This window comes from Perca fluviatilis, chromosome 3, assembly GCF_010015445.1.
Source record: "Perca fluviatilis chromosome 3, GENO_Pfluv_1.0, whole genome shotgun sequence".
Lineage (NCBI taxonomy): Eukaryota > Metazoa > Chordata > Actinopteri > Perciformes > Percidae > Perca > Perca fluviatilis.
This window is the reverse complement of record NC_053114.1, coordinates 45506624-45578712: the sequence shown is the minus strand read 5'-3', so window position 1 is coordinate 45578712 and position 72089 is coordinate 45506624. Positions and strand designations below refer to the sequence as shown.

General features: G+C 43.4%; 2 protein-coding genes across 2 annotated transcripts; both read left to right on the top strand.

Moving 5' to 3' along the window:
* The first annotated feature begins 3347 nt into the window (after positions 1–3347).
* LOC120555448 (zinc-binding protein A33-like) lies at positions 3348–7697 on the top strand. The gene has a single exon (XM_039794135.1). The coding sequence runs from the start codon at positions 3488–3490 to the stop codon at positions 4949–4951; it is 1464 nt and encodes a 487-aa protein (XP_039650069.1). The 5' UTR covers positions 3348–3487; the 3' UTR covers positions 4952–7697.
* Positions 7698–48655: 40958 nt separating this feature from the next.
* Positions 48656–50873, top strand: LOC120555447 (nuclear factor 7, brain-like). The gene has a single exon (XM_039794134.1). The coding sequence runs from the start codon at positions 48746–48748 to the stop codon at positions 50270–50272; it is 1527 nt and encodes a 508-aa protein (XP_039650068.1). The 5' UTR covers positions 48656–48745; the 3' UTR covers positions 50273–50873.
* Positions 50874–72089: the final 21216 nt, after the last annotated feature.

Below are 72089 nucleotides of genomic sequence, written 5' to 3'. Positions count from 1 at the left end.
AAAATATTCAGGTATTCAGGAACTATTATGTGTTTTGATGTCTTTTACAGTTTTTGTGAAAAAGCTGTTTAAGTTTAGTGATCATTTCAGGATTTTGGGCTGCTTAGAGTGATGATGTCATCAATTACAGTGTGAAGCTTTGAAAAATTATCTTAGTTCCTTCTCTATAAATTGCTCTCACACCCACAATTTTTACTTGTCATGCACATGTGATACATCAAAAAGTAGGTCTTTTTGTCTAGTTTCAGCCAATGTGCTCAGTTATGTGATATGTCTTATACTTTTGGCTCCGTGAGCTTCCAAATGACGAGAGTTCCAAATCTTCCTCCATTCGCTGCCCTGTTTAACATCCTCCACATTTCTGAGTGAAATGCAGAGCGAACCACTTTTTATAAATCGCTGATATGCCCACATTTTTAAGTTTATCCACATACATTTTATACCGATATGTTCACAAAGACCTTGTGGTGCTCATGATTACATCATTTGACTGATACTCCTTATCATTTTTGCAGTCTGAGCCTTTATTTGAGAGCTCGCTGTCAGTGTCTCTGAATAGCTGCAGTGTGGCACAGGTGGCAGTTTCAGCAGGTGACACGCTCGTCAACTGATTTTAGATCAAAGAGATCTCATCACAGACATCAAAGGGTGTTTACAAACATATTCACTGGTCAATGGTTACCATGACAGCACTTTCACAGATACTACAGGCATTAATATGAACATTAGTCTATATCTTTTGCGTTCCACTTCTGTCTGTCTGTCTGTCTGTCTTCTCTTTTTTGTCATTTCTCTTCTCTCTTTTCTCATTTCTCTCGCTATTTACTCCTTTCCCTCTTTTCTCTCTTTTCTTTCTTTTCTCTCTTCTCTCTTTCCTCTATTTTCTCTTTTCTCATTTGACTCTTTTCTCTCTTTTCTCTTTCTCTTTTCTTTCTTTTCTCTCTTTTCTCTCTTTTCTCTCTTTTCTCTTTTCTTTCTTTTCTCTTTTCACTTCTTTTCTCTTCTGTTTTTTCTCTTTTCTTTCTTTTCTTTCTTTTCTCTTTTCTCTTTCTTTCTTTTCTCTTTGTTCTCTTTTCTCTCTTCTTTCTTTTCTCTTTCTCTTCTCTCTCTCTTTTGTCTTTTTTCTCTTTTCTCTATCTCTTCTCTCTTTTCTATTTTCTCTTTCTTTTCTCTCTTTTCCCTTTTCTGTCTTTTCTCTTTCTACTTTTCTTTTTTATTTTTCGCTTTTATTTCTTTTCTCTTTTCCGTTTCTCTTTTTTCTCTTTTTCTCTTTTCTTTCTTTTCTCTTTTCTGTTTCTCTTTTCTGTTTCTCTTTTCTCTCTTTTTCTGTTTTTGTCTCTTCCTCTCTTTTCTCTTTTTCTTTCTCTCTCTCTTTCTCTCTTCTCTCTCCTTTCTCTTTTTTCTCTTTCCCTGTCTCTCTCCCTCTCTCTCTGTCTGCTTCTCTTATGCATCGCTCTCTTTCTGTCTATCTGTCTGTGCCTCTGTCTGTGTCTGTCTGTCTGCTTCTTTTACCCATCTCTCTGTCTGTCTATCAACTTCACCTTTTTCTTACACATTTTAACCAGCAACCCAGTTTAGCTTTAGCATAAGCTTTTAAAAAAAACGAATTATTCCACATCTTTTTTAGTGGTACTATGATATGAAATCCAAGTTAATTAAAACCATTCCTACTTTTTCAACAATTTTCACTACTTAATCTTCTTTTTACATATTTAAGCTATTCATCCAGTTAGCTTTAGCAATACAGCTATCCAGCATTCCCACGCATTTTCTGCAGGAAATGCATTTTCTAGTACTGTAACTGAAGAAAAATGATCACTTCCGTTTTATCTTTCTTTAATTTTAGGAAATTCTGGCACATCCAATCGTTGGTTTGTTCAATGCACCTGGCCAGGTTTTGTATTGGACTGTAGTCTCCGGGTGACAAGGTTATATAAATCTGTGTGTCGTCCGAATATCTACGATAGCTTATGTTGTTCTTTTCCATGATTTTAGCTAGGGGCAGCATGTACATATCAAACAGTAGAGGCCCCAGGATGGAGCCTTGGGGAAATCCACATGTCAAACTTGTACGCTCAGATGCATAGTTACCTATTGACACAGTAATTTATATTCTTTAAATAGGATTCAAACCACTTTAGTACTGTTCCAGAAAGGCCTAGGGCAATACACCTAGGAAAGAATCTTCTGGCATGCCTGATCCATCTCTGGCAATCTTCTGCTGATATGTCCAGGCATCCAGCATTCATTGCTTCCAGGAGGGACATTTGATTATGTGGATGGTGGTCATAAACCTTCCACCTCCATGAGGAAAATAATTCCTCTATGGCACACGTGTCAAACTCAAGGCCCGCGGGCCAAATCCAGCCCCTTGCTAATTTTGATCCGGCCCCTTATATACATTTTAGCCCACCTACTTTTTGTCACTTTTCACATTGTTTTTCTCCAACATTTTTGTCGCTTTTTCAAAACGTTTTTGGCATTTTCTTCAACATTTTTGTCGACCAAACTGTAAGTGAGAAGACTATATGAGACATGCAATAATACAGTCAAACATATTTGACTTTTCCCATGACATAAAACCAATACACTCTATGTATGGCCCTTGATGTGATTCTCATTTCTAGTGTGGCCCTTAGGGAAGTTGAGTTTGACACCCCTGCTTTATGGGGTTGAATAATGGAAAGTAAGGTGGGAGGAAAAGTGACACCATTCTGGGATGGGCTGCAAACCACTCGGTGACTGCACGGGAGTGGTGAAATGCCACATTGTCCTATACAATTATAAATGTTGGCTGATTTATTCTCTCGGCATCTCTTTCCTCAACTAGCACAACCCTTTCATAGAGATCATGCAGGAATATATTTCGAATTTTTCGATTCAAAATATATTTCATTATAATTTTACTGTAGAAATGTAGCAAATTGCTGTCTTATGTTATTGTTTTGAATTTAAGTTTAACAGTTTTGAAAACAGTATGTTAGCATGTGCAAATTGGCCTGTAGGTACGTAGAGTTTTGGTGGTTGTTGTGTTGAAGTGAGAAAAGAATGAATGTCATTTGAAAGATGTAGTCTTTGAATGCATTTTGTGCAAAGCAATGATACATGATCCACAGTTAAGCCCAAATATACTTCTGTTGTGCTCACTGTGTGAAGAGTTTTGAAAAAGTGACCCAAGTATTGAGAAATGCATCCTAGCAACTGAAAAAAAAAAACCTGTAATCAAGAAACATTGAACTCTGAATGACTGCCTCCATCTGCCTGTGACTAAATGACATCACAGCATTTCCTGCTGTTTATAACTAAACTGGTGAGAGTTGAGTGAAAAGGAAAGTAGATTTTGACATTGCTGAACGGAGCCGAGATACCTTTACAGGGTGTGAGATCTCTGCTGGAAAACACACGACGGGAAGATTTGAAGCAGTCAAGAGAAGGGACAGGAACTCGGTGAGTCTTGTTTTTGAGAGACATTTAGATACAAAGACAGATGGCTGAGAACACTGATCTTGTTGAAAGTTACCTGAACTGCCATGTGTGTTCAGAGACTTTCAGAGATCCTGTGTCTCTGAGCTGCAACCACAGCTTCTGTTCAAGCTGCCTGCACACATTCTGGGAACAAGCTAACAACAAAAACTGTCCCATTTGTAAAAGAAAATCCTCAAAAGAGATTATTGGGGTGAACTTTACACTGAATGAACTGGCTGACAACCTTGGGTACCCTGGGGAACAGAAATCTGAATCATCTGAGACAGGAAAAGAAAAGAAGAAGGTGGAGGTGGTGTGTGATGAACATCCAGAAGTCCCTTATTTGTTCTGTAAGGATGAAGATAGAGTTGTGTGTCCTGTCTGTGAGTTTTCTCTCCACCACGGTCACACTGTGATTCCTGTAGAACAAGTAGTCAGAGATCTGAAGGAGCAGCTGAAATCTGACTTACAGTCTCTGCAGGACAAGAGGGACAAACACAGACGAGTGGAGGAAACATACGATGAAATAACTCCACACTCCAAGAAGCAGCTGCTGTCTACAGAGAGACAGATCAGAGCTGAGTTCAACAAGCTGCACCAGTTCCTGAAAGAGGAAGAGGAGTCCAGACTGGCAGCTCTGAGGGAGGAAGAGCAGCAGATGGGGAAGAGGATTCAGGAGCAGATCTCCTCTCTGTCAGACAGCATCTCTGCTGTGGAAGCAGACCTGCAGAAAGACAGCGTGCCGTTCCTCAGCAGTTATAAAGCCTCTCAGAGCAGAGCCAGAGTCCAGTGCTCGCTGTCAGATCCACAGCTGCTCTCAGGAGCACTGACAGATGTGGCCAAACATCTGGGCAACCTGTCCTTCAGAGTTTGGGAGAAGATGAAGGACAAAGTCCACTTCTGTCCCGTCATTCTGGACCCAAACACTGCACACTCCCTTCTCTGTCTGTCTGATGATCTGACCAGTGTGAGATGGGGAGACACAAACCAGAAGCTTCCAGATAATCCAGAGAGATACAGCAGGTATGCCTCTGTTCTGGGCTCTGAGGGTTTCAGCTCAGGGAAACACAGCTGGGAGGTGGAGGTGGGAGATTATCCTAACTGGAATGTGGGTTTAGCCAAAGAGTCAGCTGACAGGAAGGGAGAAATACATGCTTCACCAGAATATGGACTCTGGTGTTTAGTACATCACAGTGGAAAATACAATGATGGATCTAAGAGTGTCAAAGTGAAGAAGAGTCTCCAGAGGATCAGAGTCCAGCTGGATTATGAGGGAGGGGAGGTGTCCTTCTACAACGCTGAAGACATGACTCACATCTCCACTCTCAGAGACACTTTCACTGAGAAACTCTTCCCTTGGTTTAGTATCGGACCAGCTGGCGATGCTAAAACTGCAGAAATCAAAATCTGTCCAGCTGAGATTTCTCTGCGAGGTTCAGAGAACTCAGAGACGGTGGAGAGAGGAGAGACGATGGGTAAGGTATAGGGTGAGTGTTAATGTTGTTAAACCATGCATGTATGAAATCAATCACTGAAAACTGGAGTTTTTCCAGATAACATGAAAATGGCAAAGGCTATACCAATATGCAAGGCTGGTGAAAAACCATACACTTTGAAAATACAGACCTGTTTCACTGCTCTCCCAGTTCTCCAAAATACTAGAAAAAATATTCTCTACAAGGCTCGACAACTTCATTACTAAACACAATATACTGTGTGATCAGCAATATGGTTTCAGGGCTAATAGGACAACTTAATGTGCACTTACAATGTGTAGAAGAAATAACAACTGCAATAGAACAAAAAAAATATGCAGTGGGGATATTATTGGATTTTAAGAAGGTATTTGATACAGTAGACCACAATTTATTGATCATTAAATTACACAAATATGGAATTAGGGGGACTGCACTTTCTTGGTTAAATAGCTACTTACATAATCAAAATATGTTGATTGTAAAACCTTAAATCAAAGTTAAAGAAAATCACCTGTGGGGTCCCCAGGGGTCAGTGTTGGGACCATTGTTGTTTAACTTGTATATAAATAATGTATGGGAGGTGTCAAAAACACTGAAAACCATTTTATTTGCTGATGACACTAATTTAATCTGTTCTGGGGGAAATCTGGAACAACTCTTGGATACAGTGGAAAATGAATTTAAAAAGATGAAGAGCTGGTTTGATGCAAATAAACTAACACTGAACTTAAAGGTGCACTATGAGTTCATGCACGGTCAATTCTGTTGACGTTCTAAGTAAATTCCAAACAAAACAGAGCAAGCTCGCCCCTCCCCCCATGTTTTCTGTAACTGTCATGACTAACTGACTAACTGTCACTAACCCCCACCCCCTCCCACAACAATCTTGTCAGTGATTGGCTATAACGTGGTTTGTTGTATTTTGGTGCACAGCCTGTGCCCCTAGTGTTTGTTTGACGTTTACGACCCCTGTGTTGTCTCCCGAGACCGGGCTTTTTCACGGTGTGTTCAGGGGGCAGGCAGCTAGCAGATCAAGGAGAGGTGACTACGATTTGAGACAAAAATTTAATCGCGCTTAAACCATGCAGGAAGTCATAGTGCACCTTTAACAAAATTTATAATTTTTGGCAATTGTAGAAATATAAGACGGGTTCAAATGTAGTGGAGCAAAAGTGCTCCTCATTTGTTTAATAAACAATTGGAACAGAATGCACCTAATAAAACCTCTTAAAGGAACAGACAATCTTTTGGCCAATCTTTTTTGAACTTTTTGGCCGGACATTACATACCCGGACTTCTCTCCTGATCCAAATGTTGGCCAAAATTAAAGGTAAGAGAATGCCTGTTTTGTCTTTAATAAGACAAAAATTCTCACATTCGGACCTCAAAACTAAATTTCTTTTGGATCTGTGAGGGTAAGACATCTTGGGTTTTAATTAATAATTGGGCTAACCAGTACTGTAAGTGATATTGCACGCAGAGCCAGACGCAACGAGGTAGGAGTGTCGCCTGGTAAAAACTGGACATCTCGAGTGAGGAGTGTTGTCTAAGAATAACAGACACTTGAGAAGTGTTGTCTGTGATTGAATAAGAATAACAGACACTTGAGAAGTGTTGCCTATGATTGAATAAAAGTAACACAGACACCAGTCTGTGATTACAAAGTAAAGACACCTCGCGTAGGGAGAGCTGTCAAAATTTGAACCGGTCAAAATTGTTGGTATTACTGCATGTGAATACATGCAGTGCTGTGTTCTACTGGAAAACTGGGTTTCGAGATATGGTCTAAGAGCGACAACTGTTGGAGAATTGGTGTAAGATAAAAAATCAGAAGTGCGTAAAGTAAATTGGGGACATGCAGTAAAAGATAAAAAATAAAAATACAAAAGTGACCTTGCATGGGGCCTTGCCCATAGCGATCCAGTCTCGAAAACCCAGGTGAAAACCAGCGCATTAATGTAGTTGGTGTGATAACTTTTATGTGTGCAAAGATTAATGTAGTTGGTGTGTTGAACGAGAGTATGTGAAAATCCAAAATACAATTAAAAACTGTACTCCTGCTTGTTGAAATATTCTTGCTTTTTGAAATGTATCTGTATTAATCCAAAAAAACAGCCAAACCTACACTTCTGCTTTTGACATGTTCTAGCTCAAGAACAGTTGAGACTGTATTTCTGCTTGTGACATGAGTCATCCAAAACAGCTAAATATATATTTCTGCTTTTGAAACTATCATACTGCTTTTGATTTTAGCTTGTGGGTGTTAATGTGCCTTTAGAAATATAACCATGCTAAGTTTCTGTGTTACTGATATTACTATAAACATGCTTGGATACATTTTAGTGTGAGTTACTGTGTGAAGCTGCCTATTTGATCCCGCAGTCGTGAAGAGGAAGTGTTTGCAAGAGGCTTCAGATGCATGAGTTGTTTTGTGCAACTGTCTGTCTAAACCTGCACAGCTGGAAAGAGGAAGTGCTGTTGGGGCCCTGTATACATGCACTTGGGAGTTAGGCTCTTGATGCACAGAGGGGTGAAAGAGGTTACTGCATTGACCTAGTGATGAACCGTTCCATTAGATTGTATGTTAGATAGCAAAATGCATATGCATGTAGGAAATATCGTCATATGAGATTTTTTACGTTTATCCAACCTGATGCTTGCTTTAAGACTGTATTACCATGTAAGGTCATATAAAGTGGTTGAACACCCCCAAGCTGCATCTATGAAGGGAGGGGGATGAATTGTGTATAAAAAGAGAAGCTTTGCAAGTCAAAGGCCTCTTTTTAGGGCAGCACTAGACTCCTAGTGCTCTCAGCACAGGGGTTCAGTACCTCCCTGGATGGCCAGGAAAAGGGCCGAGAGGCACCTCCCTGGGGGACCAAGAAAAAAAAGGAGCTCTCGCTCTGCTTCCTCTCTCTCTTGGGCTCGTTTTCTGCTCTCTTGACCGATACCCTTACTGTAGGGACCTCCTGTGTCTTAGAGCATTTTTTGAGTGATTGAACTCTGTTCATTTTTTCATTTTATTTTGTTTGCTTGTTAACTTTTTGCTTTTTTTAAAAATAATAAAACCGCCTGTGTTCGTCTTGAGCAAGGTGACCCAAAAAGCCTTGAGTCTTTTTTCGCTCTTTTTTCCCCTTTTTTCCCCTTTTTTCCCCTTTTTTCCTTTTTCTTCTTTTTTGCCACTTACTCGTGTGAGCGGGGACACCCCGAAAGGGGAAGTGGTGGCCTCCTCTTTAACCGTGCGGTTTGCAGCAACCCCGGGGACTGACAAGCAGACCTTTGATCCTCCAGCTGATCGGAAGCTTCTGTGACCGAGGAAGAAGTGGCTGTCTGAGTGTGAGTAATCAATTGTAATTGTTTGGTTGTAAAGATCTTCTGTGTGCTGTGTATTTCACATACGGGGGACATCTAGGTTGTCAATCAAAAGCCTCTTGTCTTGTCATCGGGTTTCCACCGTAGCGAGAACCCGCGAATGCGGGGGTGTGTGTGTCTCTCTAAAAAAATAATCTAAACCATAGGGAAGTATTTAAAACTGATTCCTTTGAACCTATTAATATTTAGAATGCAATATTTATAATAGTTGAACCTATGATGTTTCAATACCTACAGTATTAACCATAGGGAAGTATCTGAAACAACTCCTCTAATATAGGCTTAACCATCCGCCCCGCTGACAGTATCTGTAACGGCTGTACGGCTGAAGAGGGCTTAGAGGGCGAGGGTTATCGGGGGGAAGAAGGGGGGTTGGCTTTAAAAGAAAAAAGCAATACTACGCCTCGATAACTGTCACATCGTTCCACGGGTGTGATAACTTTTATGTGTGCAACGATTAATGTATTTGGTGTGATAACTTTTATGTGTGCAACGATTAATGTATTTGGTGTGATAACTTTTATGTGTGCAACGATTAATGTATTTGGTGTGATAACTTTATGTGGCAAATGTTGGTCCAGTTTAGGGTTGTAGATTGTTAGCGTGTTGGTTTAATGGTGGCAATGCTTGGCTTTGTTTTATAGTAAGACTGTAGGCCTAGTTGAGACTGTGGCAACCGTGTGGATTAGATAGTTGGGTTGTTATATAAACAATGCCAACTAGATTGTTGCAGTTTTGCAGAGAAAGGAGTCAGAAAGTGGGGATCAGGTGCAAATCAGATAAGAGTCTCCGTGGGTGACTGAGGACTCGCGATCCGAGATCAACGATCTTCGCCTCTACCTCGCCAAAAAAGCATTCAGAGAGAGAAGATCAGAAACCACGGAGGGCTCTACTGAATCCGCACTGATCTTAAGACGGAAGCAATTTCAAGCAGCAAGGGCGATCAAAATTAAATGAATTAATTTTAAAAAGGTGATTTGAATTAGGTATTGAAAATTCCAGAAGCAAAAACTGACGTTGGAAACTGAAATAGATTAATAACAATTTTGTTTTGTTTTGTATTAATAACCATTTTGGGATTATTTTTTTGTGTATAATATTTGGGTAATTACATTTGTGATAAGTATGGACAAATTGAAAATGTTGGAACAAGATTGAATAGAAGTAGGGAAAACTTTATTGACAGAACCCTACAACACACACACCCCTGTTAAGATAGAGCACTAGAGGTGTAGACAGGACGACAGCCAGCGAGCAACTAGCTCAAATTTCACGCGTACACACACACCCTCTCACCGAGAGAGGAGGAGTCCAAGAAGTTTTGAGCATACACATAGCGGTTTTACATACCACACACACACTCGCTTCATGCAATGAAGAAATGCTTTGCACTGATACACTGTTTTTTTTTTGCTATTAGGGACAATGATTAGAAAGTTCTGAAAAATAATCTTAAAAGTTAAACCAATTCATAGTAAAGTTAAAGGGGATTCCACTCAATTTTTTTTTTAACTAACTGGTGCTACAAACTTGATTATTAGAGCTAAAGATTTGACACTGAAGCTCAGTGGTTATTCTATTTGGTCAGTTGGGAATACAGGTCAAACAGTAAAAGAACAATTCTCTGTTCCTTTCTCATGTACATGGGAAACTTTTTTGGTGTCTGATTTATGTCCACTTATTTTGCTTAGGTAGTGATTTAATGTGCACTTTTAACATTGGTTTAACCTCAACACCTGATGGTTTGAGAATTTATCATAATGATGCATTTGACATAAGCACATTTGTTAATTACAGTGTGGCTAAAATGACCTCACTGAGGCGGCGTCTGTAAATCGCCCTGCCTCTGACTGTATGAAACCTGACAACTTGCATTACACAGCTCATGTTACTACAGGGCCTGATGAAGAATGCTCAAAACGGTTCTTCAGAGACATAATGACGGTTTGACAAACTCACCTCTGATTTGGACTGATACTGACTGTGTTGTAGCTGCATACTTGACTGACGACGAATATAGTTTTTTTAAGTGCCCAGCTTGTGTTTTTTCTACATCTCTCAAGGCTGAATTATTATTATTCCTTTTTTTTTTTTTGGTACAGTGCTGTTTACATGTAAAATGAACAGAATAGCAGCTTTTTTAGTTTAGTGTTAACGATTAGTACTTTTACTTGAGCCGGTCACATAAAATGTCTGTACACGTTCCTGAGGTCACTGTAAGACTTTTTGCTGCCGAAGCTAATGAAGCGTTCGTGAATATGAAACTGGCTCTGCAGTCTTCCCGATGCTGGGACTGCCAGATCCCTAAAGACACACTGCAAGGCCACAGCAACACACACACACTCAGATATAAGAGAAAAACAGGAGTTGTGCATGTACAGGTTAGTTTCAGCAATCATTTTGATACAGTTTTTGTTATAAAAATGATAATGTGATATGTTTCCCATATCAGGTAACAAATTGGATAAATAGATGTCAAATTAGAAATACTTAGGTTTGCTCTATAGGCCTAAAAAACTTTTATTCATAATGATTTTTAGAACTACCAGACAGTGATTAGTATAGCTTTGGATTACAAACTACAGATAAAAAGAAAATAAACAACATATATTCGTCTTAGTTTATTGGTTATATTGAAACCAATACAGGTTGATATGAGATTTCAGCCTGACAGCAGTTTTAATATCATACTCTAGTGAGTTCTTGGGTTGCTATATCACAAATTGCTTAAAAACTAAATTATTAATTAAGTTGATGTTGAAAACATTTTATTTTGGTAATTTCCTTTTCTTTTAAAGAAATGATTCATTGAACTTTTTGTTGCTTCCATACAGGTTATAAAACCAATAAACAGATAATTTATATGTGCTGCGTTTTTGAGTCATGAGCTTGTCATGCCTCAAATAGAAGGGATATAGTAGCAGTAATAAATAAGGTGTTTAATAAATAAAGTGTTCACATCATTTTTTTTTATTTTAAAAACTACTTTAAAGACAATTTAGTTTTGTTTTGATTGACTTCCACTATTTGAAAGGAACATAACAGTTTTTAAACGATATTTTTTTTTCAAAATGCCAAAAGCTGATGAAAATTGTGAAAATACAAAAGTAAAGTGCTAAAAATCAATCAAAAATACAGTTGATTGGAAATTTTAAAAATAAAGCTGACAGAGACTAAATATATTTTTAATATAATTTGTTTTCTGTCTCAGAACTCTAATCAATAGACTGATAATAACGGCGTTATCAAAAGAGGGTGCTCCCCCGGCTAATCAGATGTTAGCCATGACTGAATTTACTCACCTTGCCAACTATGGGGACTGTTTCGACGAGGCTGACACTTCCTCCGACGAGGAAGTCACCACCCAGTGCCCCATCTCCCTGAGTCCCCGTTTCCTATCTCCAACTGTTTTTCTATCCTCTTATCTGCTGTCAGAGACTCCCTTCTTTGTTTCACAGATATTGCGCGTGGCTGAAAATCAGCCCATAGTCAATATAGCCTTAAGCAAGACATAGGTTTGAAGTATGATTTTACAATTTTTAATTAATTACAATAATTACAAAAGATGTTTGTTTGAAGTTTGCATGATACACGATGTTTAGGGATTTCCACAAAAATAATTGTAACCATTGGTATAGTCATAGAAAGAGCAATGGATTATGCAGTTTACATTAGGAGCTAAAATCTACATATAAGACCCACTCACCACACCGCTCTGACATGACATCTACTATCACAGTTAACTTTTGATTGCTTATTACTGATGGCTAAATTGCCAGTAAGTTGTATGTAGGTCTCGAAAGAGGGATCCCATTATTTTGTTTTACCAATATTAGGATTATGTTCCACAGCGTGTTGCTATGGAAAAAGAGGGTGTAGAAATATATTGGGTTTAGAATAAGAATGTCCTGTAGCCTGGGATGGCCTCGCTGTCTCCTCCTGTCTGGCATGTGTAAGATAAGACGGGTTCAGATTTAGTGGAGCAAAAGTGCTCCTCATTTGTTTAGGGAAAAGGAAGGTCCGGTGTCAGACCCGGAAAGACTTTGTTGGTGGTTAGGGAGAGAAAGTCTCGAAGGAGCGGCTGATCCATATGCATATGAAATATCTGTTTGCAATATCATTTTACTAAAGATTGTTATAGTTTAACTGAACGAATCCTGAGTATTAATTTCTTGGTCTGCCTTTCAACGAACACAATAAGTAAAGGGGAAACTTTGAGAAGTGACCGGTGGTTCTTAAAAGACTCTGGCCTTTTGAGCCAGAGTAGAATCGGTCGCATTTTTTCCTACACAATCGTGCAACAAATTTACACAAAATAACTTATGATAAATGACATTGAAATAGGAAAAGTAAAATAACTTAAATTTCTGGGAGAAAAATTATGTTGGAAGCCACATATACATTATATTAAGGCCAAAATATCAAAATCAATTGCAATACTGTATAAAATCGAATACCTATTAAATCAACGCTCATTGTACACGTTGTACTGTTCCTTCATACAGCCGTACTTTACTTACTGTTTGGAAGTATGGGGAAACACTTACAAAACAAACACTAAACCTATATTCATCCTTCAAAAAAGAGTCTTAAAGCTACATTGTGTAAGAATTTCTCCCATCTAGCGGTTGTGTAGCGAAATTGTATATGACAACCAACTGAATATTACTTTCTAGCCCCTCCTCCTACGGTGGCCGAACCAGAAATTATCTCTTAGTATCTCCATCATTTCCACGCAGCTGTTCTAGCCACTCCAATATAACTTTAGTCTCAAGATGGAGGTATTATAAAGATGGAGGTATGTCCCTCTTTGGCTAATTTATTATAAAGGTGGAGGTATGTCCCTCTTTGGCTAATGTATTATAAAGATGGAGGTATGTCTCTCTTTGGCTAATGTATTATAAAGATGGAGGTATGTCCCTCTTTGGTTAATGTATTATAAAGATGGAGGCATGTCTCTCTTTGGCTAATGTATTATAAAGGTGGAGGTATGTCCCTCTTTGGCTAATGTATTATAAAGATGGAGGTATGTCTCTCTTTGGCTAATGTATTATAAAGATGGAGGTATGTCCCTCTTTGGCTAATGTATTATAAAGATGGAGGTATGTCCCTCTTTGGCTAATTTATTTTAAGATGCAGGCGCTACATGGCAGCCGTCATTCGAGCGAGTCGCCTGTATGTATTCTGAATGATTCTGAATGTCAGATTCTACACTTACGAGAATACTTTGATTAGTTGGTGGAAGTAATTACACATGAATGAGTACATATTTGTGAAAGAACAACTCAAAAAATTACACAATGTAGGTTTAAGAATTGTAAATAAAACCACTTATAGAGCACCAACTAATCCACTTTTCATCAAACTAAAAGCACTAAAATTCAGAGATATTGTTGACTTTGAAACTGCACAAATGATGTACAAAGTAAATAATCAACAGCTAATGAACAGTATCCAAGGGTTGTTTCAAATGAGAGAGAGCAAACATCATTTAAAGGTGCTTTAGGTAGGATTATGACAATCCAGGACTTTTAACATCAACAACTTTTCAGCCCCTCCCCCCACAAGGGAGAATGAATGGGTGTGCATGAGCAGTGATTGACATGCAGTTAGACTCCCTCCCCCCCCTGGCCCTGATTGGTGCATCTGAACAGGGAGTGTTTTTTTGCAAATCACACTACAGGCTGTAGGTGGAGCCAGAGGAGCCAGATTTTTAAATGACCTGCTTCATGCAGTTCTACTGGAACATAGGCCAGCATGAGGAGGAGGTGCCAGGCTGTTGTGGCTGTGCATGGTTCTCCCACACGCTACTGAGGCTCCTGTTTGTGAAATGAATAAATTGTTAAATTGCCATTATGTCTTGTTTCTTCAAAATTCAATCACCCAATCCACCAAACGAGTCAATGGCAGAATGAGCTGTTTGGCATTGGCATAGAAGAGTTGGCAAATTTTTCATGGGCGCAACCCACATACTCAGCGCTGCTGCTCGGCCCACATATGCATGTTCCTTACAAATGGGGCACCATTTTTAAGGGAACTAAACAGGCTTTCCAATGGTATAAGATTTATTGCCAAAAAGCATTGTTACCACAGAGAAATAATCTACCAAACACAAATGTCCTTACTTTTTGTGCTAAGTTAGATGGAATAGAAAAACATGTGTAAATGTGTGTGTGTGTGTGTGTGTGTGTGTGTGTGTATGCATGTATGTATGCATCTGTGTCTATGTATATGCATATCTGTTCACACTCTTTTGCATTATTCATCTGCCCTGGTATGCTCAACTGTTATTCTTCCCACTTTTGTTGTCACACAATTTGTGTACATCTACTGATCTACATCACTATCTAGACCACAATCGGCAGTAACTATATAATGACTATTCACTAAATCTCAGCATTTATATAGACTGTCTATTCATGTTTACTGTGTTATTACTGATCTACATCACTACCTAGAACACTATTTGTACTAACTGTATAATGACTATTCACTACATTTCAACATTTATATAGACTGTCTATTATATTGACTCATTACTAAATCCCAGCATTTATATAGACTGTCTATTCATGTTTATGTTGTTATTACTGATCTACATCACTTACCTAGACCAATATTTACACTAACTGTCTAATAACTATTCACTACATTTCAGCATTTATATAGACTGCCTATTCATGTTTACTGTGTTATTACTGATCTACATCACTACCTAGATGCCCATGGGCCCACCACCTGTGGGAGGAACCACTGGGATCGGGTGCGCTGTCACATGGGTGGCAGTGAAGGTCAGGGGCCTCGACGGACCAGACCCGGGCAGCAGACGCTGGCTCTGGGGACGTGGAACGTCACCTCTCTGTGGGGGAAGGAGCCGGAACTGGTGCGGGAGGTGGAGCGCTACTGGTTAGATCTGGTGGGGCTTACCTCTACGCACAGTCTCGGTTCTGGAACCGTACTCCTGGATAGGGGTTGGACTCTTTTCTTCCCGGAGTTGCCCAGGGTGTGAGGCGCCGGGCGGGTGTGGGGATACTCACAAGCCCCCGGCTGAGCGCCGCTACGTTGGAGTTTACCCCGGTGGACGAGAGGGTCGCCTCCCTACGCCTGCGGGTTGTGGGGGGGAAAACTCTGACTGTTGTTTGTGCATATGCACCAAACAGGAGTTCGGAGTATTCGGCCTTCTTGGAGACCTTGACTGGAGTCCTGCATGGGGCTCCAGTGGGGGACTCCATTGTTCTGCTGGGGGACTTCAACGCGCACGTGGGCGATGATGGAGACACATGGAGAGGCGTGATTGGGAGGAACGGCCTGATCTAAACCAGAGTGGTTGTTTGTTGTTGGACTTCTGTGCTAGTCATGGATTGTCTATAACAAACACCATGTTCGAACATAGGGATGCTCATAAGTGTACTTGGTACCAGAGCACCCTAGGCCAAAGGTCAATGATCGATTTTATAATCGTTTCATCTGATCTGAGGCCGTATGTTTTGAACACTCGGGTGAAGAGAGGGGCGGAGCTGTCAACTGATCACCATCTGGTGGTGAGTTGTGTCAGGGGGGGGGGGGAAGACTCTGGACAGACCTGGTAAGCCCAAACGGGTAGTGCGGGTAAATTGGGAACGTCTGGAGGAGGCCCCTGTCCGACAAACTTTCAACTCACACCTCCGGCAGAGCTTTTCGTGCATCCCTGTGTAGGCTGGGGGCATTGAACCCGAGTGGACAATGTTCAAAGTTTCCATTGCTGAAGCTGCGGTGAGGAGCTGAGGTCTTAGGGTCTTAGGTGCCTCAAGGGGCGGTAACCCACGGACACCGGTGGTCAGGGAAGCCGTCCGACTGAAGAAGGAGTCTTTCCAGGATATGTTATCCCAGAGGACTCCGGAGGCAGTTGCAGGGTACCGAAGGGCTGCAGCCTCTGCCGTGAAAGAGGCAAAGCAGCGGGTGTGGGAGAAGTTTGGAGAAGACATTGAGAAGGAATTTCGGTCGGCACCAAGGTGCTTCTGGAAAACTGTTCGCCACCTCAGGAGGGGGAAGCGGGGAACCATCCAAGCTGTGTACAGTAAGGAGGGGACACTGTTGACCTCAACTGAGGAGGTAATAGGGCGGTGGAAGGAGCACTTTGAGGAACTCCTGAATCCGACTAATACGCCCTCTATGTTAGAGGCAGAGCTGGAGGATGATGGGGGATCATTGTCAATTTCCCAGGCGGAAGTCACTGATGTAGTCAAACAACTCCACAGTGGCAAAGCCCCGGGGATTGATGAAATCCGTCCAGAAATGCTCAAGGCTCTGGGTGTGGAGGGGCTGTCCTGGTTGACACGCCTCTTCAACATTGCGTAGAAGTCTGGGACAGTGCCAAAGGAGTGGCAGACCGGGGTGGTGGTTCCCATTTTTAAAAAGGGGGACCAGAGGGTGTGTGCCAATTACAGGGGTATCACACTTCTCAGCCTCCCTGGTAAAGTCTACTCCAAGGTGCTGGAAAGGAGGGTTCGGTCGATAGTCGAACCTCAGGTTGAGGAGGAACAATGCGGATTCCGTCCTGGTCGTTGAACAACGGACCAGCTCTTCACTCTCGCAAGGATCCTGGAGGGGGCCTGGGAGTATGCCCAACCGGTCTACATGTGTTTTGTGGATCTGGAAAAGGCGTATGACCGGGTCCCCCGGGAGATACTGTGGGAGGTGCTGCGGGAATATGGGGTGAGGGGTTCTCTTCTCAGGGCCATCCCATCTCTGTACGACCAAAGTGAGAGCTGTGTCCGGGTTCTCGGCAGTAAGTCGGACTCGTTTCAGGTGAGGGTTGGCCTCCGCCAGGGCTGCCCTCTGTCACCAATCCTGTTTGTAATATTTATGGACAGGATATCGGGTGTCGGAGAATTCGGGGAGGGGGTTGCAGTTCGGTGGGCTGGGGATCTCACCGCTGCTCTTTGCAGATGATGTGGTCCTGATGGCATCATCGGCCTGCGACGTTCAGCACTCACTGGATCGGTTCGCAGCCGAGTGTGAAGCGGTTGGGATGAGGATCAGCACCTCTAAATCTGAGGCCATGGTTCTCAGCTGGAAACCGATGGAGTGCCTACTCCAGGTAGGGAATGAGTCCTTACCCCAAGTGAAGGAGTTCAAGTACCTTGGGGTTTTGTTCGCGAGTGAGGGGACAATGGAGCGGGAGATTGGTCGGAGAATCGGCGCAGCGGGTGCGGTATTACATTCAATTTATCGCCGTTGTGCACGAAAAGAGAGCTGAGCCAGAAGGCAAAGCTCTCGATCTCGATCAGTTTTCGTTCCTACCCTCATCTATGGTCATGAAGGCTGGATCATGACCGAAGAAAGACGAATCCAGGGTACAAGCGCAAGCGAAAAATGGGTTTCCTCAGGAGGGTGGCTGGTGTCTCCCTTAGAGATAGGGTGAGAAGCTCAGTCATCCGTGAGGAGCTCGGAGTAGAGCCGCTGCTCCTTCGCGTCGAAAGGAGCCAGTTGAGGTGGTTCGGGCATCTGGTATGGATGCCCCCTGGGCGCCTCCCTAGGGAGGTGTTCCAGGCACGTCCAGCTGGGAGGAGGCCTCGGGGAAGACCAAGGACTAGGTGGAGGGATTATATCTCCAACCTGGCCTGGGAACGCCTCGGGATCCCCCAGTCGGAGCTGGTTAATATTGCTCGGGAAAGGGAAGTTTGGGGTCCCCTGCTGGCAGCTGCTCCCCCCGCGACCCAACACCGGATAAGCGGACGAAGATGGATGGATGGATGGATAAATAAAAGATAATACTTTTATACTATAAAGATAATAATATATAATATACTTTGTATATAAAAGGGATAACAAGACATACACACACACACACATAGACACACACACACACACACAGGCGATCTGACGGCCTTGAAGGAGCTGATGGGATAATGTTTCACTGGAACTGAAACTAAGCATGCATGCAACCAACGACTGCAGTCGAGCTAACGTTAGCCATATCTCCCATCTCTAAGAGTGGGGGGGGTGACCTGGTGAATAAGTGCAGCATTGTGAGTGGCTGTTTGGAGAAGGAAAGCAAGTCACTTCTTGTTAGATTGTTGTATCTTAGGTAGAGAATTGTTATTTGATAATTGCTAAAATGTGTTTGATGCAAATGAAAACTGAGTGAAAGTGTGAGAAATAACTCCTGGTTTTGGAGATCGGGGGTGTAGTTTGAGTGAGAGGTTTCTAAAGTCATGTTAGGCCTACATGTAAAGATTTAGGGTGTAAACAGTTGTAAAAAACTGAAATATGCAACCTCACTGTATACTACTGACTTGCTGTGTACTTCTACTTCAGAGTTAAACATTGTACTACACACACACACACACACACACACACACACACACACATGCACAAACACACACACAGACACACACACACACACACACACACACACACACACACACACACACACACACACACACACACATTATGTTTACATTCTGGTCTTTTCATACTCATAGTTCATATTTAATAAGCTATTGCACTGTTCATTCCCTGCACTGTTCACTTTTGCACGACCACCACTGCACACACTCTACCATAGCACCTCATCATGGTCATTCCATACCAGACCTTTGTAATCACTTCACAAATTGTGAACTCTTTAAATTTCTGTGAGTGATTTTTATGTATGGGAGATATATGTGCGTATGTGTGTTTGCTGTGTTATGATTTTCAAAGCTATTAGATGCCTAACACACAGACACACACACACACACACACACACACGCATATACACACACACTTATCTCTGGATGTTTCCTCTCCTCTCTGAATAATGTGTGTATGAAGACACGTAGGCATCCGTGGTTTTAGAGTCATGTAAAGGACATTGATTACTGGATAGAGAGCTGATGCTGCAACGTTTCCTCTGATGATGAGATAAAGAAGCCATGTTTGTTAACAACAGATAAAGAGCAGCTGCTGATGAGGGTTGGTGTAGAGTGTATATTAGCAGTGGTGTTTGTGGCAGTGTCGATGCTCCGCAGCACAATGCCTGCAGTCACAGAGCTCTCCTTCCTGCTGTTTTGCTCTCATCAACAACATCCATGCACAAGAACGGATCATCATCCAAAAGGAAAGGACCTCTTACACCTTTAAGCTCCCCAACAACACCAACTCCTGCCTGATCTCCAGATCTATTGGTGAGGAGAAGCTTGTCCTGTGGAACACCTCTGACCTCTGGTCTAACAACCCCTCAGTACCTGAACACCTGAAACAACGACTTGTCAGCTTGGTGAATACTTCTTCTTACACCATCCGCCGCCTGACCCATTCAGACTCCGGCCGGTACAGAGAGGAGTGTTGGACTGAGGGCAACGTGACGCATGACAACAACTTCACTATTACTGTTTGTACTACTTCAATAGAAGGGAGAGGTTTTGGAGCAAGACTTGGAGAACCAGTGGACATGCCATGTGAGGGAGCAGCTGATAATCTGGATATCCAGTGGCTCAAACGGGACTCTAGATATGAGCAAGAAACATGGAGCAGAGTTTTTGGGGACAATACAACATCAGTGATGGACAATGTTACTGGAAGATACCAAGTGGTGACAAACACATCAGCTCTTCGTGTTTCCAACGTCAAAAAAACAGACTTTACACGGTACAGATGTCTGGTGATGAAGCAACAGCAGTGTGTTAGCAGTGAGACTGTAGATTTGTTACTACCGCTTGAGATAATCTACGGATTAGTGGATGAGACCGCTGTGTTGCCGTGCAATGCTGCTGACTCCACTGATGAACAGCCCCCACGTTGGATGTATTATGAGATCTCCACAGACGTAGGACAACTAAACCAGACTGTTCCTTCAGTAGACCAAAACTACTCGCTGGTGTTTTCATCTCTAATGTTAAATCACTCAGGTCGGTACTTCTGTGAAGCCTCTAGGAGAAAGAAAGAGTATTGGCTGTATGTGTGCCCTAAATTTGGCCCCCCTGCTGTAGAGCTCTTCTCAGAGGGAGAAGAAGTCACTCTCAGATGCACAGATTGGGGAATGCGTAGGGGGCATGGTTGGTTTATCAAGTCGAACCGAACAGAGGGAAGAATCTTTAGTGTAATGGATCAGAGCATGAGCAGAGTGAGGAGGTACTATAACAATGGGAGCCTGGTTATCTCTAATATCTCAGTGGGAGACGCAGGGGAGTACTGGTGTGGAGTTATAGATAGATATGATGATTATCAGTGTGTGTCAAGCAGAAGGACTCTGTTAGTGTACATGGAGCACTTTGGGATTTACTCCACCTTCTTCAAAGTGCGATGCTCAGTGCTCAGTGTCCTGCTGCTGATGCTCTGTGCTGCTGTAGTCGCTGTGAACCTGAGGACACGGAGAGAAGCGCAGCTTTCAGCTCACACACACACTTAATATGCATATATGATCATTTCATCATTGGCTTTAATACAGCCTGGTATACACTGGCTTTAAAACAAGGGATTGTACACATTCATACAGAGATAACATTTAAACTAGAACACAGAAGACAGAGAGAGAGATTACAGAAACAACAAACAGAAATGATGGGAAATAAGACATAAATACCCAATGATTATTGTTATAATAATATAAAATAAGTTTTGAATGTTAGAAGGTAACCTTTGATCCTGACAGGGTGCAGATGTTCCCTTATCGTCTGTATTAGTATGTTGTGTATATATGTAGATGATATTATATTGTATATATATTGACTTAGTTGATCTTTTCTTGATGTTGTTGTGGATTTGTGTGATTATAGGGATCACTGCTTGAGGGGGGGCGGCACCCTGACCCACAAGGGGGCTGCTCTGTTAGGGGACATTGGTTTAATAGTTGAACATCTTGGGAATTCAATTTTTAACATTACTGTCACCTAAGAGTTTTATTACATATATATATATATATATATATATATATATATGTGTGTGTGTGTGTGTGTGTGTGTGTGTATGTGTATCTGTGAGTGTGTGTGTGAGGGTCTTTGGTGTTTTTTGCCCCCAACGTCACCTCCCAGGCAGCGCTGCAATGGTTATGTTTAGGGTTAAGGTTCCGGTTAGCTGCCTGGAAGGCGCATTGGAGGCAAAAAACACCATTGAGGGTGTGAGTGTGTGTGTGTGTGTGTCGGTGTGTTTGTGTGTCTGTGAGTGTCTGTGAGTGGGTGTGTATGTCTGTGTGTGTGTGTGTGTGTGTGTCTGTGAGTGTCTGTGAGTGGGTATGTGTGTATGTCTGTGAGTGAGTTCCAGATGTATATTATATATGAAGGAATATGAATTGTGTTTAATGCATTCATAGTAATTGTATCTTGCAATGTTGTCAGTGTTATAAACTTGTTATTATATATTGGTCTATATCTATAATCTATCGTCTGTTTAATAAACATTATTCATAAACAATAAAAGTTGTTCTGATTGTGATTTCTGATTAATTATTATAAGCAACATATCTCTCGGTCTGTAAAATGTTTCTCATGTTAACGTTCAGTAAGTCAAGTTTATTTCTAGAGCACATTTAAACACACATTAATTGGATCAAAGTGCTGAATTAAAATTAAAATTAAAATGTAAAATATCAAAACACAAAAATAAGATCCCAACGCCAACAACAAGCAGCAATTCCCCAACCCAGAATGATAGACGGACACACACACAAACACACACACACACACACCAATACATTTTCCAATACACCAGTTTTTTCAACAGGAAGTTTTTTCTGGGTCATGTGATGGCAAAATCCATCTCACCCAAATATATAGTAGCTAACCGGAACTTTTCCAAACATATAATTTAGAAAAAGTCTTGTCCTACTGGAAATATGCACCTATTACATACGTTTATTTATATTTATGCAATTATAGAAGCTCCATTGGGCTCCCTGATCCATGGTAAGGGTCTCAGTTCACATCAAACAATCTCTTGGATGCCTGAAGCTGATGAAGCGTTCGTGAATATGAAACTGGCTCTGCAGTCTTCCCCGACGCTGGGACTGCCAGATCCCTAAAAAAGTTTATGCGGACCATTGATAAGCACAAGAGGTGCATGACCTCTGTGTTGCTGCAACACCACAGCGACAAACTCCGTCCGGTTGCAAATTTCTCTGCTGAACTGGATTCTGCTGCTCAAAGCATTAAATACGTCCTGTTCCACATGCAGTGTCACACATTTTGTGGGAACAGAATGGAAAAACTCTATTTATCTGTGACCAGGTACCTTAGATATTACTACTCTGCTAGATTGCCAAATGTCTCTCTAACAGATGCACTGTTCTTAACCCTGATTTTTCTTCTCCACACACCAGATGACAGAGAGGAACAATTGTGTTGCAGAGCTACAGGTGGTCTGAATACCACGACCTGACCTCTCTGACACACCTCTCACTAACCCTGATTTCATTTTTTAGGTTAACAGGTCTTCTTCCAGAGACTCTAGCACTGGCCTGAACCGTGTGGACTTCTCTGTTGTACCTGATTCTGATACTATCGGATCTGGACCTCTGCCATCTCATCTCTCAGCACAAGCAGTAGAGCTCATGTGTAAAAAGGGGGAATGATTAGTATTATGGAAATACAATTGAGGGAAAAACAATTGTTTCACAATTATGAAACAACATAAGTTCACAAATTATTTTCTTTTTAATCAAGACTACTGTCAGGCATGTGTCATGTCAAAGCAGACAGCCAGTGTAGTAGCCAAAGCCCTACTCACTGACATAATTCCAAAATGGAGAATTCCAACCAAAATCTCAAGTATAGTGGTTTGCATTCAAAATGCAACATGTACTGATGTATATGAGAATGCGCACGTGCAAGTGACTTAGCCTGTCACCCTTTGAGATTTTATTTACAGCACCTCCACACATTGGACTTGAGCAAAGAGGACACCCACCAGACACACCATTGTGTGAGGACCAACTGGTAACATATTGTATCTCACTGCAAAAAGACACCAATACCTGATGACATCTAACAACCACAAGGAGAGCAGCAGAGACACTCAGTGAGGTGATTGGTAACCCCTCACTGTAGACAGAGCAGCAAGGCCATAGCACCACACACACACCCAGAGGTAAGAGAAAACAGGAGTTGTGCATGTGGAATTTAGGTTCAGCAATGATTTTGATACAGTTTTTGTCATAAATCATATAATGTGATATGTTCCCATCTCAGGTAACAAATTGGATAAATAGACTTCAAATTAGAAGTACTTAGGTTTGCTCTCCTAGGTCTAAAAACTTTAATTTATAATGATTTTTAGAACTACCAGACAGCAATTCGTATTACTTTGTGTTGCAAACTAAAGATAAGTTTATTGGTTATATTGAAACCAATACAGGTTGATATGAGATTTCATCCTAAAAGCAATTCATTGAATATCATACTCTAGTAAGTTTTTGAGTTGCTATATCACAAATTGTTTAAAACTAAATTATTAATTGATATTGATGTTGAAATTTTTTTATTTTGGTGATACATCAATATATATTATACAGTGCCTTGCGAAAGTATTCGGCCCCCTTGAACGTTTCGACCTTTTGCCACATTTCAGGCCTCAAACATAAAGATATAAAACTGTAATTTTTTGTGAAGAATCAACAACAAGTGGGTCCCAATTATGAAGTGGAACGAAATTCATTGGCTATTTCAAACTTTTTTAACAAATAAAAAACTGAAAAAGTGGGCGTGCAAAATTATTCAGCCCCTTTACTTTCAGTGCAGCAAACTCTCTCCAGAAGTTCAGTGAGGATCTCTGAATGATCCAATGTTGACCTAAATGACTAATGATGATAAATAGAATCCAGCTGTGTGTAATCAAGTCTCCGTATGAATGCACCTGCTCTGTGATAGTCTCAGAGGTCCGTGTAAAGCGCAGAGAGCATCATGAAGAACAAGGAACACACCAGGCAGGTCCGGAGATACTGTTGTTGAGAAGTTTAAAGCCGGATTTGGATACAAAAAGATTTCCCAAGCTTTAAACATCCCAAGGAGCACTGTGCAAGCGATAATATTGAAATGGAAGGAGTATCAGACCACTACAAATCTACGAAGACCCGGCCGCCCCTCTAAACTTTCAGCTCATACAATGAGAAGACTGATCAGAGATGCAGCCAAGAGGCCCATGATCACTCTGGATGAACTGCAGAGATCTACAGCTGAGCTGGGAGACTCTGTCCATAGGACAACAATCAGTCGTATACTGCACAAATCTGGCCTTTATGGAAGAGTGGCAAGAAGAAAGCCATTTCTTAAAGATATCCATAAAAGTGTGCGCGTAAAGTTTGCCAAAGCCACCTGGGAGACACACCAAACATGTGGAAGAAGGTGCTGTGGTCAGATGAAACCAAAATCGAACTTTTGGCAACAATGCAAAACGTTATGTTTGGCGTAAAACCAACACAGCTCATCACCCTGAACACACCATCCCCACTGTCAAACATGGTGGTGGCAGCATCATGATTTGGGCCTGCTTTTCTTCAGCAGGGACAGGGAAGATGGTTAAAATTGATGGGAAGATGGATGGAGCCAAATACAGGACCATTCTGGAAGAAAACCTGATGGAGTCTGCAAAAGACCTGAGACTGGGACGGAGATTTGTCTTCCAACAAGACAATGATCCAAAACATAAAGCAAAATCTACAATGGAATGGTTCACAAATAAACATATCCAGGTGTTAGAATGGCCAAGTCAAAGTCCAGACCTGAATCCAATCGAGAATCGGTGGAAAGAACTGAAAACTGCTGTTCACAAACGCTCTCCATCCAACCTCACTGAGCTCGAGCTGTTTTGCAAGGAGGAATGGGCAAAAATGTCAGTCTCGATGTGCAAAACTGATAGAGACCTACCCCGAGCGCTTACAGCTGTAATCGCAGCAAAAGGTGGCGCTACAAAGTATTAACTTAGGGGGCTGAATAATTTTGCACGCCCAATATTTCAGTTTTTTATTTGTTTAAAAGGTTTGAAATATCCAATAAATTTCGTTCCACTTCATGATTGTGTCCCACTTGTTGTTGATTCTTCACAAAAAATTACAGTTTTATATCTTTATGTTTGAGGCCTGAAATGTGGCAAAAGGTCGAAAAGTTCAAGGGGGCCGAATACTTTCGCAAGGCACTGTATATCCAGTCTCCTCCTCGCGGTTCGCTGCTCCAGCCTGCCTCCACTCACGTCTCTCTTCAGCGGTTTTCTCAGCCCCGGTCTCCCCGTGCTCCCGGAGCTCCCTCTCTGTTCCCGTTCCAGTCTCCGTGCCCGTGCTCTCGTCCCTGGCATTCACCTTCCCACTTCCCCATTTTCTCTAATAAATTACCTTTTGCTGAGCTCTGCGTTTGGGTCCGTTCTGTCCTAACCGTAACACTTTTTCTTTTAAAGAAATGATTCATTTAACTTTTTGTTGCTTGTATACAGGGTTAATGGCTAAACCACTAAACAGATTATTTATATATGCTGCGTTTTTGAGTCATGAGTTTTTCATGCCTCAAATAGGAGGGATATAGTAGCAATACTAAATAAGGTGTTTAATAAATAAGGTGTTCACATCATTTTGATTTTAAAACTACTCTAAAGAATTTTTTTGTTTAGATTGACTTGCACTATTTTCAAAAACACAACCCTTAAGATAATCTGAGGCCTAAAAGAGAACAATAACATACCAGTGTTTCCTTTTCAGCACAATTTGTATTTGTATGGATTTTAGAGAGTTAAACCAGCATGAGGTAAACAAATGCAGTTAAATAATTAATGATATTCACTAAAGTGAGTAGAAATTTTTCCAAGTGATAAATATTGATAGAACAAATAACGCTTCTTGGAGTTCTGTTTTGTGCCACACAGCGCCTCGTGTGTGTCAGTCGGGTCCATCTCACTCCCCCTCCAGCTGCAGGACCGGTGAAAAACTGTACCAGAAGATTGACCACCACAGCACCTCAGACCACAGCACAGCTAGACACGATAAAGGTTTGTGGTCTGGCTACAGTTCTCGGCCCAGACAGAAAAAGATGGTGGACCAGTGCTAGGTGTCTGGTTGTGACTTCAGCATCTGGAGATGCACTGTGTCAAAACCAAAGAGCCAGCAGCAAACCACACGCCCTACCCAAAGCCTGGAGGAACATTCTGTGATGAACTGATGACGCTGATATCTGGAGGTACGGGACAACGGCCAGCAGACGGACTGAGAGAAGGAGGGAGGGAGCGAGAGACCATCCTGATCTAACACATCTGACGCATTGTGAAGTTAAGTAGCACACAGACTCACATTCTGAAAATACACACACTATTAGGAGAAAATAATTAGTAGTACATATTTTTACTTTTAAGAGAAGTATTCAGTTGGTGTGTCAGTAAATGTTTAAAGTACATTTCACTGTTCAAATTTGAATTGGATTGATGAAGAGTTGATAAAAATAACTTTGAAATAAACAGGGGATAAAGTCTGACATAAACATCAGTAAACTATTTTTAGGTAAATACAGGCATAAATGATGCATTCCAAGACTTCCTAGAAACCTGGTTTGAAAAGGGGAGCACCTTAAATTGTATTTTTCTAGTCTTTTGCAGTTGCTGCATCTTTCCTGGTGACCTGTGGAAGTTGGGTGAGGTTTAGTGCTGAGATGGTTTGAAACTATGATGATTAAATGTATCAACAACTTTAACACGGAGATATGATTAAGACTAACATCTAAATGAAAATGTTTAATGTTGATGTGACTGCTTAATGATGTACATTATGAGTAATGTACTGAGACAATGGTATACACATTCATTTAATATTTACTCTCATATTCATATGTTCTCATATTATGCCTATTGAAGTTACAAAACATTCAATCATTTAAATATTGTATTTTTAATGATGCAAAAGTAATTCAGGAGGGAAATTAAAGATAAAATCTTACACGAGAAGTAAGATATAATATAAATAAAAGGGAAATCTTATAAACAGTAAAAGATAATACTTTTATACTATAAAGATAATAATATATAATATACTTTGTATATAAAAGGGATAACAATTCAGTCAGGAAAAGCTTAGAGGAAACAAGAACTTTAGAGAGATAGAGAAGTACACTGGTTGACAGTCTATGAGAGACTGGTTCAGGTTACAAGCAGCCACGCCCAGTGAGGAGGAGTCTGACAAGACTGTCACTGAGCTGCTGTAGCGCACACACACATAGGAGCTTCACAGACTAAAGAGCTACTACTCCGGATTTCAACAGGATGCAGAACGTCTGCCGACCAGCTCCGCTGCGTGTCTGCTGCGTGCTCCGCCGTCCATCAATACCCACCAGGTCTGGATTTGTTGCGGCACGGCTGCGGCCATGACTGACAGCTGTAGTCACGAGGACCCAACAAGATCTCGCGAATTCAGGTAGAATAGAACCACAAAATCACCACTAGTTAGTTTCCATCCAGAGGAGTAGAGGGGAAACAGCTCTGTGCTGTGTTTTCAAGGTGCAGTGCAGGGAAATATGATCCGCTGTGAGCACGGTGTATTTTATTTTGAAAATGAATCGGATGTTTTATTTTGCTTCTGTGCTCGACTTCCTGTCCCGCACTATCTGCTGTGTGCTGAATTTCTGCGGAGCTCTCCGGCGTCTGGCAAAAGTAGAAGCTCTGCCTATCTGCTCCAGAGCTGGGACGCAGCCGTTCTGCAGTCGGTGGAAATTGGGGGCTAGAGCTAAATGTACTTTTGAATTAGGATAATGGGTTTCCTATTGATGGATTGAATAGGAGTTAAATTTAACAGTTACTTTCACTCAGAAGTTAATTATATTTGACCTACTGCTTGCCTTTATCTGAGCGATATTTAAATGATAGTTTTCCTATTAATGGAGTAAATAAATTTTTTTTTTTCAAAAATGCCAAAAGCTGAAGAAAATTGTGAAAATACAAAAGTAAAGTGTTAATTGAAAAAGCAGTTGATTAGAAGTTTGTAAAAATAAAGCTGACAAAGACTAAATATATTTTTGTGTAACTAGGGAATTTCCCCAGTGTGGGCTAAATAAAATCTTTCTTATCTTATATAGGTGATAAACAAACAGTTGATTTTTGATTTGAAAGGCAAATTATGTCATTTTTAGGAATGACTAATTTCTTCAAAAGACAAAAGAGTCAGTAACAGAGTTTTGTCAAATGCTTCCATATATTATTGTAATCTGACATATTTTGGTTAAGACAAATTGGGATTTTTGTACACAGAACGTATGTTTATGAAATATGTTTTATTGTCATCAAACTGCCCGACAAATATGTAGGCCTACAAGTCCAGCTGAAATGATTAGTTGCTTAAATTACTTAATTGATTGACAGAACTGCTTTCATCATTTCCAGGTTTCGAAAATTTGAGGATTTGTCTATATTGTTGCTTTTTAATACCTTAAGTACAAATATTTATGATAATTTTTCACTTAGGTAATATTTTTCATGGAATATTGCTGGTAACAGAAAATGTTTACAGTTTGGAATCAGTACTTTTACTTACTTTACCCTAATGTAACAACATCTTTGAATCAGTGATGACATAGATCAGACTTAGGAAAGCAGTGTTTGAATGCAAAATGGAGAAAGGGACTTCACACAGACACACACACACACAGTGCATTTCACTATCTTTGTGGGGACCTGCCATTGACATAATGCATTTCCTAGCCCCTTACCCAACCTTAACCATCACAACTAAATGCCTAACCTCAACCCTTACCCTCACCCTAACCTAATTCTAACCCTAACCCTAACCCTAAAACCAAGTCGTAAAAACTAAAACATCAGGGAAAGGGAAAAAGAGACAGTAAGGTACTCTGAAGGTGAGGCTCGGTTGTAAAACGTCTTCGGTTCCTACTGGCTGCTGCTGCTGCGTGGCTGACCTCTGACCTCTGGGACAGGAAGTCACATGAGTGGCGACAGCTGCGGTCGGTACCTGGAGGGAGATTTGAGTCGACAGAAGACGCAGCGAGTCAGCAGCTCGGAGTTCTGCAGCCTGGACACTGGGAAGGTCTTTCTACACTCCTCACACTGGAGACACACAACAAGACACTGGGAAGGCCTTTCTACACTCCTCACACTGGAGACACACAACAAGACACTGGGAAGGCCTTTCTACACTCCTCACACTGGAGACACACAACAAGACACTGGGAAGGCCTTTCTACACTCCTCACACTGGAAACACACAACAAGACATACACTACTGGTCAAAAGTTTTAGAACATCCCAATTTTTTTTGTTTTTTATTGAGATTTTAGCAGTTCAAGTCCAATGAATAGCTTGAAATGGTACAAAGGTAAGTGGTGGACTGCCTGAGGTTAAAAAAAAGTAAGGTTACCCAAAACTGAAAAATAATGTACATTTCAGTACTTTACAAAAAGGCCTTTTTCAGGGAACAAGAGATGGGTTAACAATGTAAAGCTGTTCTGCAGCAATGGAGGTTGATCAAGCGTTGAAAGTTGGTGCTACCAATTCCCACAGGTGTTCACACTTGTCTGGATTACTTACAACCCCCTCTGTTTGTATAAAAGTATTGCTGGAACACACTGTGGTACCGTACCCGCGTGAGCATTATTTGAACAGTATTGTACTGCAGAAAGTAGTGTGTTGCTATACAAATGGTGGGAAAAAGGCAATTAACAATGGAAGAGAGACAGACCATCATAACACTTAAGAATGTTGGTCTTTCCTACAGAGAAATTGTGAAGAAAGTCAAGGTGTCGTGAGTACAGTTTTCTTCACCATCAAAAGGCACTTAGAAACTGGGGAAAACTCTGACAGGAAGAGGTCTGGCAGACCCACTCAGTCACAACAGAATCAGAAGACAAGTTTCTGAGAGTCAACAGCTTGCGTGATAGGCGGCTCACAGGACAACAGCTTCAAGCACAGCTTAATAGTGGTCGTAATAAGCAAGTCTCAGTTTCAACTGGAAAGAGAAGACTTGGAGCTGCAGGTTTGATAGGGTCGAGTTGCAGCAAGAAAGCCATTGCTAAGACATCAGAATAAGAAAAACAGGCTTGCCTGGGCCAAGAAACATTGTCAATGGACTAATGAAGACTGGAAGAAGGTGCTATGGACTGATGAATCAAAATTTGAAATCTTCGATTGATCACGCAGGATTTTTGTACGCCATCGAGTAGGCGAAAGGATGGTTCCTCAGTGTGTGACATCAACTGTCAAACATGGAGGAGGAAGCATGATGCTCTGGGGCTGTTTTGCTGGATCCAGGGTCGGTGATTTGTACAAAGTGAAAGGCACCCTGAACCAAAACGGCTACCACAGCATTTTGCAGCTCCATGCAGTACCGTCTGGTATGTGCCTAGTTGGTCAGGGGTTCATCCTACAGCAAGATAATGAACCAAAACATAAGTCCAAGCTATGCCAGAACTACCTTAGCAAAAATGAACAAGATGGTAAGCTTAAAAACATGGAGTGGCCAGCACAGTCACCAGACTTAAACCCCGTTGAGCTGGTTTGGGATGAACTGGACAGAAAAGTGAAAGCAAAGCAACGTACAAGTGCCACACATTTATGGGAACTTCTGCAACAGAGTTGGGAAGAACTTTCTGAAGAATATTTGATTTCCATTGTAGAAAGAATGCCACGAGTGTGTTCAGCTGTTATATCTGCCAAAGGGGGCTACTTTGATGAGTAAAACATTTAGAATACATTTTGGTTTATAAATTGATTCCATGATTTATTTTTTAACTTAAATTGTTCATTTGTTCTATTCTTTCATTTCAGAGTACAATAAGACAATGAACTGCATGAATTTCAATAAAAACCTGGAAAAAAAACTTTCTGTTGTAATACAGCAGCTGTTGAGGCGGTAGCCGGATGTACATATGTTTAGAGAGTGAGAAAAGTTTTATTAAAGAGGGGGGAGTGGTATATATGTGGGTAAAAAGTGTTCAAGGCAAAAAAATCGGAGGTGTCGACGATGATGATGAAGAAAGGAACTGAGGAGAACCGGTTGCCGTCAGTAGTGTAAATAAACCCTGGGTGTTAGGCGCGTTCCGGGGGATGGATGACACCACTCCAGATTATCTGGGAAGAAAAAAAATCACACATTACAATCACAGTAGCAAAAAGCATTTTAACTATTTTGGCAAATAAATAGCACAGACAAATTAGACCCACCGTTTTGCTAGTCTTTGTGTCTGATGATTTTAGGTCTATAAAGGGTCCATGGCAGGGTCAGAGTCTGTTGGTCAGCATCCTCAAATATCAATCTTTTTCTTATGTTCTCATAAGAACTCCTTATTTTGTCTCTTCTGATGACATAGGCGATGGTATCAAAATGTGTCTTCAAAATCTCCCAGTCACACCATTGTATAAAGAAGACATTTTTAAACCATTTGTCATATTCCTTGTTAGAAACAGGGTATGGCTTTAACTTCCATTCTTCATGACCTCTGGCTGCAACTACATTCTCCCTTTCGTTGCATACGCTAAGGAAAATAAAATCCTCTGTAGGTCTAGTGAAACGATCTGCTTCCACACAATAGATACTGGACCCTTTGCTGCTGTCCCATTGAGACACGTACACTAACTCAGGAAATCCAGGATTGTCAAGGTCTGGGCAGACAACCTCACGAAAAAGGCTCCAGTCTATCACAAAAATAAAAAATATGTTGTTTTTTAATTTCCAAGGATGAGTAAAAAGCTTAAATGTTATGATCAGACCCAAACAGAATCTGCAGGGTTTAGTTGTTGTTGTTTTGATCCAGAATGAAAATCTGCAGAATGTAGCCGACTGGTTTTCAGCTTTGGGTGGAGATGTGTTAACATTCTGAGTTTAATTTAGATTTTACACATAAGAAGCTGGTCCAGACTAGTCTAATGATAGCCAGACAGATTATTTGAAGAGGATGGAGGAATGAAGGGCTGCAGTCTATCCAGGAGGCGGCTTGTGAGATGATTTTTTAAATTTTTTTATTTAACCTTTATTTATTCGGTGGAGGTTCACTGAGAGGCTGCCTCTCTTTTTCCCTGATCACATTCACACAGTTACACATTCATACCTGGAAGCTGCTCAGTACAACCATAGCCTGATCTGCTGGCCACTGAGCAGCTCCACTGGAGCGGTTGGGGTTAAGGGCCTTGCTCAAGGGCTCCTCAGTGGTGGTAATAAGGGAGGGACAAGCGCTGCTCTTTCACTTTCCCCACCCAGACTTTATCCTGTCGGTCTGGGGATTGAACCGACGACCTCCCGGTCACTGCTCGCTTCTCTAACCTTTAGGCCACCACTGCCCATAGGGTGGGGGTGTTTGAAAAGATGTCATTTAAACTTGCCAGATTATGGAGAAAGTAGCTGAACTTTCTGGAGACTCCTAAGAAGCTTTGTGCTGGGGAGAGACGTGTATGATGGGCTCATGATGATGTCATTTATACATGTATTTATTTGGTTTACTGTTTATTTTGTTGAATGATCTGAAATACTGTATTTGCTGTGTGTTTGTGTGTGTGTGTGTGTCTGTGTGTGTGTGTATGGGTGTGTGTCTGTGTCCGTGTGTGTCTGTGTCTGTCTGTGCCTGTGTCTGTGTGTGTGTGTCTGTGTGTTTCTGTTTGTGTGTGTGAGTGTGTCCATGCGTGTGTGTGTCTGTGTTGTCGTCTTTTCTTAATTTTTGTCTGGGTGGTGGTGGTGATGATGATGGAATGGGTGGGAAGTGTTCATTGTGTTTCTGATTTGTTATTTTGATATTGTTTACCTAATAAACAGGCAACATTCCCAGAATGCATCACTGTTACATGTCAGACAAAGCACCTGTTAGCTAAGACAATCAATGTTGGTGAGTCATTGTGGTTGTGACATTAGTAACAATGGGATTCAATATTCAAGACTTTATTGAAAATCCCAGCATTGAGAAAGTTGATTCATGCCGCAAGGATGATCTACTGTGTATTGCATCGTACTACAACATTCGTGTTCAAAAATATGGTGTTAAGACAGAAATTAAAAAGAAGGTAATGGAAACACTAATTGAGTTGAAGGTCCTTGATGTCCCTATTAATGTTGAGCATGCTAGTGCAGCGAGTTCTCCTGATGATTCTGTGTTGGGAGCATGTGCTTCCTCTGTGCTAGAAAAACAGGGAGAAAGACTAGACGCAACTCCAAGAGAAACGGCTAAATCTAATCCTTCTCCAGTAACCATGCCTCGCTATGAGCCTTTCTCCCCAGAGGGCCTTGGATCCAGTATTGATGCTAAGCTAAAGGTTCGTCTGACTCGCCTTCAGCTGGAAGCAAATGAGAAGGAGATGGTGCGTAAAGCAGACTACACCCTACAGGTACGCAAGTTAGAAATTGATGCTGACAAGGAAGTAAAGTTACGGCAGCTTGAGATAGAGGCCATGAAAATCACTTCTAGTCAGACTAAGTCCACACTGTCTCACATTAGTTCACACCAGAAAGGTTTTGATGTCAGTAAGAATATATCATTAGTACCAACATTTCGGGAGGCAGAGGTTGACTCGTACTTTAATGTATTTGAGAGGATTGCTACTGCATTAAACTGGCCTAGCGATATGTGGCCTATCCTACTTCAATGCAGGCTAGTAGGTAAAGCGCAAGAGGTTGTCTCGTCTCTTTTCTTAGAAGATAGTTTGGAATACAAGGTGCTTAAAGAGTCAATTTTGCGTGCTTATGAACTTGTGCCAGAGGCTTACAGACAGAAGTTCAGAAACCATAGAAAATCTAGTGGTCAAACTTTTGTTGAGTTTGCTCGTGAAAAGGGGGTTCTCTTTGATAAATGGTCTACTTCTAATGAGGTGAAGAGTGATTTTGAGTCCCTCCGGCAGTTGATGCTCTTGGAAGATTTCAAGAACACTTTACCAGAGAAGTTGGTGGTGTTCTTGAACGAACAGAAAGTGACTTCTCTGTCTAAAGCAGCTGTCCTAGCTGATGAGTTTGTTTTAACTCACAAAAATGTGTTTGTGTCTTCCCGCCCAGACAGAGTTGCAGATTCACGTACCATGAAGCCTGACATTAGCCACCTTCCTCTTGAAAAGGACAAGGGACAGCGGTCGTCTCTCCGTGGGGAACGTGAATGCTTTTATTGTCATAAGAAGGGTCACATTATTGCTGAGTGTCTTCTCAGTTTGAGCCTGGCTTAACTCAACCAAAAGGCATGGGTCTGGTGAAGAGAGTGTCTTTCCCTGACCTTAACAGGTCACAAACTGAACCTGATCCCTGTTTCAAACTGTTTATTTTTGAAGGCTATGTTTCTCTAACTGGAGAATCTGAAGAGCAGAAGCCAATAACGATACTGAGAGACACAGGGGGCTCCCAGTCTATCATTCGAGAAGGCATCTTATCTTTGTCCTCTAAATCATCATGCCAGTCAAGTGCAGTGGTGCAAGGCATTGGAATGAGTTTCGTACCTGCTCCTTTGCACAAAGTTTACATTCAGTCCCCTCTGGTCAATGGGTTTTTTAAAGTTGCTGTTCTCCCTTCCTTGCCTATTAAAGGTGTTGATTTCATTCTGAGCAATGATTTAGCTGGGGGCAAGGTTATGCCAGTTCCTGAAGTCCTAAACAGTCCTGATTTTGACACAGAGCCTGATGAAACACAAATGCTTCATGATGTATTTCCTGCTTGCGTGGTCACAAGGGCCCAGGTGAAAAACTATGGCATTGACCTGTCTGACTCTTTTCTGGTTGCCGAACAGGTCCCTGATACTGTGAATGGGAACAAGATTCAGCCTGATGTCCAGCTCGCTGACGTACAGTCAACACTTTTCAGTCCGGATGTTGTGCAGCCATTGGCCACCAGGACGGAATTCGTTGCAGCAGAGCAAGGTGATAAAACCCTTTAAAAATGTCGTTCCTCTGCTCTCAGCCAGGAGGACGCTTCCAAGACCAAAGTAGCCTATGTTCTTGAGGATGGCTTACTGATGCGTCGATGGACTAGTGATGTCTCGGAGGAGGGAGACTGGAGCTCAGCAAACCAAGTAGTTGTGCCCACGGCCTACCGTTCTCAGGTACTGTCCTTGGCTCATGACCACCCATGGTCAGGACACATGGGGGTCACTAAAACCTATGATAGAGTCCTTAGGCATTTCTTTTGGCCAGGACTGAAATCTGACGTTGTTCATCATTGTCGTACCTGCCATGTGTGTCAAGTCACTGGGAAACCAAACCAGGTGATTCCCCCTGCTCCTCTCCATCCCATCCCAGTAATGGGTGAGCCATTTGAAAGAGTGATCATGGATTGTGTGGGACCATTGCCCAAGACTAAATCTGGAAATCAGTTCTTACTAACTGTGATGTGTGCTTCTACGAGGTTTCCAGAAGCAATCCCACTACGGACAATAACTGCTCCTGTTGTTGTAAAAGCTCTGGTGACGTTCTTCTCAATGTTTGGCCTGCCAAAAGTGGTTCAAACGGATCAAGGAACCAATTTTAAATCAAAGGCATTTGCCCGGGCACTTCAAATATTAGGGGCCCTATCTTGCACTCAGCGCAATTGCCTTTGTACACCGACGCATGTATCATTCCTATTTTGCACCCGACGCACAGCGGACTTTTCCCTCCACAGACGCACGTCGGTAAATTAGGGAATGTATTTGCGCTCCTGGGGGCGGTTCAGCAAAGAGGAGGAGGAGGCGCGTGTTCCGGGGAAAACGTTACTTTGTGCTATTCTGCAGTTTCAGAAAACAATTCCGCCACTGACCAGGAAAAACCTGGTCTAAAGTCAGTGGCGCTAGTCTAAAGTCAGTAGCGCTAGTCTAAAGTCAGTGGCGCTAGTCTAAAGTCAGTAGCGCGTTATTCAGATGCTATTTTAGGGGCGCATGCTTGGCCATAATGTAGCGTGTGCACAACACAACATACACTTCTCTCATCTACAGCAGTTCCCATTTTTGCAAACCATACATAATTACAAAGGAAAATATTACTGAAAATGCGCTTCAGGTGTTTGGATAGATTAGGAGGCACTTTACAGTACAGTCTTCAAAAAGTCGCAGCATTCTTTGTGGCTTGTTGTGTTTTACACATTTCCATGAATCATGGATGTGTTGATGACATAAATGAGGAAATATTAGAGGACTTAAGGAGACGTGATGTTGAACTACGGTGGGATTGGACACTCCGGGGAATCTGGTCCGGGAGTAATGTCGCGGTGCGGAGGTGGACGGAGATGGAGGGAGAGGAAGAGGCACAACAGGTGCAGGTGGTGCGTTTGGAGGCCACGCTCCATTGCTGCAGCAATCCTCTCCAGACTTGAGGAGATGCGCCCAGTGGCGCAGCGAACATCACCACCCAGCCAAGATGGGCATGTATTACTTTGCCGCATCTCCCGTCGGCAGCTCCCGCTGGTGTGCGCCAGGCAAATCCGCCGTCATCATAGCAATCCGCCATGGAACAAGCGCCCTGCTCTTAAAGGGAATGTGAGATGACGCTCTGATTGGTTTATTGCACGTTACGCCCAAACCACACCTAGCTACTTCAGACCAACCCATTTTAGATTTGCGTCGGGCGCAAGAGTCATTTATCCCGCCGGTAAAATAGCAACAGCGCCCGAGATCCGCCCACAAAGCTACTTGCGTTTTGCGTTTCATACTTGCGTTTCAGATCGTTAAAATAGGGCCCTAGGTGTTAAACATGTAACCTCTAGTCCCTATCATCCTGAAAGTCAAGGAGCACTAGAGAGATTTCATCAGACTATGAAATCAATGTTACGCAAGAACTGTAATGAGTCGCAGAAGGATTGGGACAACAGTGTGCCGCTTGTGTTGTTTGCAGCCCGTGAAGTTGTACAGGAGTCTCTAGGATTCAGCCCTGCTGAACTGGTGTTCGGACACGAGAGTAGAGGTCCTTTGAAGGTATTTAAAGAGCTACTGGTCAGGCCCGAAGAAAGTCAAAAGTATTCCAGAGTATGTTGCTAGGCTCAAGGATCGTCTGCAACATGCCTGTGCTTTGGCTAAAGATGCCCTGACTTCTTCCCAGCTCAAGATGAAGAAATACTATGACCGTAAAGCAGTTGTACACATGTTCCAGCCAGGCGACAGGGTTTTGATTCTCTTGCCTATACTCGGTTCTGTACTCTCTACCAAATTTTCTGGTCCTTATGTTGTAGAGAAGAAACTCAGTGATACCAACTACGTCATCCAGACTCCTGATCGCAGGCGACGATCCAGAGTGTGTCATGTCAACATGATGAAACTGTACCATTCACGGGAGAGTCAAAGTGAGTCAACCACAGTCCGGGGTGACCATCAAGCTATATCTCCTATGGCTTCCATTTCAAAGGTGAGCCCTCCTGAAGATAATGATGGTTTGGTGATTCGTGGTGCTACACCACAAGGGGAAAGGCTGAGTAATACTGAAGTGCTGTCTGACTTGGGCCGCTACTTGTCTCATCTGCCTGGTGACCAAAGTAAAGATTTAAAGGACCTAATACATTGTTTCCCCTGTTTGTTTAATGACATCCCCTCTCAAACTTCTGTCATCGCTCATGATGTTGTTCTGACTAGCCCTAAGCCACTCAATCGGGTTAGTCCTGCCAAGAGGGAAGCCATGAAGAAGGAGGTTGACTATCTGGTGCAAAACGGATTTGCGGTGCCAAGTTCCAGTCCATGGAGCTCCCCTTGTCTTCTGGAGATGAAGTCAGATGGAAGTCCAAGGTTCTGCACTGATTTTCGCAAGGTGAATTCTGTCACTGTTCCAGATGCACATCCATTACCTCTTATTGAGGACTGTATCGATGAAATTGGTCCTGCTGCCTATGTCACAAGGCTTGATATGTTAAAGGGATACTGGCAAGTTCCTTTAACCCCTTGTGCTTCTGAAATTTCTGCTTTTGTGACCCCTGACAGTTTTCTTCAATACACTGTTATGCCCTTTGGAATGTGTAACGCTCCTGCTACTTTCCAGAGACTGGTAAATACTGTATTGGAGGATGTTCCCAACTGCAGAGCGTATCTCGATGATATTGTTGTGTTCTCTGAGGACTGGACTAGTCATTTGAATACTTTGAGGGACGTTTTTAGACGTCTGTCATCTGCATCCCTAACCCTTAATCTTGCTAAATGTGATTTTGGGAAGGGTACTGTTCTCTATCTTGGCCAACAGGTTGGTCGGGGACAGGTGCGTCCTGCAGATGCAAAGGTTAAGGCCATTGCTGAGTTTCCCGTACCTACTACCAGGAAAGAGCTGCGGCGATTTCTGGGGATGGCTGGCTACTATCGTCGTTTCTGCAAAAACTTTTCCTCTGTAGCAGCCCCGCTGACAGATTTGACCAGTCCCTCGAGGCCCTTCGTTTGGTCAAGTGAGTGCCAATGTTCTTTTGAGAGCCTTAAAGGTATGCTGTGTTGCACTCCGGTTTTGTCTGCCCCAGACTTTTCCCTGCCCTTCAGTCTTGAAGTTGACGCAAGTGCAGTTGGGGCTGTTCTCCTGCAAGTGGACAATCATGGCATTGGCCATCCTGTGAGTTACTTTTCATGCAAGTTCAACAAACATCAACTCAACTATTCCACCATTGAAAAGGAAGCACTTGCATTGTTGTATGCGTTACAAGTTTATCTTGGATCAAGCATTAAGCCCATTAAAGTTGTACAAGTGGAATCTCTGATATTTTAAAATATAAATGAATTTATAAACACTTTTATAGAAATACTACGATGTTGTAGTATTTCTCTAGAAGTGTTTTTAAATTAATTTATTTTTCCACTCTATTAATAATACTTAAACTCTGATCACTGTAAAGTAAGGTAAAATGTTTTTTTTAAGTGTAATATTTTTGTTTAGATATCACCTGCATCATGGACAGAGTGAGCATACATCTATAATTAGTTTCAAGATGTGATGGTATAAGACAGTAAGCAGAGGTCAAATAAATGGTTCAAAAACACTGAGATCATTGCTCGTAACAGGAACTATTAGGAAGAGAAGTGGGGAGCAGGAGGTGAATATTCTGAGTAACCATGTTGAAACTGTTGGGGACGAGTGTTAGAAAAATTAAACAACTCTTTTCTAAATAACATTAATATTAAACTGTTTCCATAATATGAAGCCAAAATACTGTTTGTTTTCACAAGATAACATAGGAGCAGACTGACTGGCCTTGAAAAGCACCGAATGCACCTGAGGGCAGAGCAGGCAAAGACGACATTGACTTCTTGTTATTATGACTTCATATTAATCATAAAAAGCTGCTGTAGAGGGCTTTCGCCTGTCACTTTTTGTACTATGCTGTGAGTGCTGTAAAGTTGACTCCTTGCTTGCGCAAATAAAAGCGAACTTTGATAAATAATTATCCTAACAACTTAGTCCTTCGAGCCGGATCCCAAACATCCGTCCCCCCCTTCCAGGTTTTGGGTCCTGAAACACCGTGCATGGGGGAGTCCTTTGGTGACTCCTTGAACAACGACCTCCAGCTTGAATTGCTGTTTTTACAGAGGCCAGTTCCTGCTGGAGGAGACGGAAGGGGACGGGATTCTTTTTTGAACAGCGGACAGAACCACTGAAGATTTCCAGGTGAGATAAATTGCATTTCTTTATCCAGAAAGACGACTTGTTTAAAACCAAATGGTGATGATGTCTTGATTTCGCTGGGCTATTGTCTTTCCTAGTGACACTTCAAGCCTTGTATAACTTGGGCGTGGTCATAGTTAGGCATTAACCTAGTGACAGGACAATCAGAGAAACGAAGCAATAACAAGTAATCTATCTGGTAAAAGTAATAAAAATATCTGCGGTCTCTGGGAGACACTAGTCCATAGCCTGTGTGAGAAGGCTACATGTAATAAATAACTCCATGCAGCACGTTAAAAGGAGATTGCTATTCCTAGGAAAATCAGTCAGGGACTGAACATAGATATTGCAGTGTTTTAACGAGGAAAGATCAGTATATAAACTGTAATCACTTGATTGATATAAGAGTGTCTCCAGTGACGAGATTCACTGCGCAAGGTATGCAGCTCTGCTACCTGGCTCTTAATGAAATCAAGTTATTCAGGAGGAGATTAAAATAAATCTTGTATACAATAATATATAAGATGAATCTTATACGAATAGTAAGATACTGTACAATTAAGCTGCAAGCAGCGTTGGACGGGCTCCTCTGCACGTGTCGAGGTTACTATGCCGCTCATTGCGACCGTGCATTTGAGTGGCACTCAGACACTACAAGTCATCACCAATGAAAAGGGAACTCCCTGCTGAGTTCAATGATACCTCACACAAGACTACGTCATACAGTTCATTAGCTGTGAAAAGGGGCGTGGCTAAAGCATAGGGGGCGGGCCAAACCATCACCAATTAAAAAGGAACTCTTTGTTGAGTTCAATGATACCTCACACAAGACTTTTGTTGTGGTTTCTGTGTTTACGGCTTGCATGCTATTATGGTTTCTGTATTTTGCCTTGTGTTTTGTGCTATTTCTGTTGCTTCTTGGTAGTTTTCTGTAAGTTTCCTGTTTTTGTTGGTTATTCTCACTTGTGTGTATTTTGGTAATTCCGGTGTTCTCTGTTCTCCCTTGTGTTTAGTGTTGTGTAAAGTTTCTGTGTTTAGTCGATTTCATGTTTCCCTGTTTATGTTCTGTTTCCTGTTTTATTTTGATAGTCGGTTTTCTGTCTTGTCTTGTCCACTTTACTTCCTGTGTTTTCCCTCCTTTGTGATTGTCCTGCCCCGCCCTGATGTGCTTCACCTGTTGTCTCACCTGTTTCTGATTTGCCCGTCACCTCATGTATTTAGCCTATGTGTTCCCTTTGTCTCTTGTTAGTTCGTCTTGTGTCCTTCCCCATGTCTGGTGTTTGTTGCTTTGTGTGTTCTGTTTGCTCCTGCCGTCAGTTTTTGATTTCATGTGTTTCCAGTCCTTGTATTGCCGCCTTTTGTAATATTAAATACCTCAGTTTGACCACCTTCTGCCTGCCTGCCTCCTCTCTGCGTTTGGGTCCAAATTCCCTTCTCCCTCATCACAGTACGAACTAGCCAGAAATGGCCCCAGTAGAGTTTGAGCCCCTCCTGCACCCAATGGATCCAGATGGTGAGTGGTTGCGAGACATTTTCCGCTCCTGTCACGAGGTGGATCCCTCCCATACCTGGCGTGTCATGGTGCTCCGCTGGGAGGAGGTTGAGCAGAAGTTTGGCCTTCCACGTTTTAAGCCTGAGCCGACCAGTGTTCCTGAGCTGACGTGCAACCCTTCTGTTCCTGAGCTGACATGCAACCCTTCTGTTCCTGAGATGACGTGCGCCTCTCCTGACTCTGAGCTGGCGTGCAGCTCTCCTGACTCTGCGTGCAGCTCTCGTGACCCTGAGCCGACGTGTAGCTCTCCTGACTCTGCGTGCAGCTCTCCTGACTCTGGGCTGACATGCTGCCTCTCCCCAGACTCCTGGCCTGCTAGCAGCCTCTCCCCTGACTCCCGGCCTGCTAGCGGCCTCTCCCCTGACTCCCGGCCTGCTAGCGGCCTTTTTGACTCTCAGCTAGCTAGCCACCTTCCTGATTCCCCGCTAGCTAGCGATCTCTCTGAGCCCCAGCTAGCTAGCAACCCCCTTGGATCCAGGCTAGCTAGCAACCTCGCTGACTCCCCGCTAACTAGCAGGCCCCTTGACTCCAGGCTAGCTAGCAGCCTTCCTGACACCCGGCTATCTAGCACCCTCCCAGATCCCAGGCCAGCTAGCAACTCCCCTGAATCCAGACTAGCTAGCAACCCTCCTGAATCTAGGTTAGCTAGCAGCCTCTGAGAGCCCCAGCTAGCTAGCAACCTCCCTGGTTCCCCGCCAGCTAGGAACCTCCCTGAATCCCCGCTAGCTAGCGGCCCGCCTGACTCCAGGCTAGCTAGCTGCCTCCCTGATCCCCTTCTGGCTAGCAGCCTCCCTAATTTCTCGCTAGCAAGCAGGCCCCTTGACTCCAGGCTAGCTAGCAGCCCCCTAGAGTCCCAGCTGTGTAGCAGCCCCCTAGAGTCCCGGCCGTGTAGCGGCCCCCAGAGTTCCTTGAGTCCCGGCCGTGTAGCAGCCCCCCAGAGTTCCTTGCGTGTCCCGGCCGTAGCGGGCCCCCAGAGTTCCGTGAGTCCCGGCCGTGTAGCGGCCCCCCAGAGTTCCTTGAGTCCCGGCCGTAGCGGGCCCCAGAGTTCCTTGCGTCCCGGCCGTAGCGGCCCCAGAGTTCCTTGAGTCCCGGCCGTGGCGGCCCCAGAGTTCCTTGCGTCCCGGCCGTGTAGCGGCCCCCAGAGTTCCGTGAGTCCCGGCCGTAGCGGCCCCCAGAGCCCTTGAGTCCCGCCGTAGCGCCCCCAGAGTTCTTGCGTCCCGGGCGCGTAGCGGCCCCAGAGTTCCTTGAGTCCCGGCCGTGTAGCGGCCCCCCAGAGTTCCTTGAGTCCCGGCCGTGTAGCGGCCCCCCAGAGTTCCTTGTTGAGTCCCGGCCGTGTAGCGGCCCCCCAGAGTTCCTTGAGTCCCGGCCGTGCAGCGGCCCCCCAGAGTTCCTTGAGTCCCAGCCGTGTAGCGGCCCCCCAGAGTTCCTTGAGTACCGGCCGTGTAGAGGCCCCCCAGAGTCCCCTGAGTCCCAGCTAGCTAGCAGCTCCCCCGGGTCCCAGCTAGCTAGCAGCTCCCCCGAGTCCCAGCTAGCTAGCAGCTCCCCTGACTCCCAGCTAGCTAGCCCGAGCTAGCTTGCAGTCCCCCTGACTCCAGGATAGCTAGCAGCTCCCCCGAGTCCCAGCCAGCTAGCAGCTCCCCCGAGTCCCAGCCAGCTAGCAGCTCCCCCGAGTCCCAGCTCGCTAGCAACCTCCCTGAATCCAGCCTAGCCAGCAGCCTCCCTAATCCCTGGCTGGCTAGCAGCCCCCCTGATTCCAAGCTAGCTGGCAGCCTCTTTAGTGTCCCCATGCTTCCTAGCGTCCCCGAGCTCTCTAGGATCCCCACACTGCCCAGTGTCCCAGCACTGCCCAGCGCCCCTGAGCTTCCTAGCGTCCCTAAGCCTGCTAGAGCCCCTGAGTGTGCTAGAGCCCCTGAATGTGCTAGAGCCCCTGAGTGTGCTAGAGTCCCTGAGTTCCCTAGAGTCCCTACGCTAGCTAGCAGCCCTCTTGAATCCTGGCTGGCGAGCAGCTCCCATGAGGCCCGGCTGGCTAGCCGCCCCCCTGAATCCTGGCTGGCATCCATTCCCCCTGAACTGGGTCTGACCACAGCCCCCGTAGGGGCGCTGCCCCCGACGTCCAGTATGGCCCCCGGAGGGGCGCTGCCCCCGACGTCCAGTACGGCCCCCGGAGGGGCGCTGCCTTCGACGTCCAGTACGGCCCCCGGAGGGGCACTGCCTTCGACGTCCAGTACCGCCCCCGGAGGGGCACTGCCTTCGACGTCCAGTACCGCCCCCGGAGGGACGCTGTCCTCAACGCCCTGCCCGGCCACCAGAAGGCGTCCGCCCGCCGGCCGCCTGAGGGTTTCTGCCTTCGTCGCCGGCCGCCTGAGGGTGTCTGCCTTCAGTCATCTCCCAGTTGCTGAGGCCTCTCTGTATCCCAGTTGCCGAGGCCTCTCTGTCTCCCAGTCCCTAGTGGTCTCTCTGTCTCCCGTAGCCGGCAGGCCTCTCTGTCTCCCAGTCCCTAGTGGTCTCTCTGTCTCCCAGTTGCCGAGGCCTCTCTGTCTCCCAGTCCCTAGTGGTCTCTGTCTCCCTGTCCCTAGTGGTCTCATGTCTGGTGTTTGTTCCTTTGTGTGTTCTGTTTGCTCCTGCCATCAGTTTTTTATTTCATGTGTTTCCAGTCCTTGTACTGCTGCCTTTTGTTATATTAAATACCTCAGTTTGACCACCTTCTGCCTGCCTGCCTCCTCTCTGCGTTTGGGTCCAAATTCCCTGCTCCCTCGTCACAACTCTACCTTAAAGGGATACTTCACCGATTTAGCATTAAGCTTTGTATCTGTAGAAACACGGTAGTATTTTTGAGACGAGAGATCTCTGTATTGTGGGTCTGGAAAAAATCTTCCGATGACGTAAACGATTGTTGCGTTATCGGAAGATATTTTGCCCAGAGGCTATGGACTACAGCCAGTAATAGGAGCTACTTCCACATGTTTTCAACCCGCCCATAGGGGATTGGACTGTCGTCACACAGTCCAATACACAAAGATTTCCAAGGCAAAACGAGCGTCAGCAATCTTCAATCTTTGCTACTGTCTTCTCAGCATAGATAGTATATAAGCTTCTCAGCAGAAAACTTTTATAACAATTACAGCCCCTTTCCAAAAAATTTGAATATCATGGAAAAGTTTATTTATTTCCATAATTCCATTCAAAACGTTAAACTTCCATAGATCATAGATTCAGGGCCCACAACTTAAACGATTTCAATTATTTAGTTGTTTATTTGTACATAATTTGGGCTTCCAGCTCACAAAACCCACGAAAACAGGATTTCAAAAAATTAGAATACTGTGAAGAAATCAGCCCAAATTTTACAGGGCATGAATGTTTTAATAAGGTACCACACTACTCATCTACTAAACTCAAAGCACCTGCACAGGTTTTCCCAGGTGTCATTAAATTGCTTCACTTTGGTTCAATTGTCTCAGGATCAATATGGGGAAGACTGCAGACTTGACAACTGGCCAGAAGACCATCATTGATACCTTCCATAGGATGGGTAAGCCACAAAAGTTCATAGTTAAGGAGGCTGGCTGTTCACAGAGTGCTGTGTCCAAGCATATCAATGGAAAGTCTACAATGTGGCAGGAGAAGATGCACCAGCAGAAGAGCTGACCGTGGGCTTCAGCGGATTATCAAACAGAGAAGATTCATGAATCTGGCAGAGATCCAGAAAGAGTGGAATGAGGCGGGAGTCACAGCTTCAAAAACCACCACATTCAGACGCATCCGGGAGATGGGCTACAACTGTCGGGTTCCTCGGGTCAAACCGCTTCTGAGCCTGAGCCAACTTAGGAAGCGTCTCAACTGAGCCAAGGAGAAGAAGGACTGGACTGTTGGCCAGTGGTCCATGGTCCTCTTTTCCGATGAAAGTAAAGTGTGCCTTTCGTTTAGGAATCAAGGTCCAAGGGTTTGGAAGAAGACGGGTGAGGAACAGAACCCAAGTTGCTTGAGGTCCAGTGTGAAATATCCACAGTCAGTCATGATTTGGGGAGCAATGTCCAGTGCAGGTGTTGGTAAACTCTGCTTTCTTAAATCCAAGGTCACCGCATCAGTCTACCAGAGTGTTTTAGAGGACTTCATGATTTCTTCTGCTGAGGATCTGTATGGAGATGCAGATTTCATGTTCCAGCAGGACCTGGCCCCTGCCCATACCGCCAGAAGCACCAAAACCTGGTTTGATGCCCATGCCATCACAGTGCTTGACAGGCCAGCCAACTCGCCTAAACCCCATTGAGAATCTATGGGGTATTATCAAAAGGTTTAATGAGGGACACCAGACCCAAAAACAAAGAAGATTGCCTCAATCCCACGGCGCATCGAGGCAGTGATTAAGACTACCAAGTATTGAAGATTGACGTATTGTTTTGAAAGTACCATATTTTGATTGATTTGATGTGATCCTAATTTCTTTTTTTCTGCAAAAACTGAGAAGTAAATGGTGATTTCTTCACAGTATTCTAATCTTTTGAAATCCTGTTTTCGTGGGTTTTATGAGCTGGAAGCCCAAATTATGTACAAATAAACAACTAAATACTTGAAAATTCTTTTATCAAAATGGAAGTTTAACGTTTTGAATGGAATTATGGAAATAAATAAACTTTTCCATGATATTCAAATTTTTTGGAAAGGGTCTGTATGTGCATTGGAACTAAAAAAATTTAAAATCAATTGCTGACATTAGGAGAAACTCATAAGAGGTAAAAACAGGAGGGTATACATCAAAAGGGCAACACATCGGTGGTAGAAAGGTTTAAGAATGGGATCAAGAGCGGCTGTACCACCGGGATACATTGGTACAGATCGGAGAATATGCAGGACACTTTATTACAGACGGAATACTCGACACACACAAGAGCTTCGCCCGTCGGCTATGGAGACCAGCGGTGTTGCTCGATGCATCTGGCCGGTAAAGGGACATCATCAGCGCGGAATGTTGAACGAGTGCCGGTGGAAAGCGAACGCTATCCGGCCACCTGTTCCATCAATCCTGCAACAACAAACTGGACTACATCCAACTTCAAACAAACTCCCAACGCGAGTTCAGAGACTGCTGTGTTTTTCTTGTTGTGGAAACATGAATGAACAGTGTACCAGACTCCGCTATCCAGCTACCAGGCATGCTAGCCTGGATGCTGGACCTGCCGCCCGGTAAGACTCATTGAGGTGGTCTCTGTTAACGCGGACTGTTGCAGAAATGGGTTGCTTGTATCAAACTAATTGCTAACCGCTGGTGAAGTTTGTGACCGTTAAATGCTGACCATTCTAGCTACATTCCACGCAAATTCACGGCTGTGTTTATAAATACTCAGTGTTTACAGCCAAGCGCTAATGCTAGTATGAGTTAGCTGAACTTTACGGAGCCTCTGTGTGTGCACTAAATGTAGCCTGTTTCGTATGTCGTTTTTATATATTTTAAATGTGTAACACCACTTGAGCCACGGTGAAACATTGTTTCATGTATATGTTTGAAATGACAATAAAACACTTGAGTTGAATGCCTCACTGTCTGTCTATGTCTGTAAACGGTAGGGGTGGCTTGGGAGTGGACTCAGAGCAGTGAAGCAAGTGCATTTTGGGATTTGGTGGCTTTCATCCACATGAACCAAAAACACATTTTCTGGCTTTTCCCGGCCTAGAAGGCACCAATTTCAATTTTTTTCACAGTTATACTACATAAGTGACCCAATTTAAAGATACATTCAGCTTTCCAGCGGTGAAATATCCCTTTAAACGGTTCAAAAGCCATAAAGGGGCGTGGCCTGAATAATGGCCGTGGTTAAAGTTTAGGGGGTAGCTCAGTATCACACATTATAAGTTTCATGTTAATCAGTTGAGGTTTGTCATATAAGCCTAATTTCCTTTTGCCAGCTGGGGGCGCTATGACCAAACATTAGCTTCTTGTCTCATCTGGGGTCTGAGACACAGTAAATTCATCAACGTAAGGGTGCCCAACGCTATTTTCTGATAAGCTGTAGCTTTTATACTTCACGGGACCCACGTGAGTGTGGTTTACATGTTCCAGTTGTTCAGCCTCAGAGGGGAGAGAGAGAGAGAGAGAGAGTCTATAATTACGACTGTATGACATTTCATAAACAGCTGATGGAGCGGCAGTGCACCGCTGCTACATGCATATAGCAGAAACCCTGCATGTGCACATGTGATACTGATGTTGCACGATGTTAATCATGCGGCGCCCGAGTGCATTGACCGGCATAACATCGGCATATGTCAGACTGACCGGCCGGTCACCGGTCATGGCCGATGACGTGAAAATCGACTAATTCCGGTCACCAGCCGGTCAATCGGTGCAACTCTATTAATTACTCATGTTAAATAGTAATGTTAATTTTATTGATCAATAGTCTGTGTCTATGTTATCTCCTTACATATACCTACGCTCTCCGTCTCTGTAAGATTGGGAATGATTGAGATTTCTCTCGGCACAGCTACCAGAAGACTTCACACTTTCAGACAGGTTGCTCACGTCACATCTACGTCTTCAAGCTCAGTTGGAGGCTGCTCAGTAACGCTCAGCCAGCACCGGGAAAGAGACTTCTGATATCACACACTGGTCTCCATGGAAAACAACGGAATTACATTGTCCATTTATTTTACTTTCTATGGAAATACCAAACATACCCCAAAACACCAGCATGCTTTGCTGCTGTGACTATTGTTGCAGAGTCAAACAGTGTGTTTATGGTTAAACTGTTTACAGAAACACAACTTTCTCTTCATGTTGTCAGACAAACTGCTGCAGCTCACATCCAAACACTAAAATAGATTTGAATAAAAGCAATAAAAAACTCTTTCCCTTTGGACAAACTAACTCATTTCTGACTTTCTTTTATCAAACATGGGATTGAGCATAAAACGGCAACACTAAAACATGAATGAGTTATATTACGAAGGGGACTTTTCTACTGATACTCGTCCAAATAACTCACAAAATCTCTGTATATCTTTCACGATGTGTATATTGTGCAAGTTGATAGAACGATAAAAAAAAACATATTGTGCAGCCCTAGTTGTAAGTATTCCACGCAGAGCTTACGCCGTGGGGAGGATTTTGTGCACTTGTGTGTCTGCGTCGTTCTAGCATTCTTGAAGAGAATAGCAGGGCCGGTGTGTGTGTTTGTGTCTGGTGCAGGGTGTGTCAGACACTGACCGCTCCAGTAGAAGAGTTACAATAAATAAACCTGGTATTGTATGCAGGTTCTTTGGTGTGTTTGCGTCAGAGAGCAGCCACATCACAAGGACAGGAAGACATAAGACATTGCTGAACGGAGCTAAGACGCCATTACAGGGTGTGAGATCTCTGCTGGAAAACACACAACGGGAAGATTTGAAGCAGTCAAGAGAAGGGACAGGAAATCAGTGAGTCTTGTTTTTGAGAGACATTTATATACAAAGACAGATGGCTGAGAAAACTGCTCTTTTAGAAAGTTACCTGAACTGCCATGTGTGTTCAGAGACTTTCAGAGATCCTGTGTCTCTGAGCTGCAACCACAGCTTCTGTTCAAGCTGCGTGAACACATTCTGGGAACAAGCTAACAACAAAAACTGTCCCATTTGTAAAAGAATATCCTCAAAAGAGATTACTGGGATGAACTTTGCACTGAAGGAACTGGCTGACAACTTTGCTGAAAGACAGAAATCTGGATCATCTGAGATGGGAAAAGAAAAGAAGAAGGTGGAGGTGGTGTGTGATAAACATCCAGAAGTCCCTTATTGGTTCTGTAAGGATGAAGATAGAGTTGTGTGTCCTGTCTGTGAGTTTTCTCTCCACCACGGTCACACGGTGGTTCCTGTAGAACAAGCAGTCAGAGATCTGAAGGAGCAGCTGAAATCTGACTTACAGTCTCTGCAGGACAAGAGGGACAAACACAGACGAGTGGAGGAAACATACGATGAAATAAATCAACACTCCAAGAAGCAGCTGCTGTCTACAGAGAGTCAGATCAGAGCCGAGTTCAACAAGCTGCACCAGTTCCTGAAAGAGGAAGAGGAGTCCAGACTGGCATCTCTGAGGGAGGAAGAGCAGCAGAGGGGGAAGACTGTCAGCAGAGAGATGAAGAGGATTCAGGAGCAGATCTCCTCTCTGTCAGACAGCATCTCTGCTGTGGAAGCAGACCTGCAGAAAGACAGCGTGCCGTTCCTCAGCAGTTATAAAGCCTCTCAGAGCAGAGCCAGAGTCCAGTGCTCGCTGTCAGATCCACAGCTGCTCTCAGGAGCACTGACAGATGTGGCCAAACATCTGGGCAACCTGTCCTTCAGAGTCTGGGAGAAGATGAAGGACAAGGTCCACTTCTGTCCCGTCATTCTGGACCCAAACACTGCAGCCATCAGTCTCTATCTGTCTGATGATCTGACTAGTGTGAGACGTGGAGACACAGACCAGAAGCTTCCAGACAATCCAGAGAGACACAGCAGGTATCCAGATGTTCTGGGCTCTGAGGGTTTCAGCTCAGGGAAACACAGCTGGGAGGTGGAGGTGGGAGATCATCCTCACTGGATTGTGGGTTTAGCCAAAGAGTCAGCTGACAGGAAGGGAGAAAGATATATGTCACCAAAATATGGAATCTGGTGTTTATTACATCGCAGTGGAAAATACACTGATGGATCTGGTAAGAGTGTCACAGTGAAGAAGAGTCTCCAGAGGATCAGAGTCCAGCTGGACTATGAGGGGGGGGAGGTGTCCTTCTACAACTCTGAAGACATGACTCACATCTACACTCACAGAGACACTTTCACTGAGAAACTCTTCCCTTGGTTCAGTATCGGTCCGGCTGGTGATGCTAAAACTGCAGAAATCAAAATCTGTCCAGCTGGGATTTCTTTGCGAAGTTCAGAGAACTCAGAGAAGATGGAGAGAGTAGAGAGAGGAGAGAAGGTGGAGAGAGGAGAGAGCTCAAAGTCGTTTATTAGGCGTTTTAAGTGGTAGTGTTTTTTTTGGGCTGATACAGAATCCAGTTAGTTCTTTTTGAAGAAAATGTAGAGATCCAGGTTAGAAGAAGAATTAAGATTTGATGACATGATGGAAAACATTCCTTGGTTGTTGTTTGATACACAAAATATTTCTAAAGCCAGAATGAGAAACTACAGCTGAGCTGCTTTTGGTGTAAATGTGCAAGAACTGGGAGTTTAATTAAAAACATGTTTTGTTTTTTTAATTTCCAAGGATGAGTACAAAGCTTAAATGTTATGATCAGACCCAAACAGGATCTGCAGGGTTTAGTTGTGATCCAGATTGAAAATCTGCAGAATGTAGCCGACTGGTTTTCAGCTTTGGGTGGAGATGTGTTTTTGTTCAACCTGATCTCACAGAATTCTGTGAAATGAACACGGCCGCATAACTTAAAATCTGGGGCAGTTTCATGGAATTGCCCAAAATTCCATGACGGGCCCACGGAAGAATTCCGTGAAATGAACACGGCCCCTTAAGTTAAGGAAAAGGTTGTGTGTGGGCGGGACAACAACGCCTTGGGTTTAGGAAAAGAAGAACGGGACGGTTACGGTTGGGTTTAGGAATCATGACACATGGGACATGAACCCCGGTCTCCTGGGTGAAAGTCCTGTGTTGCTTGACCCATCCACCCCCCCAACCAACCTCCCTAAGCGGATTTTCGGGCTTTCATACTACTCGCTACCGTAGTCCCTATTAATGCTACATTGTCTTCTCATTGACTTTACTTTGGCATTATTTTCCGTGGTGGCCACACAGAATTTTCACACATTCCGTGCTACCACCACGTAATGTGGTGTTAGGGGCCCAGAGTAAACTCTTAAATGACAGAAAAGGGGAGAGAGAGTGGAGAGAACATTTGAAATGTGCATTTACTTCCTTTATTTGAACTTCTCTCTCAATCCTCATATGTTCTATTGTACTGGCTTTAATAGGATTTATTTTGATCAACAACTGTTTGGTTTGGACTTAGTATTGTTATGTATTTGTAGCTCTGATTAGCAGAACTGTTGTTGCTCCTATTAGTTATATCACTGTTATGTGTGTTCTCTCTTTTACAGCCAACTTCCCTTTTGTAAAATAAAAGTAATTGAAAGAAGTGAATAACTTTCTGAGAATGTATTTATATGTATGAATACATTCAGGTGTATAAATGTTGTTAGGGCCGTCCTCCATTAAATACATGTTAAGTTTTGGGTATGACTGTTGATGGTAATTGTTGATTTTGTTTAGATTTGCATAATTGTAATTATATAAGTGATTATTGGTGATTTGTTTTCATTGATGAGGATAAATGTTCTACTGTCAGTTTAATGTTCTTTTAAGAAAAAGATTTAATGTTTTATGATAATAAAGAGGCGTGGTTTACTTTATGGGCTGCTTATCTGTTACTACACACACACACACACACACACACACACACACACCCCAAAAAAACGGCCCTGCTATTCTCTTTAAGAATGCTAGGCAACCGAACCACACAAGCGCACAAGTTATAACTCCTCCCACCCGCAGTAAGCTCTGCATAGAGTACCATACAACTAGGGCTGCACAATATATGTTTTTTTATCGTTATTGTGATATCAACTTAATATACAATCACAAAAGATATGCAGAGGTTTTTGTGAGTTATAGAGTATCGGTAGAAAACTCCCTTTCATAATATAACTGTAACTCATGTTTTAGTGTTTCCATTTTATGTTCAATCCCATGTTTAATTTGTTCAAAATGAAACAGTTTGTCTGAAGGGAAAGATTTTTTTATTGCTTTTATTAAAGCCGTTAGTTAGTTGGAAGCTGGGTGTCAGAGTCCCATCTGACCAGAAAGTCCGGTTCAGAAAACAAGTCAAACGTGAAGATCAACATAGATTTAATCCGGCCAACAGAAACACCGTGAAATACCACACATACCCAAAATACCAGCATGCTTTGCTGCTGAGACTTTCATTGTAGCGTCAAAAAATGTGTTTATGGTTAAACTGTTTACAGAAACACAACTTTCTCACACACACACACACACACACACTTAATTTTACTGTACAATTTGGAGTAGTTCAGCTCTACTAACACTCAGAAGATTTTGTCAACTAATTGATTAGTTCACTGGTTCTCAAACTGTTGTACAACAGGAATCTCTGATATATTAAAAAATAAATTAATTTAAAAACGCTTCTATAGAAATACTACGATTTTAAATAAATTTATTTTTCCACTCCATTAATAATACTTAAAGGTGCTCTAAGCGATGTTGGGTGACGTTACTTCTTGTTGACGTTTCAAAGTATTTTCAAACAAAACGGAGACTAGCTTGCTCCTCCCTCCTCCTCATCCCGTTCTCTCCCTTCTGTGCTTCAGCGCACTAACCCCCCCATTCCAAATCCTTCTTGTCCGTTATTTGCTGGAACACTGGAACACTGTTTGTGTATGTTTGCATGGCCCAGGTTGGACCACTTAGTGGAGCCTGGGCTGTCAACAGAGCGCGTTTTTTTTACAGTGTGTTCAGGGGACAGGCAGCTAGAGGATAGTGAGGAGATGTTTGCTGTATGTGACAAAAAATGTTGTAGCCTAAAAAAACGCGTGACATCACTTAGAGTACCTTTAAACTATGATCACTATAAAGTAATTTAAAATGTTTTTTTAAGTGTAATATTTTTGTTGAGATATCAGCTGCGTCATTGACAGAGTGAGCATACATCTATAATTAGTTTCAAGATGTGATGGTAAGACAGTAAGCAGAGGTCAAATAAATGGTTCAAAAACACTGAGATCATTGCTCGTAACAGGAACTATTAGGAAGAGAAGTTGGGAGCAGGAGGAGAATATTCTGAGTAACCATGTTGAAACTGTTGGGGACGAGTGTTAGAAAAACTAAACAACTCTTTTCTAAATAACATTAATATTAAACTGTTTCCATAATAAGAAGCCAAAATACTATTTGTTTTCACAAGATAACATAGGAGCAGACTGACTGACCTTGAAAAGCACCGAATGAGGGCAGAGCAGGCAAAGACGACATTGACTTCTTGTTATTATGACTTCATATTAATCATAAAAAGCTGCTGTAGAGGGCTTTCGCCTGTCACTTTTTGTACTATGCTGTGAGTGCTGTAAAGTTGACTCCTTACTTGCCGCAAGGAAAAACGAACTTTGATAAATAATTATCCTAACAACTTCTTCGAGCGGGATCCCAAACATCCGTCCCCCCCCCTTCCAGGTTTTGGGTCCTGAAACACCGTGCACGGGGGATTCCTTTGGTGACTCCTTGAACAACGACCTCCAGCTTGAATTGCTGTTTTTACAGAGGCCAGTTCCTGCTGGAGGAGATGGAAGGGGACGGGATTCTTTTTTGAACAGCGGACAGAACCACTGAAGATTTCCAGGTGAGATAAATTGCATTTCTTTATCCAGAAAAACTACTTGTTTAAGACCAAACAGTGATGATGTCTTGATTTCGCTGGGCTATTGTCTTTCCTAGTGACACTTCAAGCCTTGTATAACGTGGGCGTGGTCATAGTTAGGCATTAACCTAGTGACAGGACAATCAGAGAAACGAAGCAATAACAAGTAGTCTATCTGGTAAAAGTAATAAAATATCTGCGGTCTCTGGGAGACACTAGTCCATAGCCTGTGTGAGAAGGCTACAGGTAATAAATAACTCCATGCAGCGCGTTAAAAGGAGCTTGCTACTCCTAGGGAAATCAGTCCGGGACTGAATATAGATATTGCAGTGTTTTAACGAGGAAAGATCAGTATATAAACTGTAATCACTTGATTGATATAAGAGTGTCTCCAGTGACAAGATTCACTGCGCAAGGTATGCAGCTCTGCTACCCGGCTCTTAATGAAATCAAGTTATTCAGGAGGGAAGTTAAAAATAAATCTTGTATACAATAATATATAAGATGAATCTTATACGAATAGTAAGATACTGTACATTTAAGCTGCAAGCAGCGTTGGACGGGCTCCTCTGCGCGCGTCGAGGTTACTGGCGGACGCCGCTCATTGCGACCATGCATTTAAGTGGCTTCAATGGTTCCAGTAATCCTACTGCTCCGAATTGTGACAAAAGTGACAAAATAACGCCAACATGTTCCTGTTTACATGTTGTGATTTGTAGAGTCACAGCGTGTACAAAAAATATTTCTGGGAGTAAGAATCGTGTAAAATTATGTTGGAAGCCACATATACATTATATTAAGGCCAAAATATCCAAATCAATTGCAATACTGTAAAATACCTATTAAATCAACGCTCACTGTATACATTGTACTGTTCCTTCATACTGCCGTACATTACTTACTGTTTGGAAGTATGGAGAAACTCTTACTAAACAAACACTGAGCCTATATTCATCTTTCAAAAGAGAGCCTTAAGAATTGTGAATAAAACCACTTATAGAGCACCAACTAATCCACTTTTCATCAAACTAAAAGCACTAAAATTCAGAGATATTGTTGGCTTTAAAACTGCACAAATGATGTACAAAGTAAATAATCAACAGCTAATGAACAGTATCCAAGGGTTGTTTCAAATGAGAGAGAGCAAACATCACAAAGAGAAACTTTTGTATTTCAAAGGAATCTTATAAGAACAAATGTTAAATATCACTGCTTCACAACCAAAGGAGTTAATGTATGGAACAGCTGCAGTGAAGAGATGAAATCATGTACAACAATGAGTAATTTTAAGAGACTATTTAAAATGAATATATTGAATGGATATGAAAAGGACTCGAGGTGATAGTATTGTATACTGACTGTATGGTTCCATGTTTATATACTTAGTCTACTTTGGATGGGTTATTATTCAGTTTGATATAGACAGAAACAAAGACGATAGATGGAAAAGAAAAATTAGTATACATCGGTGTCTCTGTTCAGGCATGTATGAATTCATCTGTGTCTATATGTATGCATGTGTTTATGCATCTATGTGTATGCATGTATGTAGGCATCTGTGTCTAGGTGTTTATACATCTACAGTGTTTCCTCTAGGATTTTTTTTAGCAGTGGGGGCAGAGCGATCGGAACCCCCGCGCAAACGAAATGTTTGCACGTATTAAATGGAACTGACTCTTCACAAACAAATATATTTATTCACCTCTATTCACACATAATGAGGCACATTTTCATTTCGTTTGGATTGAACTGTATTTTTGAGGAACTGTAGGTCTACAAAATTAATTTTACAAGACATTCTTCATAGGGAAACCAAAACCCAAAGTAGGATATAGTATGAAACCATTCATAATGAAACTAATTGCATATTTGCCTCAGTGGGAAAGTTGGCAGGCTTGCTGTGTGCATTTTATTTTAAAAGAGTTTGTATTTTCATTGAAAATTGTCTTTAGGCTATATACATTACTAAATACTAAATAGGCTAAATACAATCACTTTTACCTATTTTGGCCATACACGGTGATATCATGTCAATGGGTGATATTGACCGCTCGGATTTTCGCGGCTTTTTGCGTGGTTGAAGATGCATCTTGGTTGCTTAGTAATAATCATAGTCTCTGTCAGAGAAACATAACTAGCGGTCTCGAGTAACAAGTGTGGGCATCACCGATGGGCCGAAGGTAAAGCCAGAGTCAGTAACATAGGCTGCTAGGGCGTGGATGGACTCGGTTCTGAATCAGAAGAAAAGCACCGGGCGATCACTCTGTGAAAGGCGCGGTACACGTAGATGGCCGGTGGCTGTCTACGTGTTCATATAACTTTATACATCCTACAACTGGCTGGAATCATTGCACACATCCTCTCCAAGGAGTGCACCAGCTGTAAAATGTTCCGGAGGAAGTTCATGCAGCAACTGGCAGAGGAGCTGAGAGCCGAGTTTATGGATGAAAAAAAGGGCAGCGGCGCACGGTCCGAGCAGCGCTGCGCACCGCAGCAGACACCAGTTATTTGGCTGTGAATTATGTTGAATGAATTTCCCCCAATATGTTTCGGGACATGAATGTATGAAATAATCACGGTTTAGCCTACTATGCCATGATATAATATCAAGGGCGTTGTATTGAATCAACAGCCACGTGCAATTTAGCTAGCAGGTGAAGGTGAAACTAAAATGTGCAAGAACTATAGACTAATACAGGCTTAAATGAACTGACAATATAAGTTATACGACTTACAGTTCTCAAGGATGCACACATAACATCTCAACTGGGTTCTCCGGACAGCCTGTCTCTCTTTTTTCTTTCTGCCTTTTCTCAAAGTGTCACGCGTGCGCACTCGCGTTGTGAAGCGCGTGTCCGCGCTATTCTCCTACTCTCTAACAATCACGGCTGATAGACGGCTTTTTGTACATTTCTGTAACCGTGGCGGGAGAAATCTAACTGTGGCGGACCGCCACTTGCCAATCAACATAGAGGAAACACTGATCTATGTGTATGCATGTATGTAGGCATCTGTGTCTATGTGTATGCATGTGTTTATGTATCTGTGTCTATGTGTATGCATGTATGTATGTACAGTACAGGCCAAAAGTTTGGACACACCTTCTCATTCAATGCGTTTTCTTTTATTTTCATGAATATTTGTAGATTCTCATTGAAGGCATCAAAACTGAATGAACACATATGGAATTATGTACTTAAAAAGTGTGAAATAACTGAAAACATGTCTTAGATTTTAGATTCTTCAAAGTAGCCACCCTTTGCTTTTTTTGATAACTCTGCAAACCCTTGGTGTTCTCTCAATGAGCTTCATGAGGTAGTCACCTGAAATGGTTTTACCTTCACAGGTGTGCTTTGTCAGGGTTCATTAGTGGAAGTTTTTCCCTTATTAATGGGGTTGGGACCATCAGTTGTGTTGTGCAGAAGTCAGGTTGATACACAGCCGACAGCCCTATTGGAAAACTGTTAGAATTCATATTATGGCAAGAACCAATCAGCTAAGTAAAGAGAAACGAGTGGCCATCATTTCATTAAGAGCCAGGTAGCAGAGCTGCGTAGCTTGGGCAGTGAATCTCGTCACTGGAGACACTCTTATATCAATCAAGTGATTACAGTTTATATACTGATCTTTCCTCGTTAAAACACTGCAATATCTATATTCAGTCCCTGACTGATTTCCCTAGAAGTAGCAAGCTCCTTTTAACGTGCTGCATGGAGTTATTTATTACCTGTAGCCTTCTCACACAGGCTATGGACTAGTGTCTCCCAGAGACCGCAGATATTTTTATTACTTTTACCAGATAGACTACTTGTTATTGCTTCGTTTCTCTGATTGTCCTGTCACTAGGTTAATGCCTAACTATGACCACGCCCACGTTATACAAGGCTTGAAGTGTCACTAGGAAAGACAATAGCCCAGCGAAATCAAGACATCATCACCGTTTGGTCTTAAACAAGTAGTCTTTCTGGATAAAGAAATGCAATTTATCTCACCTGGAAATCTTCAGTGGTTCTGTCCGCTGTTCAAAAGAATCCCGTTCCCTTCCATCTCCTCCAGCAGGAACTGGCCTCTGTAAAACAGCAATTCAAGCTGGAGGTCGTTGTTCAAGGAGTCACCAAAGGAACTCCGCGTCGCGATGTTTCAGGACCCAAAACCTGGGAGGGGGACGGATGTTTGGGATCCCGCTCGAAGAAGTTGTTAGGATAATTATTTATCAAAGTTCGTTTTTCCTTGTGCAAGTAAGGAGTCAACTTTACAGCACTCACAGCATAGTACAAAAAGTGACAGGCGAAAGCCCTCTACAGCAGCTTTTTATGATTAATATGAAGTCATAATAACAAGAAGTCAATGTCGTCTTTGCCTGCTCTGCCCTCAGGTGCATTCGGTGCTTTTCAATGTCAGTCAGTCTGCTCCTATGTTATCTTGTGAAAACAAATAGTATTTTGGCTTCATATTATGGAAACAGTTTAATATTAATGTTATTTAGAAAAGAGTTGTTTAGTTTTTCTAACACTGTCGTCCCCAACAGTTTCAACATGGTTACTCAGAATATTCTCCTCCTGCTCCCAACTTCTCTTCCTAATAGTTCCTGTTACGCGACGATCTCAGTGTTTTTGAACCATTTATTTGACCTCTGCTTACTGTCTTACCATCACATCTTGAAACTAATTATAGATGTATGCTCACTCTGTCAATGACGCAGCTGATATCTCAACAAAAATATTACACTTAAAAAAACATTTTAAATTACTTTATAGTGATCATAGTTTAAAGGTACTCTAAGTGATGTCACGCGTTTTTTTAGGCTACAACATTTTTTGTCACATACAGCAAACATCTCCTCACTATCCTCTAGCTGCCTGTCCCCTGAACACACTGTAAAAAAAACTCGCTCTGTTGACAGCCCAGGCTCCACTAAGTGGTCCAACCTGGGCCATGCAAACATACACAAACAGTGTTCCAGTGTTCCAGCAAATAACGGACAAGAAGGATTTGGAATGGGGGGGTTAGTGCGCTGAAGCACAGAAGGGAGAGAACGGGATGAGGAGGAGGGAGGAGCAAGCTAGTCTCCGTTTTGTTTGAAAATACTTTGAAACGTCAACAAGAAGTAACGTCACCCAACATCGCTTAGAGCACCTTTAAGTATTATTAATGGAGTGGAAAAATAAATTTATTTAAAATCGTAGTATTTCTATAGAAGCGTTTTTAAATTAATTTATTTTTTAATATATCAGAGATTCCTGTTGTACAACAGTTTGAGAACCAGTGAACTAATCAATTAGTTGACAAAATCTTCTGAGTGTTAGTAGAGCTGAACTACTCCAAATTGTACAGTAAAATTAAGTGTGTGTGTGTGAGAAAGTTGTGTTTCTGTAAACAGTTTAACCATAAACACATTGTTTGACTCTACAATGAAAGTCTCAGCAGCAAAGCATGCTGGTATTTTGGGTATGTGTGGTATTTCACGGTGTTTCTGTTGGCCGGATTAAATCTATGTTGATCTTCACGTTTGACTTGTTTTCTGAACCGGACTTTCTGGTCAGATGGGACTCTGACACCCAGCTTCCAACTAACTAACGGCTTTAATAAAAGCAATAAAAAAATCTTTCCCTTCAGACAAACTGTTTCATTTTGAACAAATTAAACATGGGATTGAACATAAAATGGAAACACTAAAACATGAGTTACAGTTATATTATGAAAGGGAGTTTTCTACCGATACTCTTCCAAATAACTCACAAAATCTCTGCATATCTTTTGCGATGTGTATATTAAGTTGATATCACAATAACGATAAAAAAAAAACATATATTGTGCAGCCCTAGTTGTACGTACTCTATGCAGAGCTTACGCCGTTGGGAGGAGTTATACTTGTGCGCTTGTGTGTCTGCGTCGTTCTAGCATTCTTAAAGAGAATAGCAGGGCCGGTGTGTGTGTGTGTGTGTGTGTGTAGTAACAGATAAGCAGCCCATAAAGTAAACCACGCCTCTTTATTATCATAAAACATTAAATCTTTTTCTTAAAAGAACATTAAACTGACAGTAGAACATTTATCCTCATCAATGAAAACAAATCACCAATAATCACTTATATAATTACAATTATGCAAATCTAAACAAAATCAACAATTACCATCAACAGTCATACCCAAAACTTAACATGTATTTAATGGAGGACGGCCCTAACAACATTTATACACCTGAATGTATTCATACATATAAATACATTCTCAGAAAGTTATTCACTTCTTTCAATTACTTTTATTTTACAAAAGGGAAGTTGGCTGTAAAAGAGAGAACACACATAACAGTGATATAACTAATAGGAGCAACAACAGTTCTGCTAATCAGAGCTACAAATACATAACAATACTAAGTCCAAACCAAACAGTTGTTGATCAAAATAAATCCTATTAAAGCCAGTACAATAGAACATATGAGGATTGAGAGAGAAGTTCAAATAAAGGAAGTAAATGCACATTTCAAATGTTCTCTCCACTCTCTCCCCTTTCTGTCATTTAAGAGTCTACTCTGGGCCCCTAACACCACATTACGTGGTGGTAGCACGGAATGTGTGAAAATTCTGTGTGGCCACCACGGAAAATAATGCCAAAGTAAAGTCAATGAGAAGACAATGTAGCATTAATAGGGACTACGGCGTAGTAGTATGAAAGCCCGAAAACCGCTTAGGGAGGTTGGTTGGGGGTGGATGGGTCAAGCAACACAGGACTTTCACCCAGGAGACCGGGGTTCATGTCCCATGTGTCATGATTCCTAAACCCAACCGTAACCGTCCCGTTCTTCTTTTCCTAAACCCAAGGCGTTGTTGTCCCGCCCACACACAACCTTTTCCTTAACTTAAGGGGCCGTGTTCATTTCACGGAATTCTTCCGTGGGCCCGTCATGGAATTTTGGGCAATTCCATGAAACTGCCCCAGATTTTAAGTTATGCGCCCGTGTTCATTTCACAGAATTCTGTGAGATCAGGTTGAACAAAAACAAATCTCCACCCAAAGCTGAAAACCAGTCGGCTACATTCTGCAGATTTTCATTCTGGATCACAACTAAACCCTGCAGATCCTGTTTGGGTCTGATCATAACATTTAAGCTGTTTACTCATGCTTGGGAAATTTAAAAATAATATATTTTTAATTAAAATCCCAGTTCTTGCAGTACATTTACACAAAAAGCAGCTCAGCTGTAGTTTCTCATTCTGGGCTTTGGAAATATTTTGTGTCTCAAACAACAACCAAGGAATGTTTTCCATCAGGTCATTTACTAAAACACATCAAATCTTATTTTATCTTAGTTTTTTACCCGCCTAAAAACAACTTTGAGCTCTCTCCTCTCTCCACCTTCTCTCCTCTCTCCATCTTCTCTCCTCTCTCCACCTCTGCTTTCTCCACCTTCTCTGAGTTCTCTGAACTTCGCAGAGAAATCTCAGCTGGACAGATTTTGATTTCTGCAGTTTTAGCATCACCAGCCGGACCGATATTGAACCAAGGGAAGAGTTTCTCAGTGAAAGTGTCTCTGAGAGTGCAAATGTGAGTCTTGTCTTCAGAGTTGTAGAAGGACACCTCCCCCCCCTCATAGTCCAGCTGGACTCTGATCCTCTGGAGACTCTTCTTCACTGTGATGCTCTTACCAGATCCACCAGTGTATTCTCCACTGCGATGTAATAAAGACCAGATTCCATATTTTGGTAAAGCATATCTTTCTCCCTTCCTGTCAGCTGACTCTTTGGCTAAACCCAAATTCCAGTCAGGATGATCTCCCACCTCCACCTCCCAGCTGTGTTTCTCTGAGCTGAAACCCTCAGAGCCCAGAACATCTGGATACCTGCTGTGTCTCTCTGGATTGTCAAAGCTTTGGTTTGTGTCTCCTCGCCTCACACTGGTCAGATCATCAGACAGATAGAGACGGGTCGCCTGCAGTGTTTGGGTCCAGAAGTGGACAGAAGTGGGATCTTGTCCTTCATCTTCTCCTGCATTCTGAAGGCATGTAGGTTGCCCAGATGTTTACACATCTGTCAGCGCTCCTGAGAGCAGCTGTGGATCTGACAGCCGCAGCACTGGACTCTGGCTCTGCTCTGAGAGGCTTTATAACTGCTGAGGAACGGCACTGTCTTTCTGCAGGTCTGCTTCAGCAGAGAGATGTTGCCTGACAGAGAGGAGATCTGCTCCTGAATCCTCTTCATCTCTGCTGACAGCCTCTCTGCTCTTCCTCCTCTCAGAGCTGCCAGTCTGGACTCCTCTTCCTCTTCAGGAACTGGTGCAGCTTGTTGAACTCGGCTCTGATCTGACTCTCTTGTAGACAGCAGCAGCTGCTTCTTGGAGTGTTGATTTATTTCATCAGAGCAAGTTTCTCCACCCGGTTCAGGTGTTTGTCCCTCTTGTCCTGCAGAGACTGTAGTCAGATTTCAGCTGCTCCTTCAGATCTCTGACTGCTTGTTCTACAGGAACCACTGCGGTGACCGTGGTGGAGAGAAACTCCTCACAGACAGGACACACAGCTCTACTCTTCATCCCTACAGAACCAATAAGGGACTTCTGGGTGTTTACTACACACCACCACCTCCCTTTCTTTCTTTCTCTCCTTTTTCTGTCTCAGGTGATCCAGATTTCTTGTCTGTCAGCCAGTTCCTTCAGTGCAAAGTTCACCAAAGGATCTTTGAGGATTTTCTTTACAAATGGGACAGTTTTTGTTGTTAGCTTGTTCCCAGACTTCAGGTTTTGGGTCCTGAAACACCGTGCCGCAGGGGATTCCTTTGGTGACTCCTTGAACAACGACCTCCAGCTTGAATTGCTGTTTTTACAGAGGCCAGTTCCTGCTGGAGGAGATGGAAGGGGACGGGATTCTTTTGAACAGCGGACAGAACCACTGAAGATTTCCAGGTGAGATAAATTGCATTTCTTTATCCAGAAAGACTACTTGTTTAAGACCAAACGGTGATGATGTCTTGATTTCGCTGGGCTATTGTCTTTCCCTAGTGACACTTCAAGCCTTGTATAACGTAGGGTGGTCATAGTTAGGCATTAACCTAGTGACAGGACAATCAGAGACGAAGCAATAACAAGTAGTCTATCTGGTAAAAGTAATGAAAATATCTGCGGTCTCTGGGAGACACTAGTCCATAGCCTGTGTGAAGGCTACAGGTAATAAATAACTCCATGCAGCACGTTAAAAGGAGCTTGCTACTCCTAGGAAATCAGTCAGGGACTGAATATAGATATTGCAGTGTTTTAACGAGGAAAGATCAGTATATAAACTGTAATCACTTGATTGATATAAGAGTGTCTCCAGTGACGAGATTCACTGCGCAAGGTATGCAGCTCTGCTACCTGGCTCTTAATGAAATCAAGTTATTCAGGAGGGAAGTTAAAAATAAATCTTGTATACAATAATATATAAGATGAATCTTATACGAATAGTAAGATACTGTACAATTAAGCTGCAAGCAGCGTTGGACGGGCTCCTCTGCACGTGTCGAGGTTACTATGCCGCTCATTGCGACCGTGCATTTGAGTGGCACTCAGACACTACAAGTCATCACCAATGAAAAGGGAACTCCCTGCTGAGTTCAATGATACCTCACACAAGACTACGTCATACAGTAATCTGCCGTGCAAAGGCAAAAGACCTTAACTTCAATTTTGTCAAAAATGAGTTATTGTCATTTTTGGAACAATGGACATCAGTTTTATCATGTGGAAAAATATCTTGAGTCAATTTTGTTCTTTTCTGCTAAAAATAAGATGCTGTTTTTGCCATAACTTCCAAAAGCAGAGGGAAAGCAAAGGCAGAAGCCCTTAACATCAGTTACGGTCTTTTAGCTTTGCTCCGCTGCACTCTAGAACGCTGGAATGAAGTTACGGTGGAGTTAAGGCACTCTGCCTTTGTTTTACCCACCACCAACGTCAAGATGTTTGCCACGGTGAAGTTACGGTGTTATGCCTATATGTAATTGAAGCACTTTTGCCACACACATTAACTTAAATAAAGTGAACATAAAAATGTTGCAGTGGTTGATTTCTATATAGCATTAAGAATGGCCTATTCTCGTGGGAAAATGATGGTGGAGATGGCTTTGAAACGCAAACACCAAGATCAAGGTAAGGATGATGATTTTTTTTAGAGACAATCTACTTAAGATTTTGTGAAATTCAGCTAGGATACTTGTAGCCTAGTTAGCTAGTAGCTAGCGATTTAAACTTGGGCTAAGCTAGGCTACTTGACACACAAAACAAAACTGTTCCTGATCCACAAATAGCCTACATGTTAGATGGTGTAAGACCATAAATCAAAGCCTGGATACTATTAACTAGTACTAGTAGTAGGCCTACAAGTTTTCTCGTGTCATACAGGGTGCCTGCCAATCTGACAGTCCACTCACTGACAGAAAACAACGCGAGTGGGTTGGGGACGCCTCGATCACGACACACCTCCCCTGGCGAGGAGAAAACATTACCACGCACACAAACCAACCCAGCAGATATAACTTAGATCGCAGCTTACCTTTTTTTGAAACATGGTCAAAATCCATGGAAAACAACATCCACTGAGAAGACAAATCCATTGTTTAAATCCATCATATGCCGGCTGGCTAGCCTAATCTATCAAAGTGCAAAGTTGTCCGAAGGTTGAAATTCAATTGTAAGTGTCGCTGTGGGTAGGCTATTAGTAGGGTGACCAAACGTCCGGTTTACACCAACCACTATGAAATTGTCCCGGTTAAACAGTTAAAATGCTGACAGCTAAACGGTGTAAAGGTGTGACTGTATTGTAGAGGATTCCAACAGCGGGACGTACACCAGTCTGTCGCTAAAGCTATGAGCTAAAAGACACAAACTCTAGCACTTGGTCACTCACTTCTGTCGGAAAAACAACACGGACGTGAATAAAGGTTGCGTTTACTTAAAACTGGTAAAACTCGTGGTGCATTCAAAGTTGTTGTAAAATACCCTTTTCTCATCTGTTTTTCTCGTTTGACATATATTCATAGCTTTCAAAAAATAGTGAGAATTATTCAATATAAATTATTTAGAATAATTGATGTTTTATAAGCCAAACTAAAATTGTATGTACTAATTGCACCAGTATTAAATGTTACTAAAATAAGACTATGAATAGGGGGTACAAATTGTTTCATATGACTTATTAAGCTTACACTGTAACTTGGGTTACGGAATTGTGTACTAATAAAGAAAATTGATCAGATGTAAAGAGACCATCTTGTCTATATTGATATTCATTTGCTGCATGTGTCTAATTAATTTTCTTTTCTACATTTCAGTTTCTTCCGAGTCCATTCCTGGGGTTAATGCACAAACTGCAGATAGCATGCCCCCCGCGAAACTAGAAGCAAATGAGTGGACAATTCTTCACAGTTATCTCGACATCAGCGGATTCAGCGATGATCTGTTTTGTGGAGCAGATGAGCTGTTCACCATGAGCACACCAGACCCCACTCCTCTGCCACTAATGACACCAGAGCCTGTGATTGCCCATGTCACGGCCTCAGACCCAGTTCTTCCACAAGTAACACCAGCCTCAGCCTCAGCTCCAGAGAACCCATCACTGTCTGTCCTTGTTCCAAACGGTCAATCACACTCTCCTGCTCCTCCATCAGAGCCCACAAATAGACCACCAATGAGGGGACCATGTGGAGCTAAATGTCGACGGCAGTGCTCTGGAAAATTTTCAGAAGACAGGCGGCAAGAAATCTGGTCTGAGTACTGGAATATGGCATATGCACAGAAACGGGCCTTTATCTTTGCCTCAGTCAGCCAAGTTCCAACGGAAACGATCTGTGCCAATCCCAGTCGGCAGCGGAGCAGGTCGTTTGTCTACAGGCTGCAGGGTACCCACAAGACCCCGCTGCAGGTGTGCAAGCTATTTTATCTTTCCACACTAGGCTATCATCCCACCAATGATAGCCTAGTTCTCTCAGTCATGGGCAAAGCAATAAGAACTGCTCTAGCTCCACCCAACGACATGAGAGGGAGACACGAGCCTTCCAACAAGCTGGACTTGCAACCATTGATTGACCATATTGAATCCTTCCACCCATCAGTCAGCCACTACCGGAGGGAGCATGCACCATTCCGGCGCTATCTCCCAAGCGATGTCACGGTCAAGCTCATGTTTGCCGACTTCATTGAAAAAGGGAACCGCTGCTCTTATGAGACGTACCGTAAAACAGTGAAGTCGAAGAACATAAGCTTTACCAAGCTTGGAGAAGAGGAGTGCGAGTGCTGTTTGCTCCAGGACCAGCATGTGAAGGCTGATCACCAGGGGGAGGCTGCAGAAAATTGCCCTCAGTGCGAGAGGTGGTATAAACACAAAACCGAAGCAGCTGAGACCCGACTGCACTACAGGTCGGATGCAGACAAAGACTGGCCTGACAACACATCTGTCAGAAGCGTTGACCTGCAGAAAGTCATCATGCTCCCACGCATGCCAGGTGTGAAGTCGGCAGTGTTCACCCGACGAATATCCACATACCATGAGACCTTCGCGTCAGTGGGCAAAAAACAAAACAAAAGAAAAACCATCTCTGTTGTCTGGCATGAGGGAATTGCAGGGCGGAATGCCAAAGAAATGTCATCGGCGTATGCAGCAGCACTAGAAAAAGAGCGGGACATCAGGCATGTTATATACTGGGTGGATAATTGTAGTGCCCAAAATAAAAACTGGTGTCTGTTTTCTTCACTGCTGACATTGGTCAATTCTGAAACCATATCAGCTGAAGACGTCACTTTGAAGTTTTTCAAGCCGGGGCACACCTTCATGAGCGCCGACAGCTTTCACCATGGTGTGGAGCAAGAAATGAGGCGCAGACCTGGAGGAGTGGTTTTTGATTTTGATGACTTTTTGTCAGTGGTGGCCAATTCCAACTCTAGGAAAGTGGAGGTGGTGGAGTTGAAGAATGACAACATCAGGGCCTGGATGGATGGCCATTCTGCAACCAAGACAAAAAAAATGCCCAGGCTGGCTGAACTCAAAGTGGTGCAACTGCGACGTGGTTCAAGGTCCATGTTCGTGAAGAAATCCCATGGGGAGGAGGACTTCATAGAGCTGGACTTCCTGCAGAAAAAGTTCAATCCCTGTATACCAACCACCTTGAGGCCGCAAGACTGGGGTGTGGAGGAGGCCAAGAAGACGGAGATCCTAAAGAATCTTGTTCCCCTCATGCCTCCTACCAGGAGGTTTTTCTGGAGCTCCTTGGCGGTCAGAAACCTCAATGAGGTTGAAGAATAGGGATAAATTAAGCCCCTCTGCCCTTCTGTGGACTGATTTCCGGACTCTTGTGATTCTCTCTCTCTCTCTCTCTCTCTCACACACACACACACACACACACACACACACACACACACACACACACACACACACACACACACACACACACACACACACACACACACACACACGTGCAGGCAGACACACACAACCAAAATACCAACATTTTTCATTTTATTCACCTCTTAACATTCTTTCGTTTAATTTTCTTGTTAATTTAATAAATTTCTTAAAATCAGTTTGCTGTTAGACTCCCTTCTTTGTAAACTGTCATAAACTGATATCAAGACAATCAATCCTAATCACATCAAATTTGTGAGCGACAACTGTAGTTTGTACATACATGTGGTACTAAATATATTTTCCATTCTGTCCAGGAAACTGTATTAATACAGAGTTTTTTCATTAATTCTGGAAAACATACACAATGTCATCAGATATAAGCATATTCCTATGCATTTTGTCAGAAAACGGTTGAATGGTTTTTGAAAGAGGCCGTCTACATATTACTGGCATAGCCAAATCAAACCTTTCAAATGAAAGAAATATTTGTGGAAGGTTACTTTAACCTCTTAAAGTGTTATTTTACTTAAATTAAGTACAACGATAAAGTTTTCAAATGATCCATTACAGTTGTAGCCTTCTCATTATTTTTTAATTTTGTAATATTCTATTGAAATATTAAGGCTTACTAGAACAGAACTCACTAAATGTTATTTTAAGGCTATCATTTTTAACATTGAAATGTTTGTATGGAGTGATAAAAGTCAAAATGGTCAATAAATTAGAAGTTAAGGTATTTTGCCTTTGTATGACCCATTATTGTTTTGCTGATAATGCAAAGGCAGAATACAGTAACTTCTGAATAAGGGTCAAAGGTCAAGTTTGAGCAAAAACATTTTTTATGTAGATTAATATATTCATTATGACAACTACTTGGTACATTTTCAGTGTCCTACCTATCATACAATTGGCTGGACAACAACAAAATCTTTAAAGTCATTTTTCTCAGTTTCACACTCTGGTGAGTTAAGGTCTTTTGCCTTTGTAGGGCAGAGTTCATTAGCTGTGAAAAGGGGCGTGGCTAAAGCATAGGGGGCGGGCCAAACCATCACCAATTAAAAAGGAACTCTTTGTTGAGTTCAATGATACCTCACACAAGACTCTTGTTGTGGTTTCTGTGTTTACGGCGCGTACGTGCTATTATGGTTTCTGTATTTTGCCTTGTGTTTTGTGCTATTTCTGTTTCTTCTTGGTAGTTTTCTGTAAGTTTCCTGTTTTTGTTGGTTATTCTCACTTGTGTGTATTTTGGTAATTCCGGTGTTCTCTGTTCTCCCTTGTGTTTAGTGTTGTGTAAAGTTTCTGTGTTTAGTCGATTTCATGTTTCCCTGTTTATGTTCTGTTTCCTGTTTTATTTTGATAGTCGGTTTTCTGTCTTGTCTTGTCCACTTTACTTCCTGTGTTTTCCCTCCTTTGTGATTGTCCTGCCCCGCCCTGATGTGCTTCACCTGTTGTCTCACCTGTTTCTGATTTGCCCGTCACCTCATGTATTTAGCCTATGTGTTCCCTTTGTCTCTTGTTAGTTCGTCTTGTGTCCTTCCCCATGTCTGGTGTTTGTTGCTTTGTGTGTTCTGTTTGCTCCTGCCGTCAGTTTTTGATTTCATGTGTTTCCAGTCCTTGTATTGCCGCCTTTTGTAATATTAAATACCTCAGTTTGACCACCTTCTGCCTGCCTGCCTCCTCTCTGCGTTTGGGTCCAAATTCCCTTCTCCCTCGTCACAGTACGAACTAGCCAGAATTGGCCCCAGTAGAGTTTGAGCCCCTCCTGCACCCAATGGATCCAGATGGTGAGTGGTTGCGAGACATTTTCCGCTCCTGTCACGAGGTGGATCCCTCCCATACCTGGCGTGTCATGGTGCTCCGCTGGGAGGAGGTTGAGCAGAAGTTTGGCCTTCCACGTTTTAAGCCTGAGCCGACCAGTGTTCCTGAGCTGACGTGCAACCCTTCTGTTCCTGAGCTGACATGCAACCCTTCTGTTCCTGAGATGACGTGCGCCTCTCCTGACTCTGAGCTGGCGTGCAGCTCTCCTGACTCTGCGTGCAGCTCTCGTGACCCTGAGCCGACGTGTAGCTCTCCTGACTCTGCGTGCCTCTCCCCAGACTCCTGGCCTACTAGCAGCCTCTCCCCTGACTCCCGGCCTGCTAGCGGCCTCTCCCCTGACTCCCGGCCTGCTAGCGGCCTTTTTTGACTCTCAGCTAGCTAGCCACCTTCCTGATTCCCCGCTAGCTAGCGATCTCTCTGAGCCCCAGCTAGCTAGCAACCCCCTTGGATCCAGGCTAGCTAGCAACCTCGCTGACTCCCCGCTAACTAGCAGGCCCCTTGACTCCAGGCTAGCTAGCAGCCTTCCTGACACCCGACTATCTAGCACCCTCCCAGATCCCAGGCCAGCTAGCAACTCCCCTGAATCCAGACTAGCTAGCAACCCTCCTGAATCTAGGTTAGCTAGCAGCCTCTGAGAGCCCCAGCTAGCTAGCAACCTCCCTGGTTCCCCGCCAGCTAGGAACCTCCCTGAATCCCCGCTAGCTAGCGGCCCGCCTGACTCCAGGCTAGCTAGCTGCCTCCCTGATCCCCTTCTGGCTAGCAGCCTCCCTAATTTCTCGCTAGCAAGCAGGCCCCTTGACTCCAGGCTAGCTAGCAGCCCCCTAGAGTCCCAGCTGTGTAGCAGCCCCCTAGAGTCCCGGCCGTGTAGCGGCCCCTAGAGTTCCTTGAGTCCCGGCCGTGTAGCAGCCCCCCAGAGTTCCTTGCGTCCCGGCCGTGTAGCGGCCCCCCAGAGTTCCGTGAGTCCCGGCCGTGTAGCGGCCCCCCAGAGTTCCTTGCGTCCCGGCCGTGTAGCGGCCCCCCAGAGTTCCTTGAGTCCCGGCCGTGTAGCGGCCCCCCAGAGTTCCTTGAGTCCCGGCCGTGTAGCGGCCCCCCAGAGTTCCTTGTTGAGTCCCGGCCGTGTAGCGGCCCCCCAGAGTTCCTTGAGTCCCGGCCGTGCAGCGGCCCCCCAGAGTTCCTTGAGTCCCGTCCGTGTAGCGGCCCCCCAGAGTTCCTTGAGTACCGGCCGTGTAGAGGCCCCCCAGAGTCCCCTGAGTCCCAGCTAGCTAGCAGCTCCCCCGGGTCCCAGCTAGCTAGCAGCTCCCCCGAGTCCCAGCTAGCTAGCAGCTCCCCTGACTCCCAGCTAGCTAGCCCGAGCTAGCTTGCAGTCCCCCTGACTCCAGGATAGCTAGCAGCTCCCCCGAGTCCCAGCCAGCTAGCAGCTCCCCGAGGTCCCAGCCAGCTAGCAGCTCCCCCGAGTCCCAGCTCGCTAGCAACCTCCCTGAATCCAGCCTAGCCAGCAGCCTCCCTAATCCCTGGCTGGCTAGCAGCCCCTGATTCCAAGCTAGCTGGCAGCCTCTTTAGTGTCCCCATGCTTCCTAGCGTCCCCGAAAGCTCTCTAGGATCCCCACACTGCCCAGTGTCCCAGCACTGCCCAAGCCCCTGAGCTTCCTAGCGTCCCTAAGCCTGCTAGAGCCCCTGAGTGTGCTAGAGCCCCTGAATGTGCGAGCCCCCGAGGTGTGCTAGAGTCCCTGAGTTCCCTAGAGTCCCTACGCTAGCTAGCAGCCCTCTTGAATCCTGGCTGGCCGAGCAGCTCCCATGAGGCCCGGCTGGCTAGCCGCCCCCTGAATCCTGGCTGGCATCCATTCCCCTGAACTGGGTCTGACCACAGCCCCGTGGCGGCGCTGCCCCCCACGTCCAGTATGGCCCCCCCGGGCGCTGCCCCCGACGTCCAGTGCGGCCCCGGGCGGCTGCCTTCGGCACGTCCAGTACGGCCCCCGGAGGGGCACTGCCTTCGACGTCCAGTACCGCCCCCGGAGGGGCACTGCCTTCGACGTCCAGTACCGCCCCCGGAGGGACGCTGTCCTCAACGCCCTGCCCGGCCACCAGAAGGCGTCCACCAGAAGGCGTCCGCCTTCGTCGCCGGCCGCCTGAGGGTTTCTGCCTTCGTCGCCGGCCGCCTGAGGGTGTCTGCCTTCAGTCATCTCCCAGTTGCTGAGGCCTCTCTGTCTCCCAGTTGCCGAGGCCTCTCTGTCTCCCAGTCCCTAGTGGTCTCTCTGTCTCCCAGTTGCCGAGGCCTCTCTGTCTCCCAGTCCCTAGTGGTCTCTCTGTCTCCCAGTTGCCGAGGCCTCTCTGTCTCCCAGTCCCTAGTGGTCTCTGTCTCCCTGTCCCTAGTGGTCTCATGTCTGGTGTTTGTTCCTTTGTGTGTTCTGTTTGCTCCTGCCATCAGTTTTTTATTTCATGTGTTTCCAGTCCTTGTACTGCTGCCTTTTGTTATATTAAATACCTCAGTTTGACCACCTTCTGCCTGCCTGCCTCCTCTCTGCGTTTGGGTCCAAATTCCCTGCTCCCTCGTCACAACTCTACCTTAAAGGGATACTTCACCGATTTAGCATTAAGCTTTGTATCTGTAGAAACACGGTAGTATTTTTGAGACGAGAGATCTCTGTATTGTGGGTCTGGAAAAAATCTTCCGATGACGTAAACGATTGTTGCGTTATCGGAAGATATTTTGCCCAGAGGCTATGGACTACAGCCAGTAATAGGAGCTACTTCCACATGTTTTCAACCCGCCCATAGGGGATTGGACTGTCGTCACACAGTCCAATACACAAAGATTTCCAAGGCAAAACGAGCGTCAGCAATCTTCAATCTTTGCTACTGTCTTCTCAGCATAGATAGTATATAAGCTTCTCAGCAGAAAACTTTTATAACAATTACAGCCCCTTTCCAAAAAATTTGAATATCATGGAAAAGTTTATTTATTTCCATAATTCCATTCAAAACGTTAAACTTCCATAGATCATAGATTCAGGGCCCACAACTTAAACGATTTCAATTATTTAGTTGTTTATTTGTACATAATTTGGGCTTCCAGCTCACAAAACCCACGAAAACAGGATTTCAAAAAATTAGAATACTGTGAAGAAATCAGCCCAAATTTTACAGGGCATGAATGTTTTAAACTGAGTGTCACACACTACTCATCTACTAAACTCAAAGCACCTGCACAGGTTTTCCCAGG

Bases quoted from the DNA above. Each gene is read 5' to 3' on its own strand.
- LOC120555448 (XM_039794135.1), top strand. From the start codon at position 3,488: ATGGCTGAGAACACTGATCTTGTTGAAAGTTACCTGAACTGCCATGTG.
- LOC120555447 (XM_039794134.1), top strand. From the start codon at position 48,746: ATGGCTGAGAAAACTGCTCTTTTAGAAAGTTACCTGAACTGCCATGTG.